General features: G+C 49.1%; 3 protein-coding genes and 1 pseudogene across 3 annotated transcripts; 1 reads left to right on the top strand and 3 right to left on the bottom strand.

The window, feature by feature from the left end:
• Positions 1–25,688: 25,688 nt before the first annotated feature.
• Positions 25,689–26,967, bottom strand: LOC136515681 (uncharacterized). Its single transcript, XM_066509205.1, has 3 exons — positions 26,768–26,967; positions 25,790–26,662; positions 25,689–25,719 (listed from the first exon to the last, which is right to left on the bottom strand). Exons 1-3 carry the CDS (start codon positions 26,965–26,967, stop codon positions 25,689–25,691), a joined length of 1,104 nt encoding a protein of 367 aa, XP_066365302.1.
• A 312-nt stretch (positions 26,968–27,279) lies between these two features.
• On the bottom strand, positions 27,280–28,549 carry LOC136515680 (uncharacterized; annotated as a pseudogene).
• A 2,456-nt stretch (positions 28,550–31,005) lies between these two features.
• On the top strand, positions 31,006–65,714 carry LOC136516829 (WD repeat-containing protein 55-like). The gene is made up of 15 exons (XM_066510320.1): positions 31,006–31,155; positions 31,269–31,301; positions 31,628–31,692; positions 31,960–32,047; positions 32,128–32,200; positions 32,508–32,614; positions 32,961–33,003; positions 33,148–33,204; positions 33,297–33,373; positions 64,587–64,632; positions 64,712–64,758; positions 64,867–64,940; positions 65,015–65,070; positions 65,150–65,288; positions 65,404–65,714. Exons 1-15 carry the CDS (start codon positions 31,061–31,063, stop codon positions 65,475–65,477), a joined length of 1,074 nt encoding a protein of 357 aa, XP_066366417.1. The 5' UTR covers positions 31,006–31,060; the 3' UTR covers positions 65,478–65,714.
• LOC136516251 (uncharacterized) lies at positions 49,914–50,927 on the bottom strand. The gene has a single exon (XM_066509611.1). It carries the CDS (start codon positions 50,925–50,927, stop codon positions 50,364–50,366), a length of 564 nt encoding a protein of 187 aa, XP_066365708.1. The 3' UTR covers positions 49,914–50,363.
• Positions 65,715–71,079: the final 5,365 nt, after the last annotated feature.

The raw sequence follows: 71,079 nt of genomic DNA, 5'->3' as shown, positions 1-71,079 counted from the left end.
AAGCTTTAGGTGAGAACCTCGCTCTGATACCAATTGAAAGGACCTAGGATGCCGCCTAGAGGGGGGTGAATAGGCGTTTCTAAAAATTAACACCTTTAAATGCGGAAACAATTAGAAAGGGGAGTTTCCAAAATGGAAACTCCAAATTAAGAGTACTACCACCCCTCACAAGTTAGCCACAAAGTAAACAAGGTATAAAGAATATATCTAGAAGCTACAACCCTGCAACACCAAGTTAGAACAGAGAATAAATATTTTCAGTGCAGGTAGGAAATACTGGACGTGTCCGGTATACACGATTTCTGCAGATCGGCCCCGAACTTGCTCCTTTTGATTTTTATCTTCAAACCAAACTGCAGGCACCTAATGGAGATGACAATATACACAGAGAACCTGCAAAACAGCTAGAGCAACACAAATATCAAATGAAATGCGAATTTAGACACGATATTTGTTTTACCGAAGTTCGGACTCGTTCGAGTCCTACTCTCCGTTGAGGGGGCTGCGGGCGACCCAGCGAAGGTCAGCCCTAGAGGGTACCACGAAGGTCACTCTAGCCGGAGTCTTTTCCAACTCCTTTTCCTCCTTCCACTAATTTGATTCCAAGGCGACGGAATCGACCGTTACAAACTTTCCGAGGCACACCACAATCTCTCGGGTGCTCTTCGGCGACGCCTAACCGTCTAGGACCGAAGAGTCCAAGAGTAACAAATGCGAATCACGAGATTGACAATATGCACAAGTGCTCAAGTGGTGGCTTGCTCTCTTTTTCAAATTCTATCTTAACCCACAAATTGATTTTGCAATTTGGATCACACACTCACTAAGAAAGGGTTTAGGAGAGTTGGCAAGGCTTAAAAACATGTGTCTATCTCAGCAGAATCAGCAGCCTCCAAAGGTGGAGGCTTGGGGGTATTTATAGCCCCCAAGGAAAACTAGCCGTTTTATAGCTGTTGCAATACCGGACACGTCCGGTATGACTCACACTGCGCCAACGGTAACTAAGTTACAGTGATGTTGTGAGGCATCGGAACTCCCGAAGAATGCCGGGACTTCCGACCGTCGGAACTCCCGACTCAAGTCGGAACCCCCGACCCTCAGCAATTTTGAAAAACATGTAACTGAGTTAAAGTTAGTGAGGTGTCGGAACTCCCGACACGTGTCGGAACTCCCGACCGTCGGAACTCCTGACTCACGTCGGAACTCCCGACTCTCAAGGCTTTTGAAAACTAGCCGTTGGCTTCTGGTCATCCATACTGGACACGTCCGGTATGAATACCGGACATGTCCGGTATGACCAGGACAGTGAAACCTCCAAGTCTATTGAAGTGCGAGACGTCGGAACTCCCGACCCATGCCGGGACTCCCGACCGTCGGAACTCCCGACCTACGTCGGAACTCCCGATGAACCAACCCGAGAACAACAATTTTACAGCTGCTGGACAAATACCGGACATGTCCGGTATTGCCAGACCAGCAAGAAATCAGTTAGCACTTTTGTCGCTCAAATAATCAAACCTCACATGGGTTGGCTTGAGCACTTATGAAACATTATCTATCAACATGATGCATCCCTCTTAGTAGTACGGCATACCTATTAAACTCAAGATCAAAACAAAAATGAATTTATACCACTTGAGTTGATTTCTTTTGAATTGATGCCGTCCCTTCCAATCTTCATCAAGTAAGGGTGCTAACAAGTTGATGTTGATCTTTTCACTTGAGCATAGCCATCTGGAGCATGTGACTTGATTCCATTCATCAAATTTGAATAATCCCAAATGTATCAAGTCACTTCCATCAAATACTTCATTATAGATTTGATTCTTCACATCAATATGACCATCTTAGCTTGATTAGTACCTCAACTAAATGCAAGTACTTTCTTCTTCACCCTAGCTAGGTTCTTTGGCCGCCAAGCCGTCGCTTGCCCTTCACCCTTGCTTAGTACCTCGAAGCCTTTCCTTGCTATCTTCACCATCTCAAGCCATCAAGTCACATCTTGTTGTTCAATCATCCATTCATATGTATTGTTATCTTTTTCATTTTAATTTAGCAAGCTTCAAATATGAGACCATTCCATATGCAATCCCTCATGTCTCATTAACTAATAATCATGAGCTTGCTTTCACATAGTACATGGAAATCCCACAAAAAATAAGCCTTCACATGAATTCCATTTGCATTGTAGTCTTGTGCTTGAACTAGATTGTTTATACAATAACACATCATTTTGGCTTTCATTAAGTACCTGTGAGATAACCTATTATCTGTTCACACTTAGCAAACGGGTTAGTCCTTTAATCACGTTGTCATTCAATCATCCAAAACCCACTAAAGGGCTAGATGCACTTTCACATACATATTCCAGTGCCGTATTGGTCTCGAACTTTTTCTTCGGCTTTCACGTGCCACAGGTGAAGGAAAGACCTAGTTTGAGATTTTTCTGGAGATGGTTTGCTACTTTCTGAGGTTTAATTGAATTTTCGCGCGACGACACCGATTAATTATAGGTTGAACTGAGTCTACCCACGAAAAGATATGGAATGGTGCCAAACTTTTATATAGGCTCTAATGTACCCTAGGGATAAGCATTTTGTGGAGGTCGATGAAAAAATCTATTGGGTCAGAGATAAAATTCACCCTCTTTTGTTTCATTCAGCACACAGAAAAATATAATAAATTAAAAAACTGATCAGAAAAACCTAAGATCCTATGTGGGGTCTTAATTTGGGTGTACATGCTTGCCAAAAAAATTTAAGCCATTTCGACATAGGAATACATATGCTTCTATTTATTCAGTATATAAAAGGAATTTTTTATATATACAAACATCACTGTCGGTTTTAAAAAACCGGCAGTGATGAGACAAATCCGACAATGATGCTGGTTATCACTGTTGGTTTATTTTGAAAACCAGCAGTGATTTATAAAAAAATTAAAAAAAATATGCCAGCCCTCGGGTTCGAGATCAGGTCTCGGGGAGCATAGTTCTAAGTCTTAACTGTTGCGCTAGTATAGGAGGTGTGTCATGGCTAATTTATGTTTTCTTTTTGACCTTTTAGAGCATTTAATAAATTATAAAATTAAACCAAAAAATTTGGTCTGCCTAGAACTCAAACATGGGTCTCGGGGGCTAAATTGCTTGGTCTTAACAGTTGAGCCCATCTAAGGATTTTGAAAGAAAGGGAAAAGATATCCTACTTAACCCGTAACCGCTACACCGCCATCACTGTCGGTTTAAGGAATGGTCTGGCAGTGATGTTGCCTCATCACTGTCGGTTTAGACTTACAACCGGTAGTGATGAACCATTGGGATAAAAGCAAGGCACAGGGTGAAATTTTCCAAAGTCATTTAATAATTTATAAAATTAAACCAAAAATTTTGGACGCCTGGGACTCGAACACGAGTCTCGGGGGCTATATTGCATGGTCTTAACCATTGAACCAGTTGGAGGATTTTGAAAGAAAGGGAAAAGATATGCTACTTAACCCGTAACTGCTACACCCCCATCACTGCCGGTTCGAGGAATGGCCCGGTAGTTATGTTTCCTCATCACTATCGGTTTAGAACTTACAACCGACAGTGATGAACCATTGGGATAAAAGCAAGGCGTGGGTTGAAATTTTTCAAAGTCATTTCAACCCCACGCCAACCCCTTCCCCCACGCCGCTGGAGCACCACCCTACGCCGACGGGCACCACCGTTCCCCATGCACCCATCGAACGGCCCCCGCGCCGTCGTTCCTAGCCCCGTGCTCCTCTTCTTCGACGCTGACTCCCATGCGTCCCCTTGATGTGTCCCCATTAGTCCCGCGCCAGTGCCCGTGACGCCGTCCACCGCCCCACGCCGAAGCACCATGCCGTCCGTGCCCTCATTCCTCGTCCATGACACCGGTCGTGTCCCTCCTCCTCCACGCCTACACTCCCACCACCGATGCCTTCATGAGCGCATGGACAACTATTTGCCCACCCCCCACGGTGAGTGCGTGGCTCACTGCTCACTATGTGTTTGATGAAATGCCCCATGGTGAGTGCGTGGCGGCGGCGGCCAGGATTTGGTAGGTCCTCTCCTACATTGACTCATGATCCATGTGGCATTTGGCGTGTTGGGGGCCAATGGGACTTTAGGGGTGGGCATTGGGAGGTTTTCAAGGCAAAATGACAGTATCTTGGTTTACTAGTGTGGAACTAAGCATGCCGATGTGATCTATTTATCTATACCGCTGACCTCAGTCTACATCGTCCTAATTTTGACATTGTCACTCTCATTGCTGTTTTTTGTTAGCTCTGTTCAGTTTGTTAGTAATGAGCTATTGAATGAGCACTTTAGCTGTAGCTAGTGGTGTAGCGACTGTAACCTGTTTGTAGTTGAAGTAAATTTAGATGCATTAGAAAAGTTTGAGTTTAGAACGACAGGGGCCAAAAAATGCTTAGAAAGTCCTGTAAAGTATGGGAATGTCAATCCTGTATAAAATTATCTAGAAGCTTGATCAATACCTTCACGCCTGCTTTGCTAGTATTAATTTTTTTTGAGAGCCAACTTATGAGAAGAACTGCAGTTACTTAGCGGGGAAAAAACGTTAGGCCAATCCATTGCAGGAGTACTAGCAAAAGTACCTAATGTGGTTAAGCTCTGTACATTCACTGTCATATACTTATAATCATGTTGTATAATTTATCATTTAGATATGAGGGTTCAATAAGATGGCACAATTACTCTGCACATAAACACCGTTCTTATTGTGGTATTGCAATGTTTAAAAGTGCCAGTTTTTGCTTGGCAACTTAACTTGATGGCATGATCTAGCCTTTAGGAAGCAACTATTTAAATTGGCCATGTTGAGTGGTATGTGCTTGGTATTTGGTAACTCCACTTTTAGTGTGATATTTGCTAGAACTATGGTAACATGGTCCACTCCATGGTTCCTATATAATTTTGGTATTGTGCATCAGTATACAGCCTATAAAGGCTTGCAATTAGAGTGAGCTTAACCAAATGTTGGTCTACTCCATAGTTCCTATATAATTTTGGTTCTGTGTTGAATGTTGGTATTTTAAACAACTGTTTTAACTTTTTAGATGAGAAAGTCTTTGTTACAAAAACAACAACAACAACAACAAAGCCTTTAAGTCCTAAACAAGTTGGGGTAGGCTAGAGTTGAAACCCAGCAGAAGCAATCAAGGTCCATGCATGTGACTAGCTATTTTCCAAGAACTTTTATCTAAGGCTAAGTCTTTGGGTATATTCTATCCTTTTAAGTCTCCTTTTATTGCCTCTACCCAAGTCAACTTCAATCTTCCTCTACCTCTCTTCACATTACTATCCTAGCTTAGGATTCCACTATGCACCGGTGCCTCTAGAGGTCTTCGTTGGACAGGTCCAAACCATCTCAACCAGTGTTGAACAAGCTTTTTCATGCTAAAATCATGAAGAACAATTTAATTTGTTAGATGCTGCAAGTAACTCCTCTCACAATGTAGCTTGCTCCATGCCTCTTTATCTAGATAATATTTGTTCATTAGCTGTATGTGAACTTAATATTCTGATACATCATGTTTGAATGACAACCTAATTTACTTAAATGTATAGGCAACCATGGCATGGCATGTAGTGCATGTTGGTCACGTGCCTGAGATTTATCAAACCTAGGAAGATTGCTATGCTCAAGTCAATCGCTACCCTGGTAATTTGCACAAAAAATACAACACAAAAGCTGAAGCTTTGAGGGCCTACTAGTGTCATCCGGCCAACCTTGCAAACCATGGGCAATCGGCCTACTATGGTCCAATGAATGCAAACCATGGCCATCCGCTGGCACTGGAGATTGAAGAGAAGCCACCCACCGGAAATGTGAAGATTAGAAGAATTGCTCCTTGGTCTTGGAAAGATGTCATGCTTTTATTTATGGCTATGGTCATTGCTTTTCTTATTTAGAAGTTGATGTAAGCTTAGTTTCGTAGAACATTAGGTGGACTTTGTTGTATGTGGTCAATCAAACAATGAATTTGTTCTAGGTGAACATATGCTATTATTTGACTTTGTTGTATGTGGACTTATTATTAGACTTTGCATTAAACATATTATATATATATATATATATATAATATGAACATATGCTATTAGTAGTTGTCCGCAGCCAAAACTAACCACGATCATGTCACAGCCATGACTCATCGTCGCCTGTTACCCCGTCGCCGAAGAACAGATCGGCAACAAGAAGCGGTTGATATCGCTAGGACAGGAGAGCCGCATGATCTGACAAACGGTGACGGTGTCAATCAGGACGGTAAGAACGAGCAGCCATAGACCCCGTCCGGCCTGCTCGAGCTGGGTCAAAATGACCAAGATGGCCAGGTAACTTTGGTATCATGTGACTATGTAGCCACACACGCTTATCAATTGAGAGGGTCATAGCTTACTTGGTGTCTCCAGCAGGAGCCTCCACCGGTCGAGGAGCCAGAGGGTTCAGGTAGCAGGAAGGCTAGATCCAAGCGAGGCATGTCAAAGATTCCTGTTGGTAGGAATGCACACTGGCACATCACTAAGTCCGATGAATTCGGGGATCCACTCTCACCGCCTATAGCTTTGACCAAATACAAGACTATCCTCGGGTTACTTGTAAGGGACTTTATCTCGATTAGGTACAGGAAGTGGATTGGAAAAGATAATGACCCTAGAGGGTTCCTGAAAGTGAGAAGGATTACATATAGGATATCAAGATCCTAGAGTATTTGACTTTTCCAACGGAGTATGACAAGGAGGTAGTCAAGAAAAAAACAAAAGAAATCATGGGGACATGCTTCAAGAATTTTAAGGGGACATCGTACAAGAATTTTGTCCTCTAAAATAAAGAGCCAGATTTTGATGGTGGACAATTTAGCAAGCAGAAGGACTTCTGGTAGGATTTCAAGGAATACAAGTTATCCGATGAGTACTTAGAACTGAGCAGGAAGAATAAAGAGAGCTCGTAGAAAGCTATGAATCCTCATCATCCTGCTACGCCAAAAAGATGCTAGAATTTGAAGCAGAACTTGAAAAGATGGATCGCCTTGCTGAGGAAGGCATTTAGGTTGAGATCGCCCATTGGGAGCCAAGATTAGTATTATACTGTATGGGAAGGAATGTACGCCACATCGAGGATGGGAGCTTTAGCTCCACAAATCCACCTATGAGCAAACTCATTCAGAGGATCTCCTAGGTAACTGAGGAGGTGAGGCAAGGGACTCGCACTTCTAATAGGGAGAAAGACATGCTCACCCAAGCACTCAGAACCAAGGAGCACCCTGGTCACACTAGAGGAACTGGTGTTTTTCCTTGGAAACTAGCATTCCCCAAAGGATCTCACACTTACCAGAGCCGTTGAGGGGTAGAGCGGATCAGGAGGCAGAGTGTTTGAGGCGACTAAAAGAGATATAAGATAGAATGGACGCACAGATTGAGGCGACTGTTGAAGCATGAGTCCAGCAAATTTTGCTGTCCAAGGGGTTAGGAGTACCACAAAACCCTACTCCTACTACCTTTAGCCCATAGTTTAGGGGTCACAGCAGCTATGGATCGACCCCGCTCGACGAAGAAGATGCAAATGTGACTCATCCGGTGGATGGCATCACTGAACCCGTCAATGTCAAGTTGTACATCCATCAGGAATGGACAAAGGACAAGGTGGCGCTCGGCCAGGCCTGGCCTGTGGGAGACAGGACCACTAATGGCCGCCCAATTCCATAGGGGTACGCTCAAGTTACCATTGACAGAATACTTGATAAGAAGTAAAACATGATACACATTGAGTATCCCACAGCGGAAGACAGGCCAAAACTTGGTCATAACAAGGGCTCTCAAGTGGCCTGGCGTAAGCGCTTCATTAAGCTTGACCATCAATTGACCTCTGATGATGAGGATGACTGCAAGTCTTCGTCCACCCACGATGATCACTCACCATCTCCCAATAGAGATCACTTCCCTCCTCATCCCTTGCCATCACCCTCGAGAAGACAGAGGTCTGCTTCTATTCCTCCTCGTCTGACTCCATCTTCATTAGCCCCGAGAAAACAGAAGACACCTCCTCCTCCTCCATCTTCATCAGCCTCAGGAAAACAGAATTCTCGTCGTCATCCTCCTCCTGCTACTCCACCTTGGCCCAAAACAAGATCAAAGACATCCTCACAGTCGCAGAAAAGGTCCTTGGATTCGGTCACTAATGCCCCCAAAGTGGACCAACAAAAAAAGAAAAAGATCGTTCAGTGGCAGCATTACAAACTTGATTGAAGAAAAATTTACAGCACACATCTCGAAGGAAGATTGTGTTAGTTTCTTCAATCTATGTGCCTCACTGCCGCCGTGTTTGTTGAAGTACGAATTCAAAAGTCAAACATAGAATCAGTACGCTACAATAAGAGCCGATGAAATACACAATGAAGATTTAAGAAAGATATAGAAGTACATCCAAGACAACCTCGAATTAACCATGGAAGAGGCCGCGAACATCTATTATGATGTAAAAGGGATGGGAACACCAACAATGAAGTATGAAAGGGGCAATCATTTGGTTTCCGATGACGAGTATAAAAATTTGACAACATATATGCGCCAGTTGCATGAATATTACATGGCTCAAGCAACAGAGATGGAGGACTTTAGTTTTGAGGTTATTATCCGTTCGCCACATGTTTTTCATTATCCTGAAGAAGAGAAGTTCGATGTCGAATGGGAGTGCTTGTTCCAGCTATACCAGAAATGCTATCTCGATTCACAAATGTTGATGATGTGAACTATGTAAGTACCCTACATGCACGATATTATAATTAACTACTCTCTCAAGACACAAATTGTTAACTTTTGAGCAATTCCCATGATTTTATGTAGGTGTATAGCAAAATTTTGCAAACTAAAAAGCAAATGGGATAACATAGGCTTCTTGGACCCCTTACGAGTCAATGAGAAGACATGTTTAGGCCTCCATGGATGTGTCGTGGAAGACCTGAAAGAGAGATTGTGTTGGGTTCATAAACCCGGAGTCCCTCGTGGACCGGCTTCCCAGCAGAGGCTCGGCCCAGCAGACAACGTTGCAAACAACGCGCAACTCATGGGCCGGCCCAAGTATCTAAGCAACAGGCTAGATGGGCGATCTAATCACCGATCGAAAGGTCTGGCCGAGGAGGAGCGGCGCTCGTTTTCCGACTCTAGCCCACCGTTCCGACCGGAGCGCTCGCTTCGGTCTCCAACCTGCCTCCAGATGGCCTCTTCGATCGGAAGGCCTGACCAAAGCACTACTTCCGACTTTGACCCCACATCTTCGACTGGGGAGGCGCCAAAACCCTGCTCACTGCTCTTCTCCGACTAACACAATCAGAGCCGACTAGGACCAACCGACCGGGGACGCCCGCTCGGTAAGGACCAGGAAATGGACGGAGAAAGTAAGGCAAGGCGCACAAAGTCAAAATGCAATACCAGGGTCCGTACCCTGTACACCTGCGAAAACAGTACTATGCAACCTCCCTGGCATGGCAGAGTCCAAGCAGTGTTGTAGGCGCCGACATTTTCCCCTACAGTGTTGTGGGCGTCATTAACTCCCATACGATAAGGCACCTCCTACATGCCGCTGGGCATCAACAGTGTTGTGGGCGCCAGCATTTACCGTACCGAGCAAACATGGTGAAACCCCTTGCATGCCTCCATGTATCAACAGTGTGGCGGGCGTCGAGGTCTGCCATACTCGAAGAAGATAATACAACCTCCCATGTGCATCTGACATCCAACTGTGTTGTGGATGCCTACAATCATCATGTACCTACCAGCGTGGGCGACAAGGCTTAGAAACATGCGTACTCTCTCTCTCTCTCTCACTTGTAAGGCCATCCCCTTCATCTATAAAAGGGGATGCGCTCTCTCCCAACATTCAGGTGATTAAGTGATTCCAGATTGATCAGATCGATCAAGTTCATTAGTTCACAACCACAGAACCGCCAGGTTCGAACTTCAAGCACACCCTTGAACACTTAGCTCATAGCGGGGCTCCCGTCACTCTCGGCCCTTTCGGCCGGAGTCCGATCGGACCTCTTGTACCCCCCATCTTTCTCCTTCTCGTTTGTAACCCCACTGCAAACTTCGAGCATCTAGGCTCAGGAATAAAGTCACCGACCGACTCAAACTGGACGTAGGGCACACTGCCTGAACCAGTATAAACCCTATGTCATTGAGTTCTAGGCCATCTCCGATCACAACGTAGGGCAAAACTACAAATGATTACTTGGTGGTCACTTTTTGCACCGATAGATTGATTGTTGTTTTCAATGAATTCAAGATGAAAAACAAAACCCACATACTTCTAGCCTACAACTACGAGTATGTGTTCTTGGCTTTTAATTTTATGCTTCTTTTTTTGTTAAGATTATTCGATAATTAGGATTATGTGATTGCAGCAACTATTTCGCCTTCATTTGTGTCAATCTTGCTAAAATCTGATCGAGGTGTGGGACTCAAAGAAAAAATCATTTCATCATCTAAATGCATTGGTGGCAGTGCTGAATTAGTAAGCGATCCTAATAACATATTATTTTCTAGTCACACATACTGCTTTTCTAATGTTTCTCCTTTTAATGTTGCACGGTGTCCGAAGAAGACATATCGGTGGGACGCAGGTCCCATTCAAGGTTGTCGAAATGGAGGGAAAGTACCTAAAACAGCCGACGAGAAAAAATGAATGCGGCTTTTATGTAATATGGGCAATGCTTCGCTACATTGGTGGGAAATCAGAAGAAGCGGATAAGTTGGTGTGTATAATCTCAATTTCATTTATGTTTGTTAATAACTCAACAAAATGATTTATTGATTCCTCTTTGGATATCATCTTTTTTGAACGATAGCGCAAGAAATATAACCACAAAATGTTGTTAGACATGGAGATCGTCGCACTGCAATCGGAGCTGGCAAAATTTATCTTAGCTGAGGTATTGGAAAAAGATGGAGTATTTTTCATTGCACAATCCGTGAAGTTCAAGGACCAGTATGGCCCAGAGCGGCTCGCTAGATTATTGTAAGAAGTCCGAGAAGCATGCTTCATCTTATCGAATAATTTCTTTTTTATTTTGAGGGATCGAGATCTTGATAAGAACATTTGAACTGTAACCGTAACATTTGTAATATTTAATATTGATGGACCTGTCGTCTATGTAGCGTATATAAAGCAAAACCCGATTCCACGAAAAAATATAAATTAAAATAAATTATAAAACAATAAAATATAAACGGGCCATCACTGCCGGTTAGCAACAAACCGATAGTGTTGTCGTAACCATCACTGTTGGTTAGCAACAAACCGGCAGTAAACCGGCAGTGTTGTCGTAACCATCACTGTCGGTTAGCAACAAACCGGCAGTGATGGCTAAGATGGCACTGCCGGCTTGAGCCACAAACTGGCAGCGTTATCTTAGCCATCACTGTCGGTTCTTGTCACAAACCGACAGCGCTGGTAACGATAACACTGCTAGTTAAAACACAAACCGACAGTGTTGGTGGAACTGAACTCTGCCGGGTGGTCTCATGAACCGACAGTGTTGGTGGAACTGAACTCTGCCGGGTTGTGTAAAGAACCGACAGTGAAGTTGAAGAACACTGCCGGTTTGTAGGAACCGACAGTGATAGTTGACCCTAATCGCTGCCGGTATGGTTGTGCCGGTTCAAAATCCGACAGTGATGGGGTGTTTTGAACCGGCAGTGAAGTGATATTCTGTAGTAGTGGCATATAGTTGCTCGGAATCAAAATATGGTCTTCACACATTAGAGGGAAATGTGCAGCCACACTAGTAGTGGGCTGCACCATACCACTATTGGTTCATGGGTCAATAGGGTTGTTATCACTAAATTATGTTCATAGATGGAGCCACAATGGTATATTTTCCACGATGGAAGTAAATGCACTCATAGGACTGGTCAATCACCAACGGCCCCAATCGCCTTCGTTCTGGAGCACGTCATCGAGCATCCACCTCTAGAGGTTATGTCGTCGACTTAGAAGACCCATCATGTTCTTATAGTATTGGTGATCTTTTTCTCGTTCACGCAAAAGGTTTACGTGTCTTTGTATTAAGGTAAAAAAATTGTATGTTTGATACAACACGTCTTGACGGCGTCCTAGGTGGTCAATAAAATTTTACATGGACGCTTAGACCATTCCTAGTGTATTAAAGTACTGGTGATCTTTGCGGTTACGCCATTGCATCTCTGTCTAGAGGAAGCCGAGTACATGCAATGAGACCCATAATGGGGTTTTTTTTGTGTTCTTGGGTGCATGGACCTTTTATTAGATGATTTTGTAGTCAATAGCCACACACGGGTCTATCTATAATATTCCATTTTTTGTCACGTTAGTAATTTGGTATATGGGTCATTCGGCTTTGTTGGATAAGCAATTCAGCCTCGTCCGGAATGGCGTAACTGCCCTAGTTAATTTCTGAAACGGTAGGCATTTTTTAGATAAATAATGGAATAACCATCCATGGTTCCAATTCTGCCTATGAGAAGATTTTTTTTTTTACGAAACTATGAGAAGAATTTTAACCCCTGCATGCATGCGACGAGGCAAGTTATTTTATGAGTCAAAGAAATGGTCACCGGCCGGCGGCTGCAAAGAATAAAGCGCCAAATTTTAACTCGTGCAGAGCCCGATGCGCCGTGTCGTTGGTCCGCGTGTGTGTATACATGGCCTTGTTTAGATCACCTCTAAATTCCAAGTTTTTTCACTCTCTCTCCATTACATCAATTTTTAGACGTATGCATGGAGCATTAAATGTAGGTAAAAAAAAAACTAATTGCACAGTTTGGTTGTAAATCACGAGACGAATCTTTTGAGCCTAGTTAGTCCATGATCGAACAAAGTTTGTCAAATACAAACGAAACATGCTACAGTGTCCAGATTACAAAAATTTGCAATCTAAACCAGGCCTATATATATCATCCCCTTCGTAGGACGGATAGTTTTGCTGAGGCCTTGTTTATTTTGCAAAAATTTTAGTGAAACGGTACTATAGTATTTTCATTGTTATTTCGTAATTAGTGTCTGATCATAGTCTAATTAGGCTTAAAAGATTCGTATCGTGAAATTCGTCTAAACTGTGTAATTAGTTTTATTTTTTATTTATATTTAATGTTTCATGTATGCGTCTAAAAATTCGATGTGATAAAAAATCTTAAAAAATTTTGCAAAATAAAGTGAAACTAAACGGTACCTAGGGTTCGTGCCCGCCCGGCCGTTGGAGATGGAGATGCATAGTACTGTGGCGTCCGCGTGGTACATTTTGCACGGCACCAATTCCGGGAAGAAGCCCGTGTGGCTTTCCTGCGGCGTCTGCGTGTCTCGCCCGGTACCACTCTGGTCACTTCGGGATTCAATGCCGCAATAATGGGGGACATGGACATCCTGGCGCGCGTAGCTGAGATCTACTAGTAGTCCGTACGGCAAAAGCTACCTTCTTGCTTTGCTGGTACTGGTACTGCTGTTCATTTCCACGCGATACTCAGCGAAAAGTTATTTACGGGGTGAGGGTAGGCGCAAGAGCGGTCGGTTGATCGATCGGCAAACATCGAGCGAGGAACATGGCTCGCTGCATGCGCACGCCGGCCAGAGACCTAACGCGCGCGCGCGGCGTGCGGTGGCGGCGGCGGGCGGCGCGGCCTCGATCGGACACGGTCAGTGGCGCGGCCGGCGCTGCCCCGTGCTCCTCGCGACTTCGAGTCTCGCACTCTCGCTCGGCAGCGGGCCGGCAGCGTGAGGATCCCGCGCTGTGGGCACACGCATGTGGCGCCCTAGCTAGATCCCGTCTCTCTTGCATTAGCATGGTAATATAAGCTTGTTTGCGTGCCACGTCTGCTGTAGGCAAGCTGCAGTGTGTTGCTGCCGCGCTTCATCTCCGAATCTCCGGTCGTGAGACTTGCGCCGGACTGCCAGATGCACACAGCCAGTGTTGTTGGCGGAGGGGCCTGGGGAGTGGTGACAGCAAAGGGGCCAGCAGCCCAGCAGGCGGGGCCGACGAGCGTACGGGTATGGGGGACAAAACGAAGTAGAGAGAGAGAGATGACTGCTGCTGCTGCGTGCTAGAGCATGCAGCTAGTGCTAGCTGCTGCCCATACTTTTTCATGTGTTCTGAACTTCTGACGAGCCATGACGATGCTAGCAGTTCTCTCGATCGTGTGCGCTTGGGACTAGCGACGCCATACTGGGATGGGTGCATCATTGGATGGCAGCATGGTGCTGTCCCATCAGAGAGAGCCTTTTCAATCGTCAGTCTCGTCTTGGCCGGCCCGCCCCCCGTGTACTTGTTTGTTCGTCTTCCTTCTATTGGACATGTACCCGCTGTCCTCTTCCGGCCACGGATCTCTGTCTGTGATGTGCTCTGAGGTGCTCCTGTCCGGGGCTTATGGCCGCTAGACCTAGCAGTCAGCTGATGACGTGCTGTGGGATACCACACCTCGATCGGATGTCGATCAGATGATGATGAGGCAGCAGCAATGAGCACGATCGACCACGCTATAATGCAAACAGAGAGCTGTTACATGCATTGGGCACGCATTGTCGACTGTGCGCGACGTCGTCAAAATTGTGCATCGGATCGAACGAACTGAACGCACTTGTATCAGTATATCACACTACACACTAGTTCTCCTCTATCAATATGTTTCGGCCATGTTCGTTTATCTTATAATCTGTCTTTTTTAGTTTATTTTTTTAGTCAGAACAGTATTTTTCTCTCACAACAAATTAGTCGGAACAATATTTCGATTTGTTTTTTCAGCGAAGCAAACGGGACCGTATTTGTCTGGCATGCCAGCAGTTTTCGGAAAAAAAGTATATTACACTAGTAGTAAATTAAACACTGAAAACAAGCAGGTGGATCGAACACGGTTATATCGCACGTACGATCAACCAGACGCTTTCCAACACGCGTACTACGTCGCAATGCAATGATAACCGGCCGCCCAGAGAAAGCATGCGGTCGGGTGGATGCAAGGTGCCATGTGCCAGCGTTCCTCGCACGCTGCCTGGACATGAACAAGCGTACTTCCGTGCCATCGCCATCACCATCGGAGGGCAACGCACGGCCGCACCGCATGCTGCTCTGCCGGCAAGACGCAATCATCTCAGACCACGGGATTTGCATGCCTGGCCTGGCTCATTCGAGCACAATACCAATGGTCGACGGCGGCGGCCGGGACTGCCTGCGCCCTGCGGCCACCGTGCCATGCCACGAGACGAGCGCGGCCGCGCGGGGAACTGCTGCCTGTGATGAGTCTGTGAGCGGGGTGGCCCGTGGCCGTGCTACTCGTACAGGCACGGACAGTGGTGGAGTCAGGATTTATACTCAGGGGGGCCGGCCGTCCAGAATTATACTTAGGGGGTCGGCTTGGTCTTTTTCATTGCGATAATTTTATTATCTAGTTGTGTTTTGTATGATTATATTATCTAGAAGATATTAATAGGTATATATGATAAGAATTTTATATAATCTCCCTCTTAATATAAATAAAAAATATTAAGTTATGCTACTAATTTTTTTTTGTTGTGAAACATTGGGGGGGCCATGCCCCCCCCCCTGGCTCCGCCAGTGGGCACGGAACCACGGAGTGGGAGATCACTCTTTGCCCGTCTTGCGAGCAAACCGGGGGCGCAAGGTTCACCGTCGTGGCACATCGGCACAAGCAGCGCCGCAGCGTGCAAGAGACCAGCAGCAAAAGCTGTGGAGACTTTGCCTCGTGGTCGCGGTCGCGGCCGATGAAGAAGAAATCGGGATGCAAATGGGCCACAAGCATAAACTAAAATGCAGAACAGTATGTGATGATTATAGATAATTTCTCTATTTCAAATTATAAGTTGCTTTGATTTTTTTTATACATCCATTTTATCTAAAAAATCAAAGCAACTTATAATTTAGAACGGAGGGAGTACTGCACAAAACTGAAAACGTGGCCCGGCTGCATTCTATAATTCCGTCTCAGGTTGGATGACGAAAGCAACCAAGAAAGCTTAACAGAACTAAAGCACTGCAGCTGTGAAGGCTAGTTTGCCTTCAGCACATCTAAGTGAACAAATTGTAATATAAGTTCGCCTCTTCCAATACAAAAACAGAACAATGCCAGCTCCCGCTTTTCCAAGTACCATGTCACGGAAACACCCGTTAGGCTTTGTTCGGTTCTATAAGGGATTAATAAATATTTAAATCCCCAAGCGAAAAGGACCAACCTGGACCACAGTGCCGTCTGTATGATGGACAGGGATTAAGGATTTTCTAGAGCTGTATCTCTTTTTTCTATACTTTTTCTATATTTTAAATGCATGAATTTTAAGATGATTTCAGGCAGCACTATTATATCTCTAACTAATACAAGTAAATTGCTACTTTTATGATTTGTTATTTGTCTTATTTCATAACATATTAAATGTAACACCCTCAGTGTTACCGCTTAAACAACTTGCTAAACTATGTCATGAGCATCATGTTTATGTGTCAATGCACGTGATAAAGTGTGTAGATCCATTTTCGTAACTCAAAACGATCAATAAAAATGCAAAACGAAAAGTTACTCCACGACTTGTATAGTTAGCAAGTAGGGTCGTAAACCAATTTTTATGGAACAAAAATGCTATAGAACTTATATAGGGAACTTTATTGAAGTTGGAAGTGTGAACTTTGTAGATGCCAATAAAATACTTGCTGTTCAAAAATAATATTGCTAAGTAATATTTCTACTAGCCTAGAAATGCAATTTGAAATAAGACTCAACTCAAAAACTTAGAAAAATTTTAAGTATGTGTCGGCGCAAAAACGTGTCGATGCGCCTGACACACAGCAAGTCAGAAGGATTAGCTCGGAGTAAGCCCGAAGATCCGCTTGGCTTCAACATAGGACCAGCCGATCATGTGAATCCCGAAGGTATGCCAGTCAATTTGACCTGCAATTGACAAGAAGAGAAAGTCTTATTAGTAATTTAAGGTGGAACATGCTGGTTTTGCCCAGACAGTTCCAAGTGTGTCGCTTTGGGAGCAGCCAGACGGAAAAATCGACTAAATAGCCAATACGAGAAGAAATCGACTGTTGAGGACTGTAACACTCGTGGGTCATGATTGATTTTATAGTAACGAATGCAACGTGCCTAGATATAAGTAACATCATCAGCTAGATAAATATAACCGGTGTAAAGCATTGAGCCGATAAGTTTAACGAGAAAGGATATAACATGCGAACAAAATCGACTGTCTAGTATAAATGGATCTACAAATGCTTTGAATCTAATCTGCTACCATCAACAATGAGGTTCGACCGGATCGATGCAGTTATGATGATAACAACAAACTAGAGCCAAAAAATCTATAAAATCATCTATACGTTGATAGATTTCTGAAAGGCATGCTATATGTGTGAAAGCACATGCGAATCAGCTAAAATAGTCGATTCAGGTAGAAAAGGGATTACAACATGTGAACAATCGACTATTTAACATGGACAGATCTATAAACTCATCAGACCTAACCTGTTATCCTTAACAGTGGGGTTCGACCGGATCAATGGCAGCTATGATAAAAACAACAAATCAAACCTTTAAAATAAACAGATCTATTCATATTTAACATAATCATAGAAACATACTGTAAGCGTTAAAGTGCGAGCAATCGGCTATTTAGCCGATGCAGGCATAGCAAACAACCAAGATCATGTCTGATCGAAAGGAAGTCTACTAGCTAGCATACTCCGATCTAAAGTACTAACAGTGGGGATCGACCGGATCGTTATATCCATAATAGCGAGCTATAGACCAGATTCAACTAGCTAGTAAACCTTCTCAAGATCAAACATGCCTTAACTGCGTACTATGCACGATCAAGATCAAAGTAGAATAGTCGATAAAACATAATCCATCGTTTAAAGTAAGAACAATCGCAATGTGATAGAACAAACAATAGACTAAAAGGATGTGAGGCCGATCTTGATCGGGCAGGTTGATATTGCTGAAACTAATGACAACAAGAACATCAGCAAGATCGGTAACTTAATGAATCTACCCGAAGGATGCCACCCTTAGGTAGAGTCGATAACTTGACCATAATCTAATTCGAGCAGTGGAGATCAAACTTAACCGATACAGCCGTACTTGAACTAGATAAGGATCAATAACTAGCATATACTAGAGCTCGCAAGAGGTCGGTCGGACCGATGCAGCCTTACAAACAGAAGTATAAGCCATGACGATACTTACAGACAAGCCAGAGGTCGACCGGATCGATGCAGCCTTACTTGTTGAAGAACTCATCGAGATCTATATTACTCCTATTCCTAAGGGTTAGCGTGAAGCCAAAAAGGTAAAGACTATTTTGATTGATTGAGAGATGTCCTATTACAATAGCCGGGGGTCTATATTTATACCCTGGGCTGATAAGAGTTCTAAACGAACACGACTAAAAAAATATCAAGATACATGTACTCTAATTTCCCTTGTGTAGAATCCTTGCTGATGAAGCTTCCTTGGCCAACGTATCCTCTTTTGTTCCATGTACATGCACGTACACAATACACATGATACGTGTCTTTGTTTCCTTTATCGTCGATGTGCACCTGGACGTTGTATTTTATCCCAAATTCCCTTCCTTTCTTGTATAAATCTATTTTATTTGGTCATGCATCGACCTAACAATTCGAAGTCCTAGGAATGCACACGTATGCATGTACTTCCTCTTGTCGAGCTTATCTTTGTTGGCTTGCATCTTCACCACGTCGACAACCTAGAGTCATGTACCTACACCATCCAAACTAAGGCAAGCAACACGATACATATGGAGTCCGGCTGGATTCCATTAATCTCTACACACACGTGTAAACCAGCTCGCAATCCCAACTACCCTTATCCTCACGTCAAGATATCTTGGATGTCATGCTTCCCAAAAAATATATTAAATAATATTTCTTTTGACATTATCGGCCGATCTCTTCCTTTCCAGGGTAAGCTTACCAAATTTTGGTGTAAACAGTATGTTAATAGCTAGACATTGCCATGTTCAGCAAATTATTGCAAGAGATTGAGTTAAAGAGTGATGAGGTGTTATAGCTCAATTTAGCAGCCTCATATACCACCTTGAGCTTAGAGAAGACAGTTAGGGCGTAGAAGCAACGGTTTAGTCATGGTCGATGCTTTAAAATTCATGCATGACACTTACTTTGGTTGCCTGGCCGAGGGTGCGCTGTCACCATCGCGCGGAGCCTCGGTGTCGCTGGGCTCGGACGCATGCTCGCGCACTGCCGCACGTGGTTGGCCACGACCGCCCTGTCTTGGCAGGCCATAGCTGGTCGTCTAGCCTTGTCATGCGGTGCTGCCGCCACCGCCGGCCCGGTGCCCTGGCCGCCCTGCCGCGCAGATGTTCCGTCCCGCTGCCGCGCTGTGTCGTTGTCACTCGCCATGTTGTGTTGTGGGCCGCTAGCCACGCCTGCTCTGCTGTCCCTACCGCACTGCTGCGATGCCGCTGCTGCTGATACTATGCCGTGATGTGCTCGTCCCCTTGCTGCGCGCACAAGGGCTTGCCCCCCTCCTCTGCTGCCCACACCATTGCTTTGCCATTTATGGCACAGCAACCCCACAGGCAGTGTTGGTGGTGGCGTGCATGTGTTGTCCATAGTAGCGATGTGCGGGTCGACTGGATCGCGACGGATGCATCCTGCCAAGGCTGGTCACGTCGAGCTCTAGTTCTCTCTCTGCTCTCCCCACCATGGCCGACTGTGTCGCGTGAGTTAATACGGCTGGGAGGAGTCATCTCGGGCCATGGCGTCGTGTCTCTAGTGCCGCCATCAAGTCCTCTAGTCGACCTTCACTACCCTGCCTTGAATGGCACCTGGCTGAGCTCCAATTTTGGAGTTTTGCCCCCGCCACTGCGCCATTAAGACCCAGCCCGCCACCACCATAGGTAGCCACTAGCTCACCGTCTCAAGCCAAATTGGCTGCACCACCTGACCCGCATTGCACCCCTTCTTACTGTGCGCACCTAAGCCATACCCCTATGGCTCCCCTGAAGGAGCTGGCGTGGCTGTGCCATTGTGGCCCACCGTCATGCTTCCTGCGCGCACGTGACCAGGCTTGCTCGGGGCGTCTCCGGCCAAGCCACCGCCACGGGTAGGTGCGTGGTGGGTCGTTGATGTTCACCCATTGTTTCTATCACCTCTTTTATGCCAAGGAGGTTGCCATCGCCGCAGGATGCCGCTGTCGTGGAAAGGCCATCCTACTACGTCTCGACTTGTCCCACCACTGCCCGGAGTTGTGTGTCAGCCCGTAGGTAAGAGTTGACCCCCTAGCTAGGTCTCTGTGGGTCCTAGTTGGACGACATAGCGGCTTAGTGCCGCCTAGTGTCACGCCGATGAGCACGAAGGCATCGGGGACCTCTCCGATGTGAAGACAAGAAGATAGAGGGCTTCCTTGCAAAGTCATTGTCTATAGAAATAGTATGCGTAGTGCTCACGCTAATGCCTGGTAACGTGAGGGAGTTTTTGTAAGAGTGCCAACGCGCGCGGGCTGCCCCCGTCGTGGGCCGACTCGCATGGGCCATGTCCGCGCTGTGGGCCGCGCTGGGCTCATCGCCTTTTCTTTTTAAGCAAATTAGTTAAATGATTTTCTAATTACATTTCTGAGCTGATCTTTGGCAAATCATATAAAATCATGTAGGTGTCTAAAAATTGTGAAACCAATTTTGTTAGGTTCCTAAAATCATGACCTATCTGCTAATGTATTTTGTTCACTTAGTTTCATAGGATTTTCAAGAGTAGACTAATTAATTTAAAGCACTTAAAATGGGTAAAACTTGAACTTATAGGAATTATTGTGATGAATTGGTAGTAGTACTAGCCCCAAAATTTTTACAGTAGATTCCTAACAATATTAAGTGCTCACTATAATTTTTGTAGATCCATAGGAATTAGTTTGTTAAGGTAACTAAATGAGCCCTAGTACTAATATATATATTTAATTAATCAAATGTCAAAAATAATTGGGGTTTTTTAGAACGAAAACATTTTCTAGAAACGAGCCTCGCTTGACCACGTGGATACATGGCTTAGTATGTTAGTCATTAAAGCTAGCTCGTTAGCTAACAAGACATAATCGTATTTTAGAGTTATGGTTGTTGTTGATCATTTACGTTTCTACGTTGCATCCACGTATATCATAATAGGAACAATGATGGATCGCGAAGACATCTAGAGTAGCAGAAGTAGTTGGTGATGTGATGATCATGCCACCATGATGAATAGCTAACTTGGTTATATTTTATCTAGGCAAGCCTCGGTGCATAACCCCTATTATTCTGCACTTTATCTTATGCTTGTGCATTAAGTCTTAAGGAGTTGAATGAAAACCACTTGCATATATATATATATCATTATCCTATGAGTCCTACTAGTATAACAGAATCGTGTAGATTGCTATGCTATAGGACTCCGGTAGAAGTCGAGTTATTACCTGTCACTTGCGAGAGATCGAAAAGATATTATTGTTGTTATTATATTACTGTCACATGGAGTATATATGAATGATAATTGGAGATTGGGCGGAATGGTATTTTGGATCTGGACTTGGTTAGGTATTCAAGCGAGGCTCGGATTGCACTTATTCTGCCTATGTCGATTGAGGATCGTTCGTTGCATTGAATTCTAGTTAGGTCATAGACTTATTATCCGAAGCAGATACTTGCTTATGGGAGTGGGAAGACTCGGTGCTCTCTTGTCGTGGGTTCTGGCTCTTTTCGGAACGATCGATTGGAGATGAGAATGGTGGAGGTCTAAGCACCACACTGAGTTTGGGACTCAGGTGTGGAGGCTTAGAGTCCAAGTTTGGACGGAGACCTGAACCCATTGACAGGAGAGTGGTGGGTTGGTCTTGCTTGTGCCTGGGGTATAAGCGGGGCGTGTGTTTTGGGTACCCAGCTGGGATACATTGATTCACAAATCGTCGTGTAATATGGTACGACTTGTCTACGATCTAGCACCATAGTAAGAACTAGAATATGAAAGATGGTAAAATAGTTTTGATTGCTTACCACCTGCTTGAAAGTAGAAAAGGTGTTTACATAGAATGGTTAGTTAATGAAGTAATGATGACTGCAAATAAAATTGAATATAAGGATGAACGCTTAGTAATGCCTCCTGCAGATGCAATAAACCCACAAGCCAGGTAGCCTTGCATATCCTTGGAGTTTTTTCTTTTCTCCTAACGGGTAAGTCTTGTGGAGTACAATTGAGTATTCAGGGTTTGTTCTACCCTATTGTAGGTGACAGGTGGATGCTAGATCTGACACTTGTGTGCGGGAACCTCCTAGTGGGCTCAGCGTGGATTTTCTTAACGTTGCGAACATAGAGTTTATTTAAAAATTTCACCCAAAATGTTTTACAATGGAAAAACTTATAACCTGTTATGATGTATATAACGGATCATCATGCAATGTTTAACTTGCCATTAAATGATTTTATTTCCGTTGAAACTCTGATAACATGGTTATATTTCGTTGTTATAAACAATAAATATTATACTCTGATATTGTATGGAAAGTGATGTAAGATTTGACTTAAGAATGTTGTAAGCTTTATTCTCTTATTTGTGATCCTGATGGAAAAATATGAATTTTCGGGTTCTCCCTTAGAGTGTGCTTGACGGAACTACGTAATTTAGTATCCTCCCTTGAGTACTTAGTGTCTAATGAAAGACAAACACTCCTGAGAGATATTAGATTAGACGGTTCTACCATATCAAATTTTATCCTTGTTTTCCTATAAAAAATAATTGTAAATTTTTAATTGTCTTTGTGCCAACACAAATCAAATTTTATCGGGTTTGTGGTTTTATATAATGGGTTTTTTATTCTCGGTTCCGAAAATTACAGATTGCGTTTACAAAAATTGCAACAAACAAAATCTGTAATCGTAGTATAAAATATATGCATTAACCGTCGTCTGAAAGGAAACTAAAATTCAGGCACCTGAATTTGAGCAAATCCTTTTTTCTTAAGCAAAACCATGGGTCAAGTTTTTTTTAATATTTCTCTATTATCAAACTATATTCATCTATTAATTAATCTATCTAGAGATACTTACAAGACATTATAAATACCAATATACTTATACATATACACTATAAAAAATGCTCGTGCGTTGTAACAGAAAATACTGTTGTTGCATGGTAGCCTAAATGGCCGATGGTTTTGATTGGGTAGGTGGTTTCCTAAGATTTCCTGGCCGTTAATATCTTAGGAATGAGCTGCATTGTTGGCTAAAATATGTGCAGCTACTTCATTGTGAACCTGCCAAACCATCCATGATTTGGAATTGAATCTTTTTTCATTTCTGACTTTCCAAATGTACCAAAGTATTGTGAGAATTTTTTTGGAGCAACACAGGAACACAGAGAGATGCGATCAGATCTCATTTGGGGGGCACCTAGGTGTCGACCTGGGTGGCAGATATCCCACGTTGACCCTCTCCCTACGCGCGCTTTAAGATAGTGTGCCAAACACTGTAGCAACAGTACCGTTTTGTTTTTATTTGGTAATAATTGTCCAAACGTTGACTAATTAGGCTTAAAACGTTCGTCTTGTAAAGTACAACCAAACTGTGCAATTAGTTTTTGATTTCGTCAACATTTAGTACTCCATGCATGTACCACAAATTTAATGTGACGGGGAATCTTCTTTTTGCATAGTGCTAAATTCTGGAATTGGGAGTGAACTAAACATGGCCTTAATTATCTTGGACCTTCACGGGCTGTTTCTCACGTAACGTGCTGGCATGCCAAGCAGCAGCCATGCACTAAAACCAAAAATACTGATGTCAGCACATCCCATGCTTTTTGAAGTAAAAAAAAGTCATAAATTCTAAACTAAGTATCCTAATTAAAATTTGATTACACTATCGTGTTCCTTGCAATAAACTCCTCAAAACAAGCCCCCACAAGGATACATTTCGATAAAATTTTTAATGAATATTTATCTCATGATGAGTATATATTTAAAGATAGTCGTCGAACATCATATTAACACTAGACAATCATCACAAAAAATAACACAGAACATTATATGTATACTACGTGAACGTCACATAAATAATAAAATATAAAAATATAAAATAAAATTAAAATTAGTGAAGTAATTAATTATAGTCAAATAAAAAGAAGAAAAGATGCTATCGCACATTATAAAATAGGGGAAATTGGCTGCCGGACACCCACAGTGTTGGTCGTTTGCTGGCGGACACCCAAAGTAGAGCTATATGCTTGAAGACACTCTGGTTTGTTGTAATTATGCCAGAAGACACCGCGGGCCGATTTCCACCGGTTGAGGAGAGAGAAAAATTCAGTTTAGACATCCGGTGCCCCTGAGCCACGTTTGGGTCTGGTTGGACCAGCTAATAACCGACCCAAGCCTGGTCTAGTTAACCGGCTCGTCTTAATCTGTCTCAGTCTCCCCCGTCTCCACGACAAAGGAAGCGGCGGCGGCGGCGATGGCTGCGGGCGGGCGTCGTCGACAGAAAAGGGCAAGCAAAGGCCGGTGCAAGATGGCGATAGGCTCGGACGCTTCGTCCTCGATAGGTTCGCGTGGAGTGAGAGAGGCGCAGCCACTGTGCCCTTTCTGTAGGATGGTGACTGTTGTGGAGCGGACATCGAGAACACAAAACAACCCAGACAAGCAGTTCTATACTTGCAGGAATCGAGACTGGGTGAGTTATTTTCATTTCATTTATTTGTGGTCCATTTTGGCCTTTTGAAATCCTGATCTAGGGTTCATCCCAATCTTGTGTTCTTCGGCGTGAACAGGGCAACGGCCAGTGCGGTTTCTTCATGTGGAAGCCACCGAGCACAGGAGATGGCGTGGATGCTGCAGCAGTGATGTCAGGCTTGAAGGCTTTGGATAAGTCTCTATTGAACCTGACCAATGTTGTTTCTTTTCAGAGGGCTGCTATGAGTAGAATAGCTGGAGAGCAGAGAGTGAATAGGTGGATGAATGTGGTTTGTAGGAGTTCTAAGCTTTGTTGCAATGTGCTTTGTTGCCATGTGGATGAACAATGCATGAACTTTGCTTTGTAATGTTTGTGAAATGAATGGAATGCAGTTATCTGACTGAACAATGCATGAACTTTACTTTGCTTTGTTGCCATGTGGATGAACAATGCATGAACTTTACTTTGTTTTGTAATGTTTGTGAATGTTGCCATGTGCTTTGTAGGAGTTCTGAGCTTTGTTGCCAAGTTTAATATATTTTAATCATTACCAACTTGAATACAGCAAGCAACATTACCATTAAAAGGTAGGTGGCACAACAACCATACTAAGTTGACTAGAATACAATACCAAGTTCAGTGCAATACAATACCAAGTTCACTACAATACCAAGTTCACTACAATACCCAGTTCACTACAATACGCAGTTCAATACAATACCAACTACAATACCCTCCAGCTGTTGCAGTTTGTTCTAGCAGTGTTCATATGCCACAGAAGCCACAAAAGCATAGAAAAGCACATAATCTTTCTTCTCTTTCTGTGTTGCTTGTAGTGCCTACAAGTCCTTCAAGGCCCTCTTGCTCCTAGTGCAAGCGCTTGGACTGCCTGGTAGCTGTGAGGAAGCCTGACTCCTAGTTAGGGGCCTTGAGCTATCTACCACTTGGTGTTTGGCCTAGGTCCTAGTGACTGGGGAGTTTGGAACCCTGCAAGATGAAACATGTGGTTAAGATGTAGTAAACTAACTGAAATGAAGGCAAGAGATGGATCACGTACTGTGTAGCTTGTTTAGGAGGTGTAGGCTCAGCAGGAGTTGCCTTCTTCTTCTTGGGTTGTTTCCCCATGGAGGAGGCCTTTCTCTTCTTCTTCTTCTTAGATGGGTCATCTGTGGTCTCTATAATCTCAACCACTTTTGGCTTATAAGTCTTCCTCTTCTTTGGTGGTGCAGGTGGTGGTGCATCAGGGTCTAGGACAGTTTTATTGCAGGTTTTTTGGAGGTGGCCAAATCCACCACACCTTTTACACCTTTTCTTCCCCCTGCTGCTTGACCCATCTTCCTCAGCACCAACCAGCCTTCTTTTCCTTGGCCTTCCTACTGCTCTATTGCATTTAGGAGGAAGGAGAGTGAAGCCAATGTCCACCTTTTCCCATTCTTCTTTGCCTGGCATAGGAGCCACAACAGTTGCATAAGCTGCTTTGAACATTTCTATAGAGTAGTAAGGGTCCACAAAGTCCTCCAATTCTACTCTTCTTGTGCTAATGTAAGCTATGGCATGCACACAAGGCAAACCAGTTAACTGCCAACCTCTACAAGTGCATTCTTTCTTTTCCAGATCAACAATGAACCTCCATGGGACTAGGTCCTTATTCACTCCTACTTCTCCAACCATTGGGCCACTCCTGTGAATGGTGTACTTCAGATTTCTACTTTTGTTGTGCAGTTCCTTCATGAAATGAGGCAAAACCTTAAACCCAGACAACTTTGAGGCCAGCTGCCTCCTTGTGCAAAACCTCTCCATGATCAATTGCCTTATCTTGTCCATGAGATCTAGAACAGGTAAGGACTTCTCTTCCCTGATCCAACTATTGAAGGTCTCAGCTATGTTGTTGGTGACATAGTCACATTTGCTTGTTGTGCTGAACTTTGACCTTGCCCATAGCTATTTATGATTGTCCATCAGCCAGGTTGTTGCCTTTGGGCATGCCTTAAGCATCTCATTCCAGTGTCTATCATGGGTTGTTTGCCTATAGCACCTTGATGCAGGCCACAAGTTCTTTTCAAACACTTCACCCCTAAATCTCTTCTGGAAATTCTTCACAAGATACCTCATGCATTCTCTGTGCTCTACACCATTTGTGAAGACTTTAGTAACTGCCTTATCTATTCCTTTACCTGCATCAGTTGAAATAACAAGACCAGGTGGGGAACCAATAGCCTTATGTAGCATCTTCATGAACCATTCCTAGTTGTCCTTGGTTTCACTGCCAAATACTCCATAGGCCACTGGGAACATCCAGTTGTGGCCATCAATCCCTACTGCAGCTGCTAACTGCCCCTTCCACTTTGCTGTCAAAACTGTGGAGTCAATACCTAGATAAGGTCTGCAACCTTCAAGGAAGCCATCAATGCATGGCTTCAGTGCTTCAAATATCCTACTGAATCTTCTTTTGTTATTCTCAACATCTCACTCAACCTCTACAATACTGCCAGGACTCCTCTTCTTAATTTCTCTTTTCCAAGAAAAGACATGTACAAAGCTGTCCTCCTAGCCACCCAATATCTCATCTAGGGCCATTTGCTGGCCGTCCCAAACAACGTAGTAGCTCACCTGGATGCAGTACTTGTCCTCTAACTTGCCCTTCAAAACTTTAGGACCAAGAGTTGGATCTTTCCTAAGCCAATTTATGACTCTGTCCTTGACCCAATGATTGGTAGCCATACAATTCCTTTGCACTTTGCCTGTGCTGGCACAGTTATGCTTGTGTGGTAACTTCTTAATCTCCACCCATCAATAAAATAAGGAAACAAAGTGAAGAGTTAGTAACACTGAATCAATAACTGAATCAATAACTCAATCAATAACTGAATCAATACCTGCCATGTCCTCCCATCTTCACACTAAGATGCATGAATCCTCCACCTACACCTCTTGGCCTTACAATGTGCTCTATACCATCGTGACTCACTATAAGGAACTGCAAGTTCAACTTCATTAAGCACAACATATTGCCTAATACACCTCTTAAAACATAAACCATCTTCAAAAGTAACACCAAGAGCTATCTTAGGGTTCTCTATGTCAGTCACATGCACCACACCCTCACAGCCAGGGATGAAAACGGATCAGATACGGACGAATATCACCGATATTACATTTGTTTTCATATTTCTGTCCGGATTCAGATTCGAATACGGATAGTGTCAACTATGTCGGATAGGATACGATTGGATATCGATATCATAAATATGCGATTTGAGTATTCGGATACGGATACGGTATCAGATGTTGGATATCCGGACTCGGATACGGATAGATCTCAACCCCTCTAAACGGATTCGGTTTCGAATACGGTCGGAAAATATCCGTACCGTTTTCATCCCTACTCACAGCCCCTCTCATCATCCACACCTAGTGGGTCATCATCTTCTAGGTTAGTGTCAGGATAATAATCACTGTCCTCAGCATCATCAATGAGCACATCCTTGTACTTCTCTTTCTCATCATCTACTCCTACATACTCAACTTCATTAGACTCTCCCCAGTCATCATCAACCTCAACATTATCATCACCTTTAGGATTATCATCAACCTCAGGATTAGCACGAACCTTAGGATTATCATCAACCTCAGCATTAGCATCAACCTCAGGATTTGCATCAACCTTAGGATTAGCATCAACCTCAGGATTATCATGAACCTTAGGATTATCATCACCTTCTGGATTATCAATAGCTTCTGGATTATCAACAACTTCTGGATTATGAACAGCTTCAGCAGTATGAACAGCTACTGGATTTTCATCAGGCAGAATCATAGCTAATGGCAAACAAATGACCTGACTCTGTTCTGTGCTAACAACAGACTAAGTATCACCAGATGCATTGGCATTACAAACTTGAGACTGTAATAAATGAGGACCAGTGTCTACAACCTCTACAGTCAGTGGCACCCTTCTACTGTCCCAATACACATCAAATGCATGTAGCAGAGCAGAATCAGAATCTATGCGCACTGTCTCATCCTTAGTTTTGTTAAAGAAAGTAACCTCCAGTGCTTGATCTTTACCATGAACTATGTCCTCAACAAGGCAATCATAAAAACCCATCCAACTAAAGATATCCTTGTCCACCACACACATGAAGTTAGTAGTTACATGATAATCATCGAGCCCATCTAGTCTTTGCTCTACATAGGCAAGTACTCTAATTGCCAATCTACAGGTGGACGTCGGATCCATCCTAATTCAAAAAAAGACCACATCCAAACTAAATGATTTCAAACCGTAACCTTTCTAACGCATCCGCAGTCATACAAATCAAAAGAGTACGGGTTCAAGAAATCTCACCCTTTTAGAATCCATTTCAAATTAGGCACCCTAGGCGGACAACCAGTGCACTGTGCATTCTTCCTATTGGGGGACTTCATCTTCGGGTCGTGGGGGTGCTGCAGATCCTCGGCCCCCCATGGTGGATGACGGCCGAGGCTGGAGGTGTCGACGGCGGGCACCGGAGTGGACGGCGTCGCGGCGGGCACCGGAGTGGAGTGGGCGGCGACGGGAGTGGGATTAGGGAAAGTGACGGCCGCTAAAACCCTAACAGGCGGGACGGGCCGGTTAACCAGACTAGGCTCGGGTTAGTTATTATCTGGTCCAACCAGACCCAAACGTGGCTCAGGAGCGCCGGATGTCCAAACTGAATTTCTCTCTCTCCTCAACCGGTGGAAACCGGTCCGTGGTGTCCTCTGACGTAATTACAACAAACCAGAGTGTCTTCTAGTATACAGCTCCACTTTGGGTGTCCGCCAGCAAACGACCACCACTATGGGTGTCCGCCAGCCAATTTCTCCTACAAAATATATCATAGAACATCACATTAACATTACACGAATATAACTAAATATAGCATAGAACATCATATGTATACTACGTAAACATCACAAATACCATGAAATATAAAATAAAATAATATAATTAGTGAAATAATTAATTAGAGTAAAAAAATAAGAAAAAGTGTTACCGAACATCACAAAATATATCTAGAACATCAATTTATGCTTACTGAACATCACAAAATACATCGTAGAACATCACATTAACACTACACGAACATTATAAAATATAGTATAGAACATCATATGTATACTACGTGAACAATACAAAAAATCATAAAATATAAAATAATAAGATTAGTGAACTAATTAATTAGAGTCAAATAAAAAGAAGAAAAAAGCTAGCGAACATCACAAAATATATCCTAGTACATCAATGTATGCTTGCTGAACATCATAAAATACATCGTGGAACATCATATTTGTAGTCACGGACATAAAAAAATACATCATAGAACATCACATGTATACTACATGAACATCACGCGTGTCTATAAATAAAAAACAAAAACATAAAATTATAAATAGAAGAAAAGAAAGGAAAAAATAAAATACAAAAATAGAAAATGAAATAAACAAAATTATTAACTCTATCAAAAAAGAAATTAAAAATGTATAAATGTTGAAAATATAAGAAAAAACAAAAACAAAAAACTAAATAGAAGCAAGGAAAGAAAAAAGGAAAATAAAAGGAAATAAAAATTAATAGAGTAAAATAAAAATAGTAAAAGAATAAAGAAAATGAAAAGAATGACAAAAGTCCAGAAAAATCAAAAAAGAAAAAGAAAATGAAAGAATGAAAGGAAAGAAAAAAGAAAAGGAAAACATACAATAAAAAAAGAATATATAAAATGAAAACAAAAAGAATAATAAAAGAGTACCGAAAAGGAAAAATGAAAAAAGAAAGGAAAGAAAAAAAGAAATAGAAGAAAAGAAAGAATAATAGAACACAACAAAAAAATAAAAGAGAAAAGAGAAAGGAAAAAGAAATAGTAGAAGAAAAGAAAAAGAAATGGAAATAGAAAAAAAAAGAGAAAAACTCACCTAGGACGGAACGTAGACCGATCGAGTGCTCCGACTGCAGGTCGAACGGCAGTCATCGCTTCTGCGTGGAATTATGGGCCGAAACTGCTGTTGGGCCAAACTAAAGCCAGGACATAATATGAGGGAGGGCGGTCGGCGCAGGTCTGCCATCGGACTGGTTGGCAGCGACGCTTTCCGCTCGTTTGGACCCTCAGCGCGAGTACTTCGGAGCCCGTTACACATGTCCAGCTATCTTTTTTTTTTGAGCAAGTCCAGCCCAGCTATCTGAAAACGGCCGTATGCGTGTTGTCTTTTCTCAGTCCTTATAGCCCAGCTGCCCGAGACGCCCTCCCACGGCAGTTTCCTTCTCCGTCAGCCGCGCCGCCGCCCGCCTCCCACTCTGCCAGCCGCCGCGATGGAGGCGCTCCACGAGGAACTACCCTTCGACCTCGACTTCCACCCGTCCTCCCCCCTCGTCGTCACCTCCCTCATCACCGGCGAGCTCTGCCTGTACGCCCTCCGAACCGCACACACTAAACCCTATCCCTTTCCAAGTTTCCCGTTCCAGTTTGCTTGTTCTTACCGGCACAGACTAACCGCTTCCAATCTGGTTGGTTTCATAGGTTCCGCTACGGCCCGGAGTCGCAGCCTGAGAGGTACTCACGGAAGTTCTGTTGCTGCTCCTGCTCTGTTAATTTCACACTTAGAATTCTGCCTTGCGGTGCTCGGCACTGTGTTGCTTTGCTTATAGCATCAGATTAGTGTTCCTTGGTTTTTGCTTAGGTGTGCCCACAGTTTCTATAACCATGTAGTCTCTAAATGCTGACTTGAATTGAATTGCAAAGATAGAAATATCATGTGGTTAGTGCATTCCGTGATTCTGAAGTCTTTCATTGAGGTTATGCACTTATGCTTTGGCAATTCGAAGGTTGATTCCGTACCTTAGAGATTGATATTCACTTCGTTTTTGTTTGATACTAAGGTTATTTTCGGTAAAAGCTCACAAGGAGTCATGCAGAGCTGTTCGTTTTGTGGACTCAGGAAAAGGTAATGCCTTACTGCATTTTGTTATCGAATTATGTTATATACCTGCCAACCTGTGTACCCGCTTGCACTGCATTTTATGGATCATTCTGATCTTTGTTTCTCACTCTGTAATGCTTCAAACACGATACTACAAAATTAGCAGCTTTAAGCTGGCAATGACAATCTGGAACTAATTGGGACGGGAGCACACCTTGATAGATCATGTTGCATGCCTTATGTCCGCTAACCATATCCTGATGGTTTTCTTGATGTTGTGGTTTGGTTCAGTGATTTTGTCGGGGTCAGCTGATTGCTCAGTTCTTGCCTCTGATGTAGAATCAGGCAAGCCCATTGCCCGCTTGGAGGATGCACATGAGTGAGTTTTGTTAGTTTTCAGTGCTAGTATTTATTTTATTTGTGGAACTAAACATTGGCCCATTTGTAACTTGATTTTAGGAATGCCATAAACCGCCTTGTCTGTCTTACTGAATCTACGATTGCCACAGGTGATGATGAAGGCTGCATTAAGGTATGAAGCAGTAAGTCTGCTGGCCTAAGATGTATAGGTGCTACAATACAGTTCAGTTTCATCATTTTGTTTCCAGTACCTTCACATTTCGGGGTCATATGAAAATAAGCATTAACAAGCTTATTTATATAGCAATGCTTGTGCCAAGCATACTGAAATCACTGTTACAGAAATGTTCACTTATGTCTGTTTTTGTGACGTTTTTGAGATGGCTCCTTTTGCAGAAAAAGTGTTTTATATGCAATTATCTTCTGTTAGATGTATAATGTAATTTTTGACTTAGTTATCCTCATTCCTTTAATTTTAGGTATGGGATACCCGGGAACGATCTTGCTGCAACAGTTTTGAAGTCCATGATGATTACATTTCAGATATGACCTATGTGGCTGACTCAAATCAGATACTGGCCACAAGGTACAACTAGATTCCCTGCAGTTGAGATGTATCAAACACAGCTGAAATGTTGTCTGCATGGCAAATAACTAAATATTTTCACCAATCCTTTTATTTTATTTCCCAATTTTTTGTCATGAAGCAGGCATAAATACTCCTGTTTTTAGCTCTGCACTTAACTGCTACTTCATGTAGAGTAGTTATTAAGTAATTTGATATGATCTTTTTAATACTAGCTAACAAAAGAAATTCTATGAGTCACTGAAGATGTATTTATTTGCAAACCATTTGCCTGTCAAATTTATTGACACCTATTCTGTGCATGATACATGGTAACTAAGGGTTAAACTTCTTTGTTTCCTTGTAGTGGGGATGGAACTTTGTCTGTGAACAACCTGCGGAGGAATAAAGTGAGTTTCCCTTGGAGTACATCGATTCTTGCTTCTAATGTGTTGAATTTCGTGTTTTAGGACTTCTTATCAATGGTTATCATTTACTGATGAATTATTGTAAGTTGACTTGTAATCTTGTAACTGTTTCTGATTTGATACCAGGTAAGATCACGATCTGAATTTTCAGAAGATGAGTTGCTATCCTTGGTGGTAATGAAGGTAGCTATATTTGGCAAACAGTTTTTGTTGAGCAACATTTCTGTCCTGTTGTCATGATAATTGAATTTTAAATTATTCTTTGTGACTCTCAGAATGGTAAAAAGGTTGTTTGTGGAACTCCAAGTGGAGCGCTCTTATTATATTCATGGGGATACTTTAAAGATTGCAGGTAACCGTATTTTCATCACACAACACTAACTGCTGAAATAAAATAGCACAAAGATAAAACTTCATTGACGAAACTTATCTTATCTAATGCTATATGTATAGTACGTCCTCTGTTCTAAATTATAGTTTACTTTGGCTATGTCCTAAGTCAAACTAACTTTGATCAATTTTTTAGAAAAATATAGTAACATATACAAGCTAAATGCATTATCAAAACATATTTCATGAAGAAGTTAATTAAACTAATTTGATGTTGTAGATGTTGAAGGGCGGGCCTGGTGCAAGCGGTAGAGTCTTACCGCCTGTGACCGGAAGGTCCCGGGTTCGAGTCGCGGTCTCCTCGCATTGCACAGGCGAGGGTAAGGCTTGCCACTGACACCCTTCCCCAGACCCCGCACAGAGCAGGAGCTCTCTGCACTGGGTACGCCCTTTTTTTTATGTTGTAGATGTTGGTGTTTTTTTTATAAACTTGGTCAAAGTTAAAAAAATTTGTTTTAGGACAAACCAAACTGACCTATAATTTGGAACGAGGGAACCCCATCATTTCATCAACATAGTTCTCTGGATGCGGCGTTCCCTAATATTTTGATTTGATGCTTATAAACATTGCTTGTATGTTTCCAACAACCAACAACCAACAACAAAGCCTTTAAGTCCCAAACAAGTTGGGGTAGGCTAGAGTTGAAACCCAACAGAAACAATCAAGGTTCAGGCACGTGAATAGCTGTCTTCCAAGCACTCCTATCTAAGGCTAAGTCTTTAGGTATATTCCATCCTTTCAAGTCTCCTTTTATTGCCTCTACCCAAGTCAACTTCGGTCTTCCTCTACCTCTCTTCACGTTACTATCCTGACTTAGGATTCCACTACGCACTGGTGCATCTGGAGGTCTCCGTTGCACATGTCCAAACCATCTCAACCGGTGTTGGACAAGCTTTTCTTCAATTGGCGCTACCCCTAATCTCTCACGTATATCATCGTTCCGAACTCGATCCCTTCTTGTATGACCGCAAATCCAACGCAACATACGCATTTCCGCGACACTTAGCTGTTGAATATGTCGTCTTTTCGTAGGCCAACATTCTGCACCATACAACATAGCAGGTCTAATCGCCGTCCTATAAAACTTGTCTTTTAGCTTCTGTGGTACCCTTTTGTCACATAGGACACCAGACGCTTGCCGCCACTTCATCCACCCTGCTTTGATTCTATGGCTAACATCTTCATCAATATCCCCGTCCCTCTGTAGCATTGATCCTAAATATCGAAAAGTATCCTTCATAGGCACTACTTGACCTTCCAAACTAACATCTTCCTCCTCTCGAGTAGTAGTGCCGAAGTCACATCTCATATACTCAGTTTTAGTTCTACTAAGTCTAAAACCTTTGGACTCCAAAGTCTCCCGCCATAACTCCAGTTTCTGATTCACTCCTGTCCGGCTTTCATCAACTAGCACTACATCGTCCGCGAAAAGCATACACAAAGGGATGTCCCCTTGTATGTCCCTTGTGACCTCATCCATCACTAAAGCAAACAAATAAGGGCTCAAAGCTGACCCTTGATGTAGTCCTATCCTAATCGGGAAGTCATCCGTGTCTCCATCACTTGTTCGAACTCTAGTCACAACATTGTTGTACATGTCCTTAATGAGCCCGACATACTTCGTTGGGACTTTATGTTTGTCCAAAGCCCACCACATAACATTCCTTGGTATTTTATCATAAGCCTTCTCCAAGTCAATAAAAACCATGTGTAGGTCCTTCTTCTTCTCCCTATACCGCTCCATAACTTGTCTTATTAAGAAAATGGCTTCCATGGTTGACCTTTCGGGCATGAAACCAAATTGGTTCATAGAGACCCGCGTTATTGCTCTCAAGCGATGCTCGATAACTCTCTCCCATAGCTTCATAGTATGGCTCATCAACTTAATTCCCCGGTAATTTATACAACTTTGAATATCCCCTTTATTCTTGTAGACCGGTACCAATATACTTCTCCTCCACTCATCAGGCATCTTGTTCGATCGAAAAATATGGTTGAACAGCTTGGTTAACCATACTACAACTATGTCCCCGAGGCATCTCCACACCTCGATTGGGATACCATCCGGTCTCATCGCCGCCTCTCTGACCTCAGATTCTTGGATTCCCCGCACAAAGCGCCTATTGGTGTCATCAAAAGAGTCATCCAACTGAAAGGTTGTGTCCATATTTTCACCATTGAACAATTTGTCAAAATACTCTTGCCATCGATGTCGGATCTCATCCTCCTTTACCAAGAGATGCTCCCTTTCATCCTTAATGCACTTAACTTGGTTGAAGTCCCGTGTCTTTCTCTCACGAACCCTAGCCATCCTATAAATGTCCTTCTCTCCTTCCTTCGTACTCAAATGTTGGTAAAGATCCTCGTACGCTCTACCCTTTGCCACACTTACAGCTCGCTTTGCAGTCTTCTTTGCCACCTTGTACTTCTCTATGTTGTCCGCACTCCTATCATGGTACAAGAGTCTATAGCATTCTTTCTTCTCCTTAATAGCCCTTTGGACTTCCTCGTTCCACCACCAAGTATCTTTAGCCTCGCGTCCCATTCCTTTGGTTACTCCACACACCTCTGAGGCTACCTTCCGAATGTTGGTTGCCATCTTGTCCCACATATTGTTTATGTCGTCTTCTTCCTTCCAAGAGCCCTCTTTGATAACCCTTTCCCTAAATACCTCTGACGTCTCCCCTTTCAGTTTCCACCACTTTATTCTTTCAATCTTAGCTTGTTTATCCCTACGGGCACGCACCTGAAAACGAAAATCTGCCACCAAAAGCTTATATTGAGAAACAACACACTCCCCTGGTATCACCTTGCAATCCAAGCATGCTCGTTTGTCCTTTCTTCTTGCGAGGACAAAGTCAATCTGGTTACAGTGTTGTCCGCTACTGAAGGTCACTAGATGAGATTCTCTCTTTCTAAAGAAAGTGTTGGCTATCATCAGGTCAAAAGCTACCGCGAAGTCCAGAACTTCCTCCCCCTCCTGATTCCTACTACCATACCCAAAACCTCCATGAACTGCCTCGAAACCTGCGCTTGTAGTACCTACATGTCCATTAAGATCTCCTCCTATAAAAAGCTTCTCACTACTAGGTATAGCTCTAACCAGGCCATCTAAGTCTTCCCAGAACTGTCTCTTAACACTCTCGTCGAGGCCTACTTGGGGGGCATACGCACTAATTACGTTCAATACCATATCACCAACGACAAGCTTGACTAAGATAATCCTATCTCCTCGCCTTCTCACTCCCACCACACCATTCTTGAGGCTCTTATCAATCAAAACTCTTACTCCATTTCTATTCGCGACTGTCCCTGTGTACCAAAGCTTGAAACCTGTATTGTCCATCTCCTTTGCCTTCTGACCCTTCCATTTAGTCTCTTGAACGCATAATATATTTACACGCCTCCTAGTCGCGGTATCAACTAATTCTCTTAACTTACCTGTAAGTGACCCTACATTCCAACTACCTAAACGGATCCTAGTTGGTTCGACTAGCTTCCTTACCCTTCGCACCCGTCGACTCTGATGCGAAGACCCTTGCTCATTTTTCACTACACTCGGGCACCGATGTAGCGCGCCACTAAGGAAGCGACGACCCGATCCTTGGTTACTTGACACCATGCCCAGATCACGACACGGCGCGTCACGGGGGTGACGACCCGGCCCTTGCCCATTTAACACCATACCCGGGTTCCGATATGGCGCGTCGCTAAGAGGGTTACGCCCCAACGATTTTCTTTCGGGTTTCATCTCCATTTAAGTGGCTAAGTTTTTACATTGGCTCGCCACGCCTAACACAACCCTCCTCCTTTACCAGGACTTGGGACCTGCTATGCTGGGACACCAAAGGCGCCCCACCATAGGCGGAGTTATTGCTTGTATGTTTCCTACCAATATTTTTTCTCTAATCATCATTGTTACTATCATTGGTGGGACCAATTTTGTGAGGGTTTAGCCTAGTGCTTACCTATGTATCTAGTTATCTACTTAGCTATTTACTACTCACTGTCTAGCTGTTTTCAGGTGCCTTAGCATCCAAGCTAGCATCTACTTTATGCACTAGAATATGCTGTAGTAGTTGAGAACTTCTTGTATCCCAAGCTTGCTATTCCTATATAATGCAATCAAGCAACTAAGTGCCAAGCTGCCCTCTGGCAGGAGAAATTCCACTTGTCTAGCTACTTGCAACAATTGGTATCAGAGCCTGGTTAGGAGAGAGCAGAGGCCATGTCCACCTCCAGCGAGCGCGCCCTGAGAGCAGCAGCAGCCGCCGCAGCCACCAACATAGGCGGAGGAGTGGTGGTCAATCTTGGCGCCGATCGCGTTGAGCACCTGGCCGCGGTAGAGGCCGCAACCGCGCAGGCGATCGAGGCAACCAGGCAGGCAGCGGCCAACACGGCCGCCGCACTACGCGCGGAGTTGGAGTGGCAGCCTAGGGAGCTGTCACGGAGCCCGGTGCGCCGCCGAATCCCATCGCCATCTCCGGAGCGCCGTCGGGGACGCGGAGGCCGTCGCGGGTCGCCAGCGGCCGTCAAGACGGTGTACAAGGACTCCGGCACGGGGACGCCATGGTCGATGCTGACGAAGACCAACTACCACGAGTGGAGCCTGCTCATGAAGGTGAAGATGCAGGCACGCCAGCTCTGGGACGCCATCGAGTACGGTGACCTCCCGTACCATGACGATCAGCGCGCGCTCGAGGCCATCATCGCTAGGGTACCACTGGAGATGGGCGCACCACTTGCGGACAAGGCGACGGCCAAGGAGGCATGGGACTCCATCGTCGCGGCGTGCATCGGCGTCGACCTCGTCCGTCGCGCCACGCTGCAGCGGCTGCGCATGGAGTGGGAGAACCTCGCCTTCCGTCCCGGTGAGCATGTCGAGGACTTCACCCTCCACCTCTCCGCGCTGAAGCAGCAGATGGCCTGCCACGGTGACAAGGACCTCGACAAGGAGCAGGCGGTGGAGAAGCTTCTACGTGCGGCACCGAAGAAGTACGCCCAGCTGAAGATCGCGATCGAGACCCTCCTCGACTTCCAGGACCTCACCATCGAAGAGGTCGCCGAAAGGCTGAAGATGGTGGACGATCTCGAGGAAGAACCGTGGCGGCCATGGCAAGCGGGGCAACCGTGGCGGCGGTGGGCAAGGAGGAAAGGCTAGTGGCGCCGGCGGCGAACGCAAGGTGAACCACGACGATACCTGCCTCAACTGCCATCACGGCGGCCACTGTGCGAAGGATTGCCCTCAGCCTCGACGCGAGCGTGGCGGCGCGGCGCATCTCGCGGAGGCGGATGATGACGAGGTGGCTCTATTTCTCGCCCACGACTTCCTGGAGCTGGAAACAGAGGACATCCTCTGCTCCAAGGCCGACTCCAACCTCGACATCGACGAACCCCGGGCTCGTGCGTTCCTCAAAACCGGCTCCGGCGAGGACAAGTTGGATGGCTGGTACCTCGACAGCGGCGCTACCCACCACATGACCGGCCATCGCGAGCTCTTCTCCGACCTCGACACCTCTATTCGTGGCTCGGTGCAGTTCGGCAACGCGTCTAGGGTGGAGATTCACGGCGGCGGCTCGATCGTGTTCCAAGCCAAGACCGGCGAGCACCGAGTCCTGCACGGTGTCTACTTCATCCTGGCGCTGCGCAACTCCATCATGAGCCTCGGCCAGCTCGATGAGGGCGGGTCCAAGGTGGAGATCGACAAGGGCGTCCTACACATCTGGGATCGCCGCGGGCGCCTCCTCGCCAAGGTGAACCGCGGGTGTCGGTGTCTCGGACCGGGAGGTCCTCAACCAACTAGTGAATTTATCCTGCGTGTTTCCGATTCTAGATGGTGATGCAAAGAGACACAAGGTTTATACTGGTTCGAGCAATTCGAGCCCTACGTCCAGTTTGAGAGATCGATCTTGTATTCCTTGCACCGAAATGCTTGTAGTAGGGGGTTACAAGCTAGGTGAGGGAGGGAACCAGTCCCAGGTCTCGGCGAGGTATGATGTGGGCTGCTTGAGACGTTGCTCTCACGCGGCAGAGAAATGTGTGTGTTACCGGGCCTTGTTCTTTGTGAGTGCCTCTCCCCTAGAAATAGCCCAAGTCATTTCCTTTTATAGTTTGAAGGGAGGACAAGGGTAGTACATGAGCTAACTATACGGCGTCGTGCAAACAGAGGCGGCGTGTCCGAGCCCTGTGGCCTGTTCCTGTGGCGGCGTAGTCGTCGGAGTGGTCCGTCCTTGGAGCACTGGGGCGGCGTGCTGGTCACATCCGATTCTGTGCGTCATGGGAGCTCCAGGGCTGCCTCGGAGTGGGTGCGGCGGTCAGCGTGCGAGTCGCTGTGGACTGACTGTGCGCGAGGCCGAGGCTCGGTCGGTGCCGAGGCTGCACCGCAGTGGGGGGTCTCGGCAGACACGAATCCCGAGATAGCCGAGACCCTGGTGCATAGTGCCGAGGCCCGGAGAGAGCGGTTGATCTGGTGTGCTGGCTCGGAGGCAGTGATGACCCGGGCCAGGCTGTCCATGTCGTGTTGTTTTCGAGGCGGGGATCGCGGGGCACAGTGTAGTGCGGGCGCTGATCGTGGGCACAGCGTCAGAATACAGTGACCGGTAATCCCCGCCGTGCCCTGTCTCAGCTGGTATGGCGCTGATGCGACCTCACGTCCCGTCGGCCATTCCGCGGTGTCGAGCCGTCGTCCGGCTGAGATTGCGGGAGTGGTTAACGTATTAATGGGACATGACGTGCTGTCTGGAAGATCGGTCAAGGCGGGGGCGACGGGCTATGGACAAGCCGGCCTCGAGCGATACGGAGAATGAGGCCTCGCGTGAGACGGAGATTGGGCTCCTTGCCGAGGCCTTCCGTGAGAGGCCTCGCGCGAGGCGGAAATTGCGTCAGGATGCCGAGACCTCCCGTGAGAGGCCTGAGGCGATGCGGAGAGCCGGGTGGGCTCGGACGGGCTGGTTATGAGCCCATGGCTTACCCTCTAACTTTGCCGTTGATGGGATTTTAGTGCCCCTTTTGGTGTACGCTCGGGGTACCCCGTTTTATGGTACCCGACAGTAGCCCCCGAGCCTCAGGGAGGGTGAGTGCATTCTCCCTGAGGGTTTATCGAGACTTGGTTTGCAGTCGCTCCCGTAGGGATTGTGTTTTGTTTCTTGAGGTTTCGGTGGGTGCGCGCGAGCGCACCCGCCGGGTGTAGCCCCCGAGGCCCTAGAGGAGTGGAGTTACTCCTCCAGGGGCTTTTTTCGTTTTCGTGTTTGAGTGAGGAGTTTTTATCGTATTTGCCGAGCCCACAAGTGCGAGTTCGGGTCGCGGGGGTCTCGGCGAGGATGCAGGAAGAGCCCTCTAGCCTCCGCACGGAGCGAGAGGTCCGTCAGGGGTTCCCCTGGCTTTTGGTATGACCCTCACGCTTCCTTTTCGCTTGGAAGGAGGGGTGGAATGTGCCAGGCTACCCTCGATGGGCACGAGCGTTGGCACTTCCGGTGAGCTGTTATCGGGTGAGTCCGAGTGGAGGCCCGTGCCCCGTTCGCTAGGGGACGGCTAGCGGTCCAGAGACACACTCCAAGAGTACCAGAGGGTTTCTCTAGTGGTTGCCGAGGCCGTTCGCTGGGCCTCGGTGGCTCGGTGCCTCCCTACGGTGGGATCCCATTCGGAGACTTCCCTGCCGGTCTCGGACACGACTTAGGACGCCCCGAGCGATTGTTCGCTCGGGCCTCGGCCATTCGTAGGCTCACCCCAAAGTCGTCCTTGACTCTGTTGTCCTGGGGCGGCTGTCGAAACCTCTGGGGGCCCAGCCTTCGAACCCCTGGACCGTAACGGGCTCGGTGCCCTTTATCGTATTCGTAACGAAACTTCTAGCGCGGACTTAGATCGTTTGTCTTTGTCTAGGGTGCAGGAGGAGCCCTCGAGCCTCCGCCTGGAGCAAGAGGACGGTCAGGGGTCCCCTGGCTTTTTTATTCGACCCTCACATATCATTTTCGTTCGGACGGAGGGTTTGTTTGCCGAGCCCATTCGGGTGCGAGCCGGAGCCGCTGGGTCTCGACAGGGTTGCAGGAAGAGCCTCCTAGCCTCTGCACGGGGCGAGAGGGCCGTCGGGAGCTCCCCTGGCTTTTTATACGCCCCTCGCGCTTGAGGGTTTGTTTGCCGAGGCCCCTTTGGGCGCGAGCCTTGGTCGCGGGGTCTCGGCGAGGTTGCAGGAAGGGCTCCCTAGCCTCCGCACGGAGCAGAGGGCCGTCAGGAGCTCCCCTGGCTTTTTGTACGACCCTCGCGCTTCCTTTTCGCTCGAAAGGAGGGGTTGTTTTGTCGAGCCCCCTCGAGTGCGAACCGGGGTCGCTAGGTCTCGTCAAGATTGCAGGAAGAGCCCTCTAGCCTCTGCACGGGGCGAGAGGTCCGTCGGGGGTTCCCCTGACTTTTTTGTACGACCCTCACGCTTCCTTTTCGCTCGGAAGGAGGGGTGGAATGTGCCAGGCTACCCTCGGTGGGCACGAGCGTTGGCACTTCCGGTGAGCTGTTATCGGGTAAGTCCGAGTGGAGGCCCGTGTCTCGTTCGCTAGGGGACGGCTAGCGGTCCAGAGACACACTCCAAGAGTACCAGAGGATTTCTCTAGTGGGTGCCGAGGCCGTTTGCTGGGCCTCGGTGGCTCGATGCCTCCCTACGGTGGGATCCCATTCAGAGACCTTCCTACCGGTCTCGAACACGACTTAGGGCGTTCCAAGCGCTTCGCTTGCTTGGGCCTCAGCCCTGTATAGGCTCGCCCGCAGTCGTCCCTGACTCTGTTGTCCTGGGGCGGCTGTCGAAACCCCTTGGGGCCCAGCCTTCGAACCCCTGGACCGTAATAGGCTCAGAGCCTGGTTCCTTCATCTGAAAGGAATAGGTCGGGGGGATATCTTCCCCATTGGCTCGACAGCGGGTGGCGCGCCTTTTGAGGCGGTTTCCTGGGGAGGCAAAACGACCCCTGCTGTCGTAGTGGCCGAGCGTGACGTGGTGGATGGGACGTAACTGTTCCCGCAATTAATGAGAGAAGTGGGCGCGTGGGCGGCAAAATCGGCTCGTGGTTAACTGCGCCGGATCGGGGGAAACTTCCCCGATTTCATCGCCCGTTCGTTTCGCCTTCCCCCTGCATAAATACTCGAAGAGTCTCGCCCCTCCTCACCTTACCTTGCCTGCGTTAGCTCTGCCTCCATCGAGCCGTCGCTAGAGCAGCGGGTGCCGGGAAGAAGAGGGGAGAAGAGCGAGCCAGGGAGAAAGCGAGAAAAAGCGAGAGCGTGGGAGAGAGAAAAACTCACCGCCGCATCCGATCCCTCCATCGCACTCATGGCCGGCGACATTGTTGTTGTCGAGGCGGACCCCTGGGATCCTTCCGATGTCACCGTGGAGACGCTCCAGTCGCTCGTCGACGGCGGACTCCTTTGTCCGGTGACGGACCCCAACAGGCCGGAGTGGATCGCTCCGTACGGCGAGCCAGAGCCGAGGCCTCGTGACGGCTACGTCGTGAGCTTCGTCTCCTTTCACGAGCGCGGCCTCGGCGTTCCGGCGGATCGGTTCATGCGGGCGCTCCCGCACTACTATGGCGTGGAGCTCCACAACTTCAACCCCAACTCCATCGCACAGGCGGCCATCTTCGTTGCCGTCTGCGAGGGGTACTTGGGGATTGCTCCCCATTGGGAGTTGTGGCTCCATCTATTCCGGGCGGGGCACACCACTAAGCCGACGGGCACGTCGGGTACGAGGAAAGCGACGAGGGCCGGCGGCTGCACTCTCCAAGTGCGCCAGGACCGCCAGCACCTCTATATCCCGGCCCAGCTCGCGTCATCCAATCGCCGGTGGTACACGAGCTGGTTCTACCTTCGTAACGATGACGGAGGACTTTCCCCCTACACTGGGCGGATTGAGGGGAGCTGCCCGGAGAGGTGGAAGTACGGCGTCCCGAAGGACGACCAACCCAAGCTGCAGCCGCTTCTGGAGGGGCTGGAGAGGCTACGGGGCCGTGGCCTTATCGTGGCTGTGGTCGTGGCTGCCTTCCACCGCCGGAGGGTGCTGCCGCTGATGGCTCGGCGGCGGCGGCTGTTCGAGATGAAGCCGGGTGAGCCCATTGAGGGCATCCGGATGTCCGCCTCCGCCCTTTCCGACGAGGAAATTCTTCGTCGGGTGGGGGAGACGGTAGAGGCGAAGCTGAGGGGCGGCAACTTGACCCCCATCGCGATGCGACCGTCACGGGGGTTCCTCTCGCTGGTAAGTCGTGCGCCGCTGTAGCCCCCAAGTATTCCCCGCTTCTTCTTACTTCTTGTTCCCTTATGCGCGTTCGCCGTTCCTGCAGGGGATGAGGGACGTGCGCGCCTCTCCGCCGCCTGTTCCTGAGGACGCGAGGCGGCGGGCGATCAACCGGGCGCACGCCGATGCGTAGAAAAAACGGAAAGACGCCAAGGTGGCGAAGCGCACGAAGAAGATCCTCTCGCGCGAGGAGTTGGACAAGCGCCGCCGTCAACAAAGGAAGGATGGTCTCCCGTTGGAGGAATCCCCGTCGCCGTCGCTGTCGACGGAGGCCTCGGACGGGGATGACGAGGGCGAGGTGGGGCGAGGTCCCCTAGACCATCTCCCTGACGTAGTGGAGGTGGTGCCCGGGGCGTTGGCAAGCAGCCCGGCACTCCCGGGAGGAGGAGAAGCGGACCCGGGGTCGGCGATTGCCCGCTCCGGGGCCGAGGCCGACACGCCCGGGGCGCGGGCGTTGGGCAAACGCGCCGTCAGCTCGGTGGGCTCGACGGCGATGGTGGAACAAGTGGCGGCAGAGGCGACGCAACCGCCCCCGCAGAGGACCGACGGGGCGCCGGGGTCCTTTGAGGACCGGTCGGCGCCGATGGACACGGAGGCGATGCCTCTGCCGTCGCCACCGCCTTTGCGGACGAGGGTCACCGTGGCGAAGCGGTTGCCACCCCGTTCGAGGTAGGTGTATTTTTGGTGGGGTCGCAGTGCCTTCCGTTCGCTCTTTGGTCTCGTGCTGACCCTGTAGGTGATTTTTCCTTAGTCGGAAGTGGCCTGCGGACGAGCTTCCCTTGGCGCCCCTTAAGGCGCTCAAGGTGAGCCCCGGCTCCTCCGCCCACTGGGTGGCGGAGGCACAAGCCGCTATACAACGCGGCGCGGCGTCGGCGAGGGCCGACCCGAAGGAGCCGACCACCCAAGGAGGGGCTGCCGAGGCGACCCCGACACAGACGGGGGTGGAGTGCTTCCGCCCGCGAGGGCGAGGCTCACGAGTCGGATGGGGCCGGGGTGCCCTTGGTTGCCGAGGCCCCCGGGGTCTCCGAGGCTGAGGCGACGGAGGCCGGGGCGCCCAAGACCGCTGAGACCGCAGCGGCGGCGGTCGGTGTTTCTGCGACCACCGAGGCCACGATGGCGGAGGCCGGAGCCCCCGAGACCGTCGAGGCCATAATTGTGGAGGCCGGAGCCCCCGAGATCGCCAAGGCCGACGTGATGGCGGCGAGGCCGTCTGTCCAGGACGCGGAGATGAAGGCGGCGAAGGCCTCGGTGGCGCCCTTGGTTCAGGGCCCGCCGTTGTTACGAGAGAGCGCTCGGGAGGCGGAGGTCTATCCGATCTCCTCCGACGATACTTCCCGGGCGCGGGAGGTGGTCGACGCCGAGGAGACCGGCGCCGTGGAACAGCCGGCTCCGATCTTGGGCGAGGGAAGCTCGGCCCTCGTGCGGGCGCGACCCGAGCCTCGCGGGTGGGATCACCCGCGGGTACTGTGGCGGAGCCGGGACGACCCTGAGGGGGAGCCTCTGTTCGCCCTCGAGGACGCAGCCGAGGGCGGGCGCTGGGGCACCTTCGAGCAATACCGCCAGCTGGCGGAGCGGTCGCTACGGACGGCGCTGTCCATGGTGGCCGACGAACTGCCCGGAGTCGCCCAGGTTCGCGTTTTCTTTTCTCGCGCGACGTTGTCTTTTTCTGAGTTTTGTTGCAATCAATGACCCCTGTTCTGCTTCCCCAGGAGCTCGAGACCCGGTCCCTTGGGAAGTCGGTCTTTCTCCGGCGGGAGAGGGACGCCTGGGACCAGCTCCAGCTGCAAAAGGGCCTGCTTGCGGGTGCCAACGACCTTCTGGCGGCGCGGAGGTGGAGGACCTCCGCCTCCGTTGTGCCGACGCGAAGGTCGAGGCAGCCACGGCCCAGGAGCAGCTCACCCCTCTGGCGGTGCGGGTCAAGGAGTTGGAGGAGGAGCTCGCCCGCGCGGCCAGCGATCGGGATGCCTTCCGGGCTCGGCCACCGCTCTTGCGGGGCAGCTAGGGGCGGAACAGAACGCGCACCAGCTGACGAAAGGTGCCTTGGATGAGGCCCTTGCTGCAGCTGAGGCCTCGCAAACCGAGGCTGTGGTTTGGAGGGGGACGATCGAGGGTGAGTTTTAGTCCCCTTGTTTTGTTTTCTTTTCCTTATGTTCGCTCCCTAACTTCCTTGTGTGACGCAGAGCTGGGGAGTGAAGCTTCCAGGGCGGCCGAGGCTTCTCGGGTCGAGGCCCAGCGCTTGAAGGAGAAGGCCGAGGCCTGTCAGGTCGAGACCCGACGCTGGGAGCAGAAGGCCAAGGATGAGTTCCGTGGGCTTCCGCCCCCTAGTTTAGGTTGTTTTTTCCCTCGCTCAACCTCATTCCGTTTTCCGTGGTGCAGAGTCAGAGGCGGAGGTTACTCGGGCAGCCGAGGCTTCCAGCGCGGTGCAAACGGTGCTCGAGACCGAGATCGGGGAGCACGAGGCGCTGAAACGTGCCGCCCTTTCCGCCTGCGAGGCCTTGGAGGTCGAAGGGGTTCAGTCAGGCAGCTCCCTTGGGAGCCGTTTGATCGCGCTGAGCAGCCAGATGCGTGAGCGGCTCCGAGGAGCGTTGCACACGGGTGTCAAGCGCGCGTTGGCCGTCATCTCCTCTCACTACATTGGCGTCGACCTCCCGGCCATCAGTGATGGCTATGTCCTGCCTGATGATGACGAGGAGGCCGACGCGGCGGTCACGAAGCTGATGGAGGCGGCGGAAGGCCCTGGCACGGCGCTGGCAACGCTCGGTCACGAAGCTGATGGAGGCGGCGGAAGGCCCTGGCACGGCGCTGGCAACGCTCTTCGAAGAGGAGGTGGTCCCTCCCCTACCATCTGCCGATGCTGGAGGCCCTGAGCCTTGACCTGGGCCCAAGGGGCCATGTAAAAATAGAGTAGGAATTATCTTTGTATCGTAACGCTTGTGGCCGTCGAGGCCTTTCTTTTTGAAGTATTTGTGTTTCTTAGTTGTTTTCTCGTGTTTCCGAGCCTCTGCCCTCTGTTGCTTCTGAACAAATTTCTTTTGCAAAACACCTCCTTGGAGCCTAAGCCGTCCCTTGGGCGAGAGGTAGTGAGGGAGTGCCGTAGCCCGGAGGCGTAGGCCGTCTCGCGACTCTACCGGCCTCTTGCTTAGGAAAAAGACTTTGGTCCGAGGGGTTTTTACAACCGATTCGTCAGAGCGTGCTAGAGACTTGGCGTAGGAATTTTTTCGAAAAACGACTGAAGAATGGTGCGTGGGACTTAGGGAGAGTCCCCCATCTAGCCCCCGAGGGAGGCTTGGTTCTGCCGAGGCAGAGCCGAGTCTCTCTTACCGTGTTATCGTATTGCCGAGACCCACGATGGGCTCGGGGGGGGGGGGTTCTCGAAAAATTAGACCAACTAAAGAACGCTTTTTAGTTGTATTCCGAGAAATAATATATACAATGCTTGGAAATTTAAGGATAAAAGCGACGTAGCTGTTCTATGTTCCAAGCGTTGGTGAAGATTTCGTCCTTCTCGTTGGCCAGCTTGTAGGTCCCGGGCTTCAGTACTTGGGCGATGATGTACGGTCCTTCCCATGGCGGGGTCAACTTGTGGCGGCCCTTGTTGCTCTGTGTTAGCCTCAACACCAGGTCGCCTACCTTCAAGTCTCGGCCTCGGACGCGCCGTGCCTGATAGCGCCGTAGGGTCTGCTGGTATTTAGCCGAGTGTAGTAGCGCGACGTCTCGGGCTTCCTCCAGTTGATCGAGGGCGTCCTCTCGGGTGGTGCGGTTACTTTGTTCGTTATAGGCTTGTAGCCTTGGGGAACCATATTCCAAGTCAGTGGGGAGGATGTCCTCGGCCCTATAGACCAGGAAGAAAGGCGTGAACCCCGTGGCTCGGCTTGGAGTGTTCCTCAGGCTCCAGATGACTGATGGGAGTTCGGCGAGCCATTTCCTGCCAAACTTTTTCAACCGGTTGTAAATTCTTGGCTTGAGGCCTTGTAGGATCATGCCGTTGGCACGTTCTACTTGGCCGTTGGTCCTTGGGTGTCCTACGGCCGACCAGGCCACACGGATGTGGTGGTCGTCGCAAAACGTCAGGAACTTTTTGCCGGTGAACTGTGTCCCGTTGTCGGTGATGATGGTGTTAGGAACCCCAAACCTGTGGATAATGTCAGTGAAGAACAACACTGTCGGCTCGGATTTGATTCGATTGATCGGACGAGCCTCGATCCATTTGGAGAACTTGTCGTTTGATACCAGTAGATGGGTGTAGCCTCCGGGGGCCTTTTGCAGAGGCTCGACCATGTCGAGCCCCCTTACGGCAAACGGCCACGTGATGGGGATGGTTTGGAGGGCCAGGGCCGGGAGATGTGTTTGTCGAGCATAGTACTGATATCCTTCGCAGGAGCGTACTAGCTTGGTGGCGTCGGCGACCGCCGTCGGTCAGTAAAACCCTTGGCGGAAAGCATTTCCTACGAGCGTCCGAGGCGCTGCATGGTGCCCGCAGGCGCCTGCGTGCAAGTCCCAAAGCAGGGCTCGGCCCGCCTCGGCAGTGATACATCGTTGGAGGACACCAGAGGGACTTCGCTTGTACAATTCGTCATTGCAGAGGACGTAAGTCTTGGCTCGGCGCGCAAGCCGTCGGGCTTCGGTTCTGTCGCTAGGAAGCTCCCCCCGATCAAGCCAATCGAGGAACGGGATTCGCCAATCCGCGTCCTGGTCGGTCTGCGGAGGCTCGGTGTTGACTTCCATGACCTTGGGCTCGATCGAGGGGGTCTCGGCAGTAGAGGGGGTGTCGAGCCTCGCCGTGGTTTCCACAGGTGGGCCCTCCTCCGTTACCAAGGTGTAGTCAATGGAAGGTTTGTGAAGGTCCCTGGCAAATACGTTTGGGGGACCGGAGCCCGTGCCGAGGCCATCTTTGCCAGTTCGTCGGCGGCCTCGTTGTACTTCCGCGCGATGTGGTTTAGTTCGAGACCATCGAACTTGTCTTCTAGGCGACGTACCAACTTGCAGTAAGCCTCCATTTTGGGGTCGAGGCAATTTGACTCCTTCATGACTTGATCGACGACGAGCTGCGAGTCGCCCCGGACGTTGAGACGCCGTACCCCAAGTTCGATGGCGACTTGCAAGCCGTTGACGAGGGCCTCGTACTCGGCCACGTTGTTGGAGGCGGCGAAGTGGAGCCGCACCATGTAGCGCATGTGTACTCCGAGGGGCGAGACGAAGAAGAGTCCCGCGCCTGCCCCGGTCTTCATCAGAGACCCGTCGAAGTACATGGTCCAGTATTCTGTCTGGACTTGGGCAGGTGGTAATTGGGTGTCGGTCCACTCAGCCACAAAATCGGCCAAGACCTGAGACTTAATCGCTTTCCGAGGCGCAAAAGTCAAGGTTTCCCCCATAAGCTCGACGGCCCACTTGGCTATCCTGCCTGAGGCCTCCCGGTTATGGACTATCTCTCCCAAGGGGAAAGACGATACCACGGTCACTGGGTGAGACTCGAAGTAGTGACGTAGCTTGCGCCGGGCCAGGACTACGGCGTAGACCAGCTTCTGGATGTGGGGGTAACGCGTTTTGGTCTCGGAGAGCACTTCGCTGATGAAGTAAACAGGTCGTTGGGTAGGTAGAGCATGCCCCTCTTCCTGCCTTTCTACTACTACGGCAGCGCTGACCATTTGGGTCGTTGCGGCGACGTAGAGTAAGAGGGCCTCGTCCCTGGCTGGGGGTACCAGGACGGGAGGATTTGTGAGCAGCGCTTTGAGTCTGTCGAGGGCTTCTTCGGCCTCGGGGGTCCAAGAAAAACGCTCGGATTTTCTCAAGAGTCGGTACAGAGGCAAGCCTTTTTTGGCGAGGCGCGAGATGAAGCGGCTCAAGGCCGCAAGGCATCCCATGACCCTCTGTACTCCCTTGAGGTCTCTGATTGGTCCTATGCTGGTTATGGCCGAGACCTTCTCTAGGTTGGCTTCGATGCCGCGTTCCGAGACTATGAATCCCAAGAGCATGCCTCGGGGGACCCCGAACACACACTTCTCGGGATTGAGCTTGATGCCCTTCTCTCTAAGGCATTTGAAGGCTATCCTTAAGTCGTCGACCAGATCCTCGGCCTTTCTGGTCTTGACCACGATGTCGTCCACATAGGCCTCGACGGTCCGCTCAATGTGATCGCCAAAGACCTGGGTCATGCACCGCTGGTACGTGGCCCCTGCGTTTTATGAGGCCGAAAGGCATAGTCACGTAGCAGTACATGCCGAACGGGGTGATGAAAGAAGTCGCAAGCTGGTCGGATTCTTTTATCTTGATTTGATGGTAACCAGAATACGCATCAAGGAAAGACAGGGTCTCGCACCCCGCGGTGGAGTCAACGATTTGATCGATTCGGGGTAATGGAAAGAGGACTTTTGGACATGCTTTATTCAAACCGGTATAGTCTACACACATCCTCCATTTCCCATTTTTCTTCCTAAATAACACGGGGTTGGCCAACCACTCTGGGTGGGACACTTCCTTGATGAACCTGGCCGTCAAGAGTTTCTGCACCTCCTCGCCGATGGCCCTACGCTTTTCCTCGTCGAATCGGCGCAGGCGTTGCTTCACCGGTCTAGAGCCGGCCCGGATGTCCAAGGCGTGCTCGGCGACCTCCCTCGGTATGCCCGGCATGTCCGAGGGACTCCATGCGAACATGTCGGCATTCGCACGGAGGAAGTCGACGAGCACGGCCTCCTATTTGATGTCGAGTGTGGCGCTGATCCTTAGTGCCCGATCGTCGGGGCAGGCGGGGTCGACCGGGACGAGCTTGATGGCCTCCGCGGGTTCGAATGCCCCTGCGCGACGCTTGGAGTCAGGCGCCTCGCCACTGAGTTGATCGAGGTTGGCGATGAGGGTCTCGGCCTCGGCGAGAGCCTCGGCGTACTCGATGCACTCGACGTCGCAGTCGTATGCATGTTCGTACGTGGACTCATTCGTGATGATACCGCTGGGGCCTGGCATCTTGAGCTTGAGGTAGGTATAGTTGGGGACTGCCATGAACTTGGCGTAGCACGGCCGCCCCAGGATGGCGTGGTAGGTTCCCCTGAACCCGACCACCTCGAAGGTAAGAACCTCCTTGCGGTAGTTGAAGGGGGTGCCAAAGCAGACGGGAAGGTCGATGCGCTCGAGGGGTCGCGTGCGCTTCCCTGGCACAATGCCGTGGAAAGGTGCGGTGTCGCCTCGGAGCCTCGACTGGTCGATCTCCAAGAGATCCAGGGTATTGGCGTAGAGGATATTGAGGCCGCTGCCTCCGTCCATCAAGACCTTGGTGCGTCGGGTGTTGCCGATGATCGGGTCGACAACAAGTGGGTACTGCCCGGGATTCGGAACATGGTTGGGCTGGTCGTCTCGATCAAAGGTGATCGCCTCCCGAGACCAGTCGAGGTACCGGGGAGTGGCCACTCTGACCGAGAAGACCTCTCGGCGTTCCCTCTTTCACTGCCGCGTCGTAAGGCACACCGAGGGTCCGCCGAAGATCATGAAGGCGTTGTGTACCTCGGGGAACCCGTCGTCCTTGTCGTCGTCCCGGTCGCCGGCGCCCTTCTGCTTGGCGTCGTCGTCGGGGAGCCCAAGCCTGGCGTAGTAACGCCGCAGCATGGAGCAATCCTCGAGGGCGTGCTTGACCGGGCCTTGGTGGTAAGGGCAGGGCTTCTTAAGCATGTCGTCGAAAGGTCTGGGACCCCTGGGGCCTCAGGGATTCTTGCGTTCTGCGGCCGCGACCATATCGGCCTCGAGGACGGCCCGCTTCCCCTGGCGATCCTTCTTCTTTCTTTTGGGGAGGTGGGGAGCCGAGGCCTCGGGGGCCTCATCCCTCCGCTTCCCCTTGGCGTCATCCTTGGGGAAGATGGCCCCTACAGCCTCCTCGCCTGAGGCGAAGTTGGTGGCGATGTCGAGGAGCGCGGCGGCCGAGCGCGGCACGTTCCGGCCCAATTCTCGGACCAAGTCTCGGCAGGTGGTGCCAGAGAGAAAAGCCTGGACGATCTCTGAGTCGCCGACGCTGGGCAACTCGGTACACTGTTTAGAGAAGCGCCGGATGAAGTCTCGGAGTAACTCGTCTGGTTTCTGGCGACAGCTCTTAAGGTCGCAGGAGTTTCCAGGGCGTACGTATGTGCCCTGGAAATTCCCGACGAAGATCTGAACCAAGTCGCGCCAGTCGTGGATCTGAGAGGGAGGAAGGTGCTCAAGCCAGGCTCGCGCCGAGTCTGACAAGAGCAGGGGGAGGTTGCGGATGATGAGCAGGTCATCGTCGGCGCCGCCTAGCTGACAAGCCAGGCGGTAATCAGCGAGCCAGAGCTCGGGGTTGGTCTCACCGCTATACTTTGTGAGGTTGGCTGGCTGGCGCAACCGGGCTGGAAACTGAGCGTTGCGGATGGCTCTGCTGAAGACTCGGGGGCCAGGTGGTTCAGGAGAAGGACTGCGGTCTTCCTCACTGTCATAACGGCAGCCCCGATGCGGATGGTAGCCTCGGGCGGGCCCCTCACTGTCGTGGCGTCGTCGTCGGCCGACCACCTCGTGGTCACCCTACGCCTCACGTCGGTTATCGAGGCGGTCGTGGACCGGGGGGACCCTATTGATTGCCGGCACCCGAGCGGGCTCGGGACGAACCGCGGCCTCCCTATTCTGTCGGTGTGGTGCTGAGGGGAGGTCCGAGGCGGCTCCGCGCCGCCGAGAGGCGGAACTCTCTGCCTGTTGCACCGCGGCGGTCTCAAGGAGATCCCGGAGCTCACCGCGGACCCTTCGTCCCTCCGTGGTGGAGGGCTCGGGCATCGCGCGCACTAGCATTGCCGTAGCCGCGACATTCTGGCTAGCGCGATTGAAGATTGGGGGACGATCGTCCCCTTCGTCGTCGTTGATGCGGTGGTGTACGTCGCGAGCCCGTCGCCGGGCTCCTCCGCCGTCACCGCGGCCTTGCTGCTCCTGCTCGAGAGTGCTTCGGAGCTGTTGCAGAAGGAGTCGATCTTGCTCGACCTTGGCCTAAAGCTCGCGGAGTTGTTCCAGGTCCGGGCGCCGGAATTGTCCGAGGGCAAAGTTCTCATTCCGTGCTGCGGGTGGGACAATGCGCGAAGGCGTAGCATCGCCCGTTCCCTGATGAAGCGGAGTGCGATTGTCTGCCCCGTCGTCCTCGTCGCCCGTGCTTGGCATCCCAAGTCCGACGTGGAAGCACTCACGAGTGGGATCGTAAGTACCTTCACCGTCAGAATCGGAGTAGCCAAAGCAATAATCGCTTGCGGCCAAGAAGCGACGCATAGTTCCGTGGTCGCGGAGGTCGGAGAAATCCGCTCCGGCCCACGCCTCGTCCTCCTCCGAGGAGTCGGCGTGGGTGTGGGTCGACGCGGTGGTGTCGAAGTTGAGAGCGAAGCGTTGGCGGCGCTCCGAGAGATCCGCGTGAGCGGAAGCGTAGGCGTAAGCATAAGATGCGGCGGCATTTCTCAACCCGAAGGGGTATGGAGATAATGCCGTTGCCGGGCTCTGTTCTGCCGGAGTTAGCTCCTCAAGGATTGGTGGAGCGGAGCTTGATGTCGAGGCGTCGCCAGGTGCCACCGGCGTTTTTCCCTTGTCCATGCTCAGGCTAGACAGATCCCCAACCAGGGACCCTGCGCCAACAGCTAGTCGTGGGGCGTCGGCGGAGAGCGGCGAGTCGCCCTGGGTTTGCGTGGCATCGGGATGATCTTGCTCGCGTCGTGCCTGGCGAGCGCGGCGGGAACGGCCGCCCGGGCGCCGCCTGCGCCTGGGCTGTCGATGCGTGACGTCGTCATCGGCAGGCGGGGCTCGGGGTGTGAGAAGTACCATGTCGTACTCAAGCCCTAGAGACATGAACTCTAGGCTCCCAAACCACACCACCGTGCCGAGACGCAGCGGTCGTACGGGGTCTGCCATCCGGAACCTGTTGGGATGATGAAGCTGACACGCAGATTCCCCTACCTGGCGCGTCAACTGTCGGTGTCTCGGACCAGGAGGTCCTCAACCAACTAGTGAATTTATCCTGCGTGTTCCCGATTCCAGATGGTAATGCAAAGAGACACAAGGTTTATACTGGTTCGGGCAATTCGAGCCCTACGTCCAGTCTGGGAGATCGATCTTGTATTCCTTGCACCGAAATGCTTGTAATAGGGGGTTACAAGCTAGGTGAGAGAGGGAACCAGTCCCAGGTCTTGGCGAGGTGTGATGTGGGCTGCTTGAGACGTTGCTCTCAGGCGGCAGGGAAATGTGTGTGTTACCGGGCCTTGTTCTTTGTGAGTGCCTCTCCCCCTAGAAATAGCCCAAGTCCTTTCCTTTTATAGTTTGAAGGGAGGACAAGGGTAGTACATGAGCTAACTATACTGCGTCGTGCAAACAGAGGCGGCGTGTCCGAGCCCTGTGGCCTGTTCCTGTGGCGGCGTAGTCGTCGGAGTGGTCCGTCCTTGGAGCACTGGGGCGGCGTGCTGGTCACATCCGATCCTGTGCGTCATGGGAGCTCCAGGGCTGCCTCGGAGTGGGTGCGACGGTCAGCGTGCGAGTCGCTGTGGACTAACTGTGCGCGAGGCCGAGGCTCGGTCGGTGCCGAGGCTGCACCGCAGTGGGGGTCTCGGCAGACACGAATCCCGAGATAGCCGAGACCCTGGTGCATAGTGCCGAGGCCCGGAGAGAGCGGTTGATCTGGTGTGCTGGCTCGGAGGCAGTGATGACCCGGGCCAGGCTGTCCATGTCGTGTTGTTTTCGAGGCGGGGATCGCAGGGCACAGTGTAGTGCGGGCGCTGATCGTGGGCACAGCGTCAGAATACAGTGACCGGTAATCCCCGCCGTGCCCTGTCTCAGCTGGTATGGCGTTGATGCGACCTCACGTCCCGTCGGCCATTCCGCGGTGTCGAGCCGTCGTCCGGCTGAGATTGCGGGAGTGGTTGACGTATTAATGGGACATGACGTGCTGTCGGGAAGATCGGTCGAGGCGTGGGCGACGGGCTATGGACAAGCCGGCCTCGAGCGATACGGAGAATGAGGCCTCGCGCGAGACGGAGATTGGGCTTTTTTGCCGAGGCCTTCCGTGAGAGGCCTCGCGCGAGGCGGAAATTGCGTCAGGATGTCGAGACCTCCCGTGAGAGGCCTGAGGCGATGCGGAGAGCCGGGTGTGCTCGGACGGGGCTGGTTATGAGCCCATGGCTTACCCTCTAACTTTGTCGTTGATGGGATTTTAGTGCCCCTTTTGGTGTACGCTCGGGGTACCCCGTTTTATGGTACCCGACAGCGGGCCAAGCCGCCTCTATGTCCTCCATCTTGAGGCCGCGAAGCCGCTCTGACTCGCCGCGAGGAAGGACGATGACGCCTGGCGCTGGCACGAGCTGTTCGGCCACCTCCACTTTGAGGCGCTACACTAGCTCGACAAGCAGGCTATGGTGTGCGGCATGCCGGTGATCAAGCACGCCGAACAAGTCTGCGACACCTGCGTCACGGCGAAGCAGCGCCGGCGCCCCTTCACTCAGCAGGCCCAGTACCGCGCGCAGAAGCAGCTGGAGCTCGTCCACGGCGACCTTTGCGGGCCCGTGACGCCGGCGACTCCAGGAGGGCGGCGCTACTACCTCCTGATGGTGGACGACGCGTCCCGCTTCATGTGGGCCATCCTGCTGCCATCCAAGGATGCTACCGTGGATGTTGTCATTAAGATTCAGGCCGCGACAGAGAAGGAGAGCAGCCGCAAGCTCCGGGTGCTACGCACCGACAACGGCGGCGAATTTACTGTCGCGGAGTTCGCCGACTACTGCGCGGGAGAGATTCATCCAGCGCGACTTCTCGACGCCTCACTCGCCGCAGCAGAATGGCATGGTGGAATGCCGAAACCAAACCGTGGTGGCCACGGCTTGGGCGTTGCTGAAGCAGAGGAGGATGTCAACCAAGTTTTGGGGAGAGGCGGTGATGACAGCAGTTCATCTGCTCAATCGCTCACCAACACGGAGCTTGCAGGGCAAGACCCCCTACGAGGCCTGGCACGGGTGCACACCGGCGGTCGGCCACCTGAAGACATTCGGCTGCGTCGCCTACACCAAGGATTCGGGGCAGCTCCGCAAGCTGGATGATCACGGCAAGCCCGGCGTCTTCATCGGGTACACGGAGGAAGCCAAGGCGTACCGCATCCTGGACCCTACGACGCAGCATGTCAGGATCAGCCGCGACGTCATCTTCGACGAGGGGCGTGGCTGGGATTGGTCCACCTCGGACGCCGGCAGCTCGGCCGCAGCGGCGAGCGACTTCATCGTCGAGTTCTGGGAGACTGGAGGAGCCGGGGGAGCACAAGATGCTTCTCCAGTGGCGCCGGAGCTACATCGCCGGTGCCATCACACTCTGCACCGCGCTCGCCGTCACCAAATTCCGGGGTGCCCGGAGGAACATCGGCAGCAGCGGTCGCTCTTCCAGCACCCCAGCCGGCCTCGCCAACACCACCGCCAGCGTCCCCTGCTGCTCCTACTGCTTCACCGGCATCACCAGCGGCAGCGGCTATGGCTGGAGACCAAGTGGAGTTTGCCACTCCACTAGAGGATGATGAAGACAAACTCGACGCCTACTACAGCGACGAGCCGCTGTGATACCGCACGATGACGAACATCATCGGCAACCATCCTCTGCCTCCGTCGCCTCTTCACCGAGCTTCACCTCACACACGTTGGCGAGCCTGCCAACTACGCCGAGGCCAAGGATGATCCGGCATGGCGGGCGGCAATGGAGCAAGAGCTCTAGGCGGTGGAGCAGAATCGGACCTGGGAGCTAGTGCCGCTCCCTGCCGGTCACCAGCCATCACCCTGAAATGGGTATTCAAGCTCAAGAAAGATGAGCTGGGCGCGGTGACCAAGCACAAGGCAAGACTCGTGGCGCGCGGCTTCGTCCAGCAAGAAGGGGTGGACTACGACGACGCGTTTGCTCTGATGGCGCGCATGGAATCCATCAGGGTCCTCGCGCTGGCGGCTCAAGAAGGCTGGCGCGTCCATTGTTAGTCGCTGAATTCTCACTCTTGGAAGTAGCAGAATTCTTACTCTCATCGAGAGAGGATGACACTAGGAGTTGGGATAATTTTCTGGTTTACTTCTCAATGCCATGCCAACCCAAGGGGTTGGGGATACATATTTATAGGCTGCTAGCCAGCCAAGCATATGCCAAGATGCTAGTCTAAGATGCTGTCCTAGATGCTAAGATGCTGTCCTCTAGATGTTAGTCTAAGATGCTGTCCTAAAAACACAAAGACCACAACAGCCCCACAAAGACCACAACAGCCAGACTTATCCATCATTCTCCCCCTAAGTCTTGTGCGTCATCTTGTGGGAAAGTTGAACCATTCCGGTCCTGGAGCAGAGCTCAAGGAACTTGATCCTCCCAAGGGGCTTGGTGAGCAGGTCCGCAAGCTGGTCCTTGGTGTTGATGTAGCTCGCCTTGATGCTCCCTTCCTCAAGACAGCCTCGGATGAAGTGGTACCTCACCCAGATGTGCTTGCTGCGTTCATGGAAGACGGGGTTCTTTGCCAGGGCCAGAACGGACTTGCTGTCCACCCTGAGCTCCACCGCTCTAGTGTCTCTGCCGAGGAGATCACCAAGCAGTCGAGCGAGCCAGAGCGCCTGAGTCGAAGCGGTGGAGGCCGCTATGTACTCGGCCTCACAGCTGGATAGGGCCACCACCTGCTGCTTGACCGACTGCCAGCTAACGAGGCACTTGCCGAGGAAGAAGAGGATCCAGCTCGTGCTCTTGCTGGTGTCGATGTCGCCGGCGTGGTCGCTGTCGCTGTACACGACGAAGTGTGCCGCCCCAGGGCACCTAGGGTAGTAGAGGCCTTGGTCGAGAGTCCCCGCAATGTAGCGGATGATCCTCTTCACAGCCTGCTGGTGCTCCGTTGTCGGTCGCTGCATGAACCGACTAACGTAGCCGACGGAGAATGCCAGGTCCGGCCGTGTGTGGGCGAGGTAGCGAAGGCTCCCCACAAGACGCTGGTACTGCGTAGCGTCCACCTCCTCCGTCGTGCTGTCGCGGCTCTGCTTCAGCCTCTCCTCCATTGGAGTGAGAGCTGGGTTGCAGTCGGTGAGCCCAGCTAGCTCAACGATGCGCTTGGCGTAGGCGGTCTGTCAAAGCGTGATCCCGGAGTCATCCTGGTGCACCTCGATTCCCAGGTAGAAAGAGAGAGGCCCCAGGTCACTCATCTGGAAGGTGGCCTTCATCTCTTCCTTGAATGCCGCCACCTTCGCATCCTTGGTGCTGGTGATCACCAAGTCGTCGACGTAGACACCCACCAGCAGAGCATTACCTCCACTGCCCCGTCGATAGATGGTCGCCTCGTGCGGGCTTTGCTCGAAGCCCATCCCCTTTAGCGTAGAATCCAGCTTGGCATTCCACGCCCTCGGTGCCTGCCGCAAGCCATAGAGGGCTTTGCGCAGGCGGAGCACCTTGCCCTCCTTGCCGGGGATCGCAAATTCCAGCGGCTGGTGCACGTAGACCTCCTTCAAGTCGTCGTTAAGGAACGCCGACTTGACATCCATGTGATGAACACGCCAGCCCTCCTGGGCAGCTAGCGCAAGGATGAAAGGTCCTAATGGCTAGAGGGTGGTGAATAGCCTAATAAAATTTCTACAACAACACTTAACAAAGTGGTTAGACAATTATGAGGCGAAGCGAGTGTTGCGCTAGCCTACTTAAAATGCAAGCCACCTACCACAATTCTAGTTTAGATAGTGTCTATTCACACAATAGCAAAGACACTATTCTATGTTAGTGTGCTCTCAAAGACTAACTAAAGAGCCACACCAACCAAGCAAGCAAGCTCTCACAACTAGCTACACTAAAGAGCTTGTCAACTAGTTTGCGGTAAAGTAAAGAGAGTGATTAGGATAGTTATACCGCCGTGTAGATGAAGTACCAATCAATCACAAAGATGAATAACAATAGAGACCAATCACCTCGGAATCAAATGATGAACACAATGATTTTTACCGAGGTTCACTTGCTTGCCGGTAAGCTAGTCCTCGTTGTGGCGATTCACTCACTTGGAGGTTCACGCGCTAATTGGCTTCACACGCCAAACCCTTAATAGGGTGCCGCACAACCAACACAAGATGAGGATCACAAAGCCACCAGCAATTCACTAAAGTACCTTTTGGCTTTCCTTCGGGGACAAGGTCAAGAACCCCTCACAATCACCACGATCGGAGCCGGAGACAATCACCACCTCCGCTCGACGATCCTCGCTGCTCCAAGCCGTCTAGGTGGCGGCAACCACCAAGAGTAACAAGCGAAATCCGCAGCGAAACACGATTACTAAGTGCCTCTAGATGCAATCACTCAAGCAATGCACTTGGATCACTCCCAATCTCACTATGATGATGAATCAATGATGTAGATGAGTGGGAGTTCTTTGGCTAGGCTCACAAGGTTGCTATATCAATGAAAATGTGCAAGAGACAGCCCTTGAGCCGGCCATGGGGCTATAAATAGAGCCCCCATCAAATAGAGCCGTTATACCCCTTCACTGGGCAAAACGCGCTCTGACCGGATGCTCCGGTCATACTGACCAGACGCTGGCCCTCAGCGTCCGGCCCAGCGTCCGGTCGCCCGATGGTCGCCACGCGTCACCAGCTTCAAACGCTGTTCGTCAGATTTCAACGGCTGCGAAGCTGACCGGACGCTGAAGCCCCAGCGTCCGGTCGTTTCCAGTAAGCTCCCCGAGGCATGTTTTTTCGACCGGACGCGTCCGGTCCACCTTGACCGGACGCAGCCAGCGTCCGGTGCTCAACCCTAGCCACTGTGCCGTCTGATAGCTCGACCGGACGCAGCCTTTCAGCGTCCGGTCGCTGAGTGACCTAGCGTCCGATCAGTAGACCGACGCCAGCATCATTTCGATCAACTCCATTTCAACTCTAACTTCTTCACCCTTGCTCAAGTGTGTCAACCACCAAGAATTTTGCATCCGGCGCAATAGAAAATAGACATTTCATTTTCCTGAAAGCGCCTTGTGCACATGTGGTAGCATATTTTCACAAATATTATCAAGGATGTTAGCACTCCACTAGATCCTAAATGCATATGCAATGAGTTAGAGCATCTAGTGACACTTTGATAACCGCATTCCGATACGAGTTTCACCCCTCTTAATAGTACGGCTATCAAACCTAAATGTGATCACACTCTCTAAGTGTCTTGATCACCAAAACAAAATAGCTCCTACAAGTTATACCTTTGCCTTGAGCTTTTTGTTTTTCTCTTTCTTCTCTTCAAGTGTAAGCCCTTGATCATCTCCATGCTATCACCATTGTCATGTTATGATCTTCATTTGCTTCTCTACTTGAAGTGTGCTATCTATCTCATGATCACTTGATGAACTAGGTTAGCACTTAGGGTTTAATCAATTCACCAAAACCAAACTAGATCTTTCAATCTTCCCATTTTTGGTAATTGATGACAACCCTTATACAAAAATATGAATTGAAATTCAATTGAATCCATGTTGCTTGCCCAAACATATTTACTATGTGTAAAAGGATATAGACAAGTTTTATGAACCCTAAGTGGTAGCAATTGCTCCCCCTACATATGTGCTAAGAGTTTGGATTGAAGCTTGCACATATGCTTAGATAGGAAATGTAGGAGTCAATGTCTACTATATGATGCTAAGGTATAAAAGATGGACCTTTGAAGCGTGATGCCAATCGGAGTGCACCAATATACCATCCTTAGCATCATGGTTAGCTCAATACTACTTAGAAATATTTGGAAGTGAAATCACTAGATATCCTATACATGCTAGTTTGCATTTCATCATTCAAATCTACAACTAGCATACATCACACAAGCATGAATATTATAAATATGGAACTTATGCCATGCAAGCAAACATATGAAATGCACGTTCAAATGCACCATACAAGTTCATGAGCTTGCTCCCCCTACTTGTGTGCTTAAAATTTTAGTTGATCCCTTTCCTTTGTTTCTCCTCTTTAACTTTGTTTCTCTCCCTCTATGTCATCAATGACCATAAAGGTTCTAAATAGAATTACTTGTAGGGTCAAGATTATCAATGTCAATCAATGGGGTGAGGATTATTTTTCCAAATTGGTTCAATTCTAGATTATTTCTCAAAGATATTTAACTCGGTTTGATCCAAGGACAAGCTTCTTCACACCTCCAAATAAGGGTTATCTTGTACCATGTTGAGTTAAACACTTATAGTTCATTTTCTAGATTAAACACTAGGTTTACAAGCCCATAAACATGTCATATGCCATCACTAGATCAAGTCAAGCATAGAAGCAATAGTGATACCATATAGACATCAAAATCATTTGATTTTCATGAATGAGCCTAATAAGATAGAACCATATGCAAGATCCTACTAAGATTGAAAATATGACTAGATGCACTAAACATGTCCTTAGCAAGGATGTATGTTATGCCAATCAACTTTTATCTTAGATTACGCGAAGGAGAGGCATGTCATATGAGTGGGGGTGCATCAACACATATTTGAGGCGACCTATCGCCTCCTCGATCGACATCGTGGAGAGATCCAGCAGGGACTCGATCGAGCGAGCCATCTGCTTGTACTTCTCGGGGACGCAACGAAAGAGCTTTTCGACAGCTCTCTCCTCGCCGTAGGTGTCATCGCCGAACTGCACCATCTTCTGCAACAGAGTGTTGAGATGGAGAGCAAAGTCACCAACGTCCTCACCTGGCTTGAAGGCCAGGTTCTCCCACTCCTTACGAAGTGCCTGCAGTGTGTACTTGCGTGCGCGGTCGCTGCCGATGCGTGCCGCAGCGATTGCGTCCCAAGCCTCCTTGGCAGTCCGCTTATTGGTAAGCGAGAACTGCATCTCGGGCGGCACTGCAGCGATGAGGGCATCCAGCGCCCGTCGATCTAGGTCGTAGTCGACGTCGCCGTATCGGACTGCCTCCCACATGTGCCGCACCTGGAGCTTTACCCTCATCACCGCAGCCCACTCGACGTAGTTGGTCTTGGTGAGGGTAGGCCACCCACCGCCGGGACCGACGTCCCTGACAACAGCCTGGAGCCCGTGGTAACCACGGTACCGATCTGGGGAGAGAGCCACGCTGCCTGTGAAGGCCGCGCTCTCCATCGACCCGTCGGTACCGATCCGGGGAGAGAGCCACGCTGCCTGTGAAGGCCGCGCTCTCCATCGACCCGTCCGCCACCGTTGCCGTGCGCGCCTCCTCCAGGAGCGCCGCCAGCGCATCCGCGCCTGTCTGGGCTGCCGCCGCGCTCATGGGCGTGCACGGCTGCCCCAGGAGCGCCACCGCCGTGTGCGCCTCCTCCAGGAGCGCTGCCATCGCGTCCGCGCCTGTCTGGGCTGCCGCCACGCTCGTGGGCGTGCGCGGCTGCCCACTGCGCCGCCCACGCTCGCGCTGCCTCCCTCTCTAGCAGCTCGAGGTCCGCGTCGGCAGTGCCGTCAGCGGAAATGGAGCTGCTGATGCTGCCGCGCAGAGCCTTGACCTCCGCTGCCGCCGCACGCGCTGCATTCGCCTCTGCCGCTGCTTCCGCCTCCGCTCTGGCTGCTGCCAGCCTCGACGCCCTTGCCGCCGCTGCAGCGGTCTCTGCCGCCGCTCGCTCGCATTCCTCTGTCGCGGCAAGTTCGGCCTCCTGCCGACGCCGCGTGCTCGAGGCGACCGAGCGCTGAGACTGCCCTACGGACATGACGCGCTACCGGGGGGCTGCTGCGTGGGGAGAGGGCTGCTTCGTCTGCGCGGGGGAGGAGTGAGCAGGAGCGGTCGGAGCTGCTGCTCGCAGCTGGGGCTGTTGTGTGGCGGGGAGAGGAGATGAGCAAGAGATGCTCAGGCTACAGGATAATACGGCTCTGATACCACTTGTTAGTCGCTGAATTCTCACTCTTGGAAGTAGCAGAATTCTTACTCTCATCGAGAGAGGATGACACTAGGAGTTGGGACAATTTTCTGGTTTACTTCTCAATGCCATGCCAACCCAAGGGGTTGGGGATACATATTTATAGGCTGCTAGCCAGCCAAGCATATGCCAAGATGCTAGTCTAAGATGCTATCCTAGATGCTAAGATGCTGTCCTCTAGATGCTAGTCTAAAATGTTGTCCTAGATGCTGTCCTCTAGTATAAGATGTTGTCCTATGCTGTCCTAAAAACACAAAGACCACAACAGCCCTCACAAAGACCACAACAGCCAGACTTATCCATCATCCATCACATGGATGTCAAATCGGCCTTCCTCAACGGCGACCTCAAGGAGGAGGTATACGTGCAGCAGCCGACCGGCTTCACCGTCGCCGGAGAAGAGGGGAAGGTCTACCACCTCCGCAAGGCCCTCTACGGCCTACGGTCGGCTCCGCGCGCCTGGAACGCCAAGCTGGATGCCATGCTCAAGGAGATGGGCTTCCAACAAAGCGCTCACGAGGTGGCGATGTACCGGCGGGGCAGTGGACGCTCTGTCCTGCTCGTCGGCGTCTACGTCGACGACCTGATCATCACCGACGCAGAGGATCGAGAGGTGGAGGCGTTCAAGGTTCAGATGAAGAAGACCTTCGACATGATTGACCTCAGCCTCCTCAGCTTCTACCTTGGCGTCGAGGTGCATCAAGATGCCACCGGCATCACCCTCCGTCGGACATATTATGCCAAGAGGATTCTGGAGCTCGGCAGAATGGCTGGCTGCAACCCTGCCCATACTCCAATGGAGGAGCGGCTGAGGCTTAGCAGGCATAGCACGGCGGCGGAGGTCGATCCCACACACTACCGGCGCCTCATCGGCAGTTTGCGCTACCCGGTGCTCACTCGCCCCGATCTGGCATTCACCATTGGCTTCGTCAACCGGTTCATGGAGCGGCCTATGGTGGAGCACCAACAAGCTGTCAAGCGCATTCTCTGCTATGTCGTTGGCACGCTCGACTACGGTCTGCACTTCACCAAGGCGCCCGGCTCCGCTTGCTTCGTCGGCTACTACGACAGCGACCTCGCCGGTGACATCGACACAAGCAAGAGCACGAGTGGAACACTCTTCTTTCTCGGCAATTGCTTGGTCAGCTGGCAATCAATCAAGCAGAAGGTTGTGGCGCTCTCCAGTTGCGAAGCAGAGTACATTGCCACCTCTACTGCTGCAACCCAGGCTCTGTGGCTCTCAAGGCTGCTAGCAGAGCTCCTCGGCAGGCATGTCGAGGTGGTGGAGCTGAAGGTGGACAGCAAGTCGTCCCTCGCTCTGGCCAAGAATCTAGTCTTCCATGAGAGGAGCAAGCACATAAGGATCAAGTACCACTTCATCCGCAGCTGCCTGGAAGATGGAAGCATCAAGGCCGATCACATCTCAACTACTGATCAGCTTGCAGACATTCTCACCAAATCCTTGGGCAGAGCCAAATTTGAAGAGATGAGGGAGAGAATTGGTCAGAGGCAGATCATCCCCAAGGCAGGGCACAAGGCTAAGGGGGAGAATTGAGGGTTTAGCCTAGTGCTTACCCATGTATCTAGTTATCTACTTAGCTATTTACTATTCACTGTCTAGCTGTTTTCAGGTGCCTTAGCATCCATGCTAGCATCTACTTTATGCACTAGAATATGCTGTAATAGTTGAGAACTTCTTGTATCTCAAGTTTGCTATTCCTATATAATGCAATCAAGCGGCTAAGTGCCAAGCTGCCCTCTGGCAGGAGAAATTCCACTTGTCTAGCTACTTACTTGCAACATTTTGTTCTTATGGGTAATTTGATAAGTTCAGGCAATCGAGTGTAATTCATTTTCTTCGATTATTCCAATTTGCAAAGATCTTGTGGTCAGTAGCTCCTTAGATGTATCTTGACATCTAATATTCGTAGCTTCCTAAACATGCCACTATGAGATGTTGCCAGTCTGCTTCCTTCAGTTTCTGTGGTTTAGACCCAATTAATTCTGCAAGCGATGTGGTCGATGTGGTCTAAAGTTGTGACATGTCTTTTTGTGGTTAGTGACCGCTTTCTCGGACACACACAGTCTGTGGATACAATGCTGAAGGTTCGTGGCACCCTAACCTTATTATGATAACTATCATTTCTGCTCTATTTGTGTATTCATTCTTATTATTGTGTTCTAGCTGGATGAAGAAACTTTGGTTTCTGGTTCATCGGATGGTGTGATCAGGTTTGGAATTCACCACTGTTGCTTTGAGTTAACTTCTCACTTCTCAGGCAATTTCCTGTTAGTCTGATGGACTGCTGTTCTGACATGAAATCTGTGTTCTTTGTGTAGATTAGTGGGCATCTTACCTAATAGGATAATACAGCCACTTGCTGAACATTCAGAATATCCCATTGAGGCCCTTGGTATGTGCGTCCATTTGATTGTAAGATTTGGTGGAAAAAACAGCATATTCTCATTTATTATTTATGCTATGCAGCTTTCTCAAACGATAAGAAATATCTCGGCAGCATCTCACATGATAAAATGCTGAAGGTGACAATCCTTTCTCATTCTCATTGTTGGTGTGCCCATGTCTTGGTCTGACTTGACATTTTTTTTTCTTTGTATGCAGCTCTGGGACTTGGAAGAACTCTTGAATGGCCCACGGGTAGTCAATGGTGATGAACCTGCTGAAGCTGGTAGTGATGATAGCGATGACGATAGCGATGATGATGCAATGGATGTAGACATGGCGGCAACCTCTTCTAAAGGTGAGATTTTATATTGAACTACGCTGTGCGCCATTAGCATGATAATCCTGCTTTCTGGGTTCGCATTTTTCTTCTCTGAAAGCTGTTTCTTATTTCTCTCTGGGGGGGTGCTCAGGGTCAAGGAGTAAAAAGGCAGGTAAAGGACAGAGTTCAAGTAGGCCGGCATCGGATTTCTTTGCAGATTTATAGACGTCAAGTTCCCAAGTGAGAAGCTGTATACTCTCCTTTTTTTTGTTACTGAACGGGAGTGTGAGTGGGCAACTTTGACCGCCGGTGCAAGGCATGCCAAATGTTGTTTTTTAAGTATATTGCCTGATGGAATATTAGAGGTAGAAGCAGTAAGTGTTGGCCCAAACTGATACCAGGTTTACTTATGTTGAAAATTGACCTATGCACGGATTGTTAGGACCGTTTTATGGTTCCTAATTCTAAGAAAGAATTAGTAAGAGGCGTGTAGAACTTGTAGATAATCCTGTCTCCCTTGTCTAATCCTCATCAAGAACAACACATAAGAACACTGTCTCCCTTGTCTAATCCTCGTCAAGAACAACACATAAGAACACATTTGAGACAAGTACGAGTATGTGAAGAGAGTTATCTCTTCATTTGTCCACATTTACCTAACTACACAGATAGTTGAAAGTTTTTTTCGTCTGACCTCTGATCGAATATGTCACAGAACCGACCAATTTATAAGAGCACAAGTACAAAAACAATCGCCGAAACGATCAAATTCTCGCACTTGAGCCCATATAAACCCAGTAGTCAACTGAAACAGTGAAGGATTTTAAATCAATTTGCATACAATCAAGATCACAGTAATTCAACGTAACATATCATACGTTACAACATTTTACAGACGGTTTGCAATTAGGTTACAACACCTCAGAGTCATCGTTATTACAAAACAAGCCTTGTAAAGTATGCGGAAGCAAATAGTTTAACTTACACACCCGAGTTCAAATACAAATACCAGTTTGCTGATCAAAACCCGCAAAAGCATTCGGATAAGAGAAACAGAAATCATGCCCGTGATCTAGTCTTCGTCACCCGCCGAGTGGAGACAATACTTATAGAAGCCCTGATATAGAAGGTCATCTGCAATAAGAGGGAATAAACCCTTAGTACGAATGTACTCAGCTAGACTTACTCGTCGGAACCAAAACAAAAGACACCAAGGATCATGCATAGCTTAATTTAGTGGATCTGGCTGACACTTTCTTTTTACGGAAAAGCATAAGTAATAATGAGCAACTCTTAACCTGAGCTAGCAGTGACTTTTAGCCATTAACTGTCATCTATATTAGCACCTATACTAAGCAATTATTTGATTAAGATGCAAACATTAATAACCATAGCAGGTATAAATCGTGGCAACATTATCATCAACATCAATTTAACCATATTATTAAATTAATTGAATCTACGTTGCCGCTGCTCAGTCAAGTTCTCACTGTCCGGGAGAGACGGCGATTCGAATCGATTCCTATCCAGCTGGAGGGGTATTCCTAAACACAAACCCTACTTCCCCGTCAGGGTCGCAAACAAGTCACCTTTGGCATAATTCAGGAGTCGCGAGTCCGAATAGATCGGCATTCTCAGAGAACCACTCTGTCAAGGTTGCTCGTGTGACAGAACCGTCCAATTTATACAAGATCAAGTACGGTTGTCCCCGCTAACACGTTGACACACCTATACTTTCACTCATATAAACCCGGTAGTCCGCCGAGTGTCCCGAAAGACCTCGGTAAATCAACATCACAACCAAGATCGCGTGATTAAGCAAATACACATCACATACATCGGGTTGCAGCGGAAATAATATTACAAAGGAGTTAACAATTAGTAGTACAAGTTTGGGGTTTCAAAACCGCTTAGTGAAAACAACATAGCTTTCAAATGATTACATTAATATAAGTTCCAAATATATTGCTAGCATAGTGACATCATCCGACAAAAGCATATAGATGAGAAGTAAGTATAGAATCACCGAGCCCACCGGTGTTTAGCCACCATCATCAACAGGTCGAGAACATCACCTGCAACAAGGTGGGATAAACCCTGAGTACTCGAATGTACTCAGCCAGACTTACCCGTCTTAAACCAAAATAAAGCGACACCAAGGATTATGCATGGCTTTCTTTAGTGGGCTAGCTGACTTGTTTGTGAAAAGCATAAGCTATCATGAAGAAACCATTTTAAGTATTTTGCATCATCTTTATTATGACATATCCATCTAGGTAAGCACCTGTACTATAGCAATCACTTGATTAACCAATAACATCCAGTTACCAATTTAGATTTAGCATATCCCATACCATCTAGATAACCATCATTGTTCCATAATAATTACTACGATGCAGTAACTCGAGTCAAGTGCTCACTATCCAGGAGCGATGGCGATTCGAATCGATTCCTAACCAGCTGGTGATTTATTCCTTACACAAACCTCACTCACCCGCTAAAGTGAGATATTGATCACCGAGTCAACTTTCCAAGAATCTCGAGTTTGCCAGGAACCACATGTACCCGGGGGCCGACCGACTGCACTTTGGTCTTATCATCTCGCCCCCGTGTCCTACCACACCTGCTCCGGCACAGTACGCTGCGGGCAATCTACTCGGCCCGAAAAATCTCCCAGCTTCGCGGTCGGAAGGTACTTTATCCGGCCAGCTAAATGTAAGGCATGCGTTCAACATGACTCGAGGGCCAACAACGGTCGGTCCTTAATCGACACAGACGGAAACTAACAGCACCCCAGAACCCTGTCTGGTTGCCTCCAACTTTTTCCGTCCGGTCTCCAATTATCCATCACACATGGTTAATTCCAGGATACCATTCTTTCCATAGCTAAATTCTTCCAGTAACCACCTATAATGTAGGTGATCGGATATCACCGATCGCTACCGGTCTAAGCAAGGCTAAGCAGTTATTCGATCCTGACCTAATAGGGTAAAAAGGTAATAAGGTAGGCAAGGATAGTAATAAATGCATCAACAGTTTAAATCAACTCCTACAACTTAATGCAACAATATATAACTCATATATAGAAAGAATTGCTTTTATAAATTAGGAGACTTATAATGCTCCGGGGCTTGCCTGGGATCCGACACAAGTCAGTTCAGTTAGCTTGCACCATCCTGGTGACATCTCAGATCCTAGCACTCGCTTAGTCCTTCCATCTTCGGGACAGATCCATCAAACACCGTCTTCGGGTTTGGCTCCAACATCACGTCCTTCACGTGGTTCATCTAGCGTACCTAGATGAGATGCAATATGCAAGTGCATAATTATGAAGAATAGTACCATGAGACACATCATAAAATAGCAAGCAAGACAAGCATAGTTTACACTAACACACTTAAGTACTTTGCGATGCTTAACTTAAACATCACACAATCTATCATGCTAAGATGGCAAAGAAGACGACAACACCAATCATGACACAAGTTTCCCAAGATCTCAAGTGCTCTAACTCAGTCATCATTCAAGGCATAAGTCACACTTAACAATATACAAGCAAACACTATAAATCTGTCAATTTCTGGACATGTAAACAGTAGCTACAAAATTTAGCTATAACTAGAGTTACACAAATCCAAATGACTTGCAAGAAGACATTCTGGAAATCTTATGAAATTGTTTACAATTCATATTTAAACCTATCAGCATGATTCCAAAGTTCACAAGGTTAAACAGGCACATTTATCAAGGCTGGTCCAGAAATTCCAGAAAGCTATAATTTCTGAAGACCAACTTAGAACAGTCATAACTCACAAACTACTTGGCCACATGCCATGAAAATTTAACACAAACTAGTTAGGTGAGTTATCTACAACTTTCTTATTATCATCTTAAGATGATTCTACAGTTAGAAGGGTCAATTAATCCAATAATTGCATCTCTGTCCAAAACATAGATAGAAACTGACATGCCACTTTAAACAGAGTTATACATATCCAATAAATGTGGTTCTAGACTTTTTAGAAATCTTATCAAATTCTAAACAACTTTGTTGTAAACACCTAAAGCAAATTCTACTATTAAGAAGGCCCCACAATACCAACAAGGTAACCCTGTCAGAGTTTGGGCAGAAACAACCACTGATATTTAAGCAAGTATAACTCAAGATCTACTTAACCAAAAATCATGATATTTAGCTTTTTGAAAAGCTTAATAAAAGTACTACAACTCATGTATTATCACAAAGTCATGATTCATAACCTAACTAGGCCAATTAATTTACTCTTGCAGGCCTATTCAGAATAGGGGTAAGGCAATACATGCAATTTGTTATTTTTATAGATCTTAAACTATCAAGCCTAAAATACTGAAATTTTTACCAGACATCACTAATCACATCAGTAACACTCCATAAAAATTTCACATTTATTTGAGTAAAATAACTGCAGTTATAAAAAGAACAAGACATGACTAGCATTAAGAACCTAACTGCCTAAATCTATTTTTACAGCTAAACCTTTAAACTAAAACATGTAACATTATAGATCTAGTGCACAGAGAATTTCATAAGGATTCCAAAAAGTCCACATTTGTTATTTTAGGATTTTTCTACTAATTAATACGGATTTTCAAAGTGTAGCATTCAAAACTGTAAAAACCAGAGAAAACAAGGAAATTGAAATCTTGCATCGGGGTCCATGCGGAAAACATAAATTAAATGTCAGCGAATCGACCCTTCTTGGCACTATTCACTGGAGTCACAAGTTCTTCACAAAACCCCCTGCCTTTTCCCTTATTCGAGCGCGAGGTCCCTCTTCTTCCTCCTCCGGCCGGAACAGAGCAGCACGTCGGCGCTCGCTCTTCCGGCCACCATGGTGCTCACCGGCGGCGAAGGAGGGGTGGAGGAGCACCAAGGGAGCATAGCAGACCCGTAGGACTAACTTGCTCGGCCTGAGATGAGCCCGGACGTGCTGGCCGCGGCAGCGGCGATCTTGGCCCTCCTCGGCCATGGCGGCGCCCGCGCACGGCCGGCTATTTCAGCTGCGAGGAGACACGGAAGTGGAGGTGGACGGCAACGTTCGTGTAGCTAGGCGTGGAGAGTCCGAGGGGCAGCAGCGCTGGCAGTAGCGCTGGCAGCAGCAAGCTCGCCGGCGGCATTCGCGCGGCCGCGCGAGCGAGAGACAGGGAGCGAGAGGGGCGATGGGAGGGCGAGCGAGTGAACCAGGGGGAGCTCGGGCGCTCGGTTTTCACTCCAGAAGGGCGCCGGGGACGCAACAGGGCAGCCACGCGGCAAGCGGCTCGCTGCAAATGGCGGGCGCGCTCTGTGCATGGCGGCCACGCCCTGGACACGCGCCACCCATTGAGGCGTTTTACCGAGCACGTGGCGAGCAGCAAAGCGATCAGCGTGGGGAGCCGATTTGGGCCGTTTGCAGGCCAAATTTGGACATGGGTCCAAAAGCAAAGTTGCAGCCCACCTAATGCTCTACAATTTCTATTTAAGGTGCACTGCCATAAGGGTTATGGATTAGTGATTAACTGTGCTCCAAAGTGATAGTGTCAGCGCAATGATAACAGTCACGGGAGCTCGCCTTCGGAGGTCAAAACTCGGTCAAACTCGGTGCAACTTTTTGTATGCTCCTCTCCATAATATAACCTTCAACTTTTATTTTTGGACCAACTCAAGTTGCTTAACAAATTTCGGAGAACGCGAGACGTCAATGCCGATGTCGATGAATTCCAGACTTAGAATATTTCTAAGTGCTGAAATCAGTAGTAGGTTCCAACTTCGAGCCTCTGTTTGACTTATTTCCAAGTTGATCTAGCTCTT

This window comes from Miscanthus floridulus, chromosome 17 (assembly GCF_019320115.1).
Source record: "Miscanthus floridulus cultivar M001 chromosome 17, ASM1932011v1, whole genome shotgun sequence".
Classification (NCBI taxonomy): Eukaryota; Viridiplantae; Streptophyta; class Magnoliopsida; order Poales; family Poaceae; genus Miscanthus; species Miscanthus floridulus.
This window is presented reverse-complemented; position numbering and strand designations above follow the sequence as displayed.

What these genes read in the sequence shown, in the direction of transcription:
- LOC136516251 (XM_066509611.1), bottom strand. Translation starts at nt 50,927, where the DNA reads ATGGACGGAGGCAGCGGCCTCAATATCCTCTACGCCAATACCCTGGAT.
- LOC136515681 (XM_066509205.1), bottom strand. Translation starts at nt 26,967, where the DNA reads ATGAAGATGCTACATAAGGCTATTGGTTCCCCACCTGGTCTTGTTATT. An exon ending in AACTTGTGGCCTGCATCAAG is followed by an intron (nt 26,663 to 26,767) that starts GTGCTATAGGCA and finishes GCTATGGGCAAG; the next exon opens with GTCAAAGTTCAGCACAACAA. An exon ending in CCTCCTAAACAAGCTACACA is followed by an intron (nt 25,720 to 25,789) that starts GTACGTGATCCA and finishes TTCATCTTGCAG; the next exon opens with GGTTCCAAACTCCCCAGTCA.
- LOC136516829 (XM_066510320.1), top strand. Translation starts at nt 31,061, where the DNA reads ATGGAGGCGCTCCACGAGGAACTACCCTTCGACCTCGACTTCCACCCG. An exon ending in ATGATGAAGGCTGCATTAAG is followed by an intron (nt 32,201 to 32,507) that starts GTATGAAGCAGT and finishes CTTTAATTTTAG; the next exon opens with GTATGGGATACCCGGGAACG. An exon ending in ATATCCCATTGAGGCCCTTG is followed by an intron (nt 64,941 to 65,014) that starts GTATGTGCGTCC and finishes TATGCTATGCAG; the next exon opens with CTTTCTCAAACGATAAGAAA.